A 72,089-nucleotide genomic window follows, 5' to 3' on the forward strand; every position below is an offset into this window, starting at 1 on the left:
TCATTCCTCGGTTGCATTAGTCACATCTCAGTTGCTCATAGGTAGACATAGATGGCTGGTACTATTGAACTGAACAGTGTAGAGAACATTTCTACCATCACAGAAAATTTTATTGGAGAGCGCGGTCTAGATTATCTTTAGTGTGTGGGAGAAATCTCTTACAAGTAGCTGTGAGGACATGGACGTTCTGGGTCCTGGCTTTGCTATACAATTCTAAATACATTACACCATCTCCCAGAGTCACAGAAAATGGGGCTAATACCTTTGAATCCTCCTGCCAATGCAGGAGCTGAAGGAGACATGAGTTTGATTCTTGGGTTGTGAAAGATCCCCTGGAGGATGAAATGGCAACCCACTCCAATATTCTTGCCTGGGAAATCCCACAGACAAAGGTGCTCAGTGGGCTACAGTCCATGGGGTCACAAAAGAGTCAGACACAACTTAGCAACCAGACAACAGCAACAAAAACTTTTTCACTGTGCTGTTGTGGGAACTGGATAAGAAGGGCTTCCCTGGAGGCTCAGACAGTAAAGAATCTGCCTGCAATGCAGGAGACCCAGGTTCAATCCCTGGGTCGGAAAGATCTCTTGGAGAAAGGAATGGCTACCCACTCTAAAATTTTTGCCTGGAGAATCCCATGAACAGAGGAGGCTGGTGGGCTACAGTCCATGGGATGACAAAAGGTCGAACACGACTAAGTGACTAAGCGTGCACACAGATAAAGAAATGTGTGAGAGGTACTTCGTAATTTATTAGGAGCTGCACAAACATAAGCCATCATTAGGACTCTGACTGTTGTTGTTTGAAATGTGAGAAAATGTTTGGGGACAGAATTTGTGAAGCTACTTGATTTTAGAGGAAGAGATTTTCCTTTAAATCAACCAATGGAAGCCATTAGGATGCCAAAGAGTTACCAAAATAAGGAAATATTATTTGTAGCATATTTTAGTTTTGGACAGGAAAGAGGCACAAAACTCAGCAGAACTAAGTCATCATTCATCTTTCAGAGTTTGGAGTTGCCTTGGTAATGTTTACCATCTTCAGGACACAAGACAAACTGTCCAGATGGGAGCTATATGAGATGGGGCAGGTCACAGAGTCCTTCCTGAAAGAGATGAAAGATTTATTCTTCTTTGTCACACTCTAGGTTCTGGCATCTTCCTGTAGCTTCTCCTTCACAGGAGTCCCCTTTGCCCCACATCCACTGTGGGTCCCCACATAGGTCAAAGATGAAGCTCAGGACTTCCCTGGTGGTCCGGTGGTTAAGAATTTGTCTGCCAATGCAGGGAACATGGGCTTGATCCCTGGTCCAGGAAGATCCCACACGGCGCGGGGCAACTAAGCCCATGCACCGCAACTACAGGAGCCTATGTGCCTAGAGCCTGTGCTCTGCAATGAGAGAAACCACTGCAATGGGAAGCCTACACAACAACAGTAGCCCTTGTTTCCTGCAACTAGAGAAAATCTGTGTGCAGCAAGGAAGACTCAGTACAACAAAAAAATTTTTTTTAAAGATAAAGCTTAGTTTTGCCACAGACTGATTGGCCAGCCCTTGGTTGCCCAGATGATTCCAGTATCTCTATGGTTCCCAGTGTTTTTCCCTCCATCTGTTCCTAATCATAGCCATAAATCACTCTTCCAGAAAAATGCTTGCCAATCACTTCCTGTTTTGTCAGTCTACAGTCCCATCTGTCCCTTAGGAATTCTGTCTCTCAAGGTCCTGAGGTCCAGACCACCCTCTGTGACAATTTATTACAGTCACCCATTTGAGTGCCCAGAGGAGAAGATTTCTTGCTGTTTAGGGCTGGGTACAGTCCTCTGATCTCTGCTTGTTCTGGCGGCTCAGATGGTAAAGAATATGCCTGAAATGCAGGAGACCCAGATTTGATCCCTGGGTTGGGAAGAAGAGAATGGCAGAAGAAAAGAGAATGGCAACCCAACTCCACTCCAGAATTCTTGCCTGGAGAATCACCATGAACAGAGGAGGCTGGCTGGCTACAGTCCATGGGGTCACAAAGAGCCAGATACAACTGAGGGCTAACACACAACCCTCTGATCTCTGCTCATTACTACCAGTTGCTGCTGCTGCTGCTGCTAAGTCACTTCAGTCATGTCCGACTCTGTGTGACCCCAGAGACGACAGCGCTCCCCCGTCCCTGGGATTCTCCAGGCAAGAACACTGGAGTGGGTTGCCATTTCCTTCTCCAATGCATGAAAGTGAAAAGTGAAAGTGAAGTCGCTCAGTCGTGTCCGACTCCTAGAAACCCCATGGACTGCAGCCAACCAGGCTCCTCAGTCCATGGGATTTTCCAGGCAAGAGTACTGGGGTGGGTTGCCATTGCCTTCTCCGATTACTACCAGTTACATTTCACTTAAATACTTTCTTGTGGCTTTTCATATGAGCTTTCCAGAATCTGTCTCACCCTTTCTACCTTCTTTCCTATTTCCTTTCACTATGATTTTTCTCACTACGTACATAGTCTTAACAATTCAGGTCTCTGCTCTCCAGCTAACACTTGCCTGTCAGGCAGGCAGGAAGTTTCTTGTTCTCATACACAGCTACCGGACATATATTGTATAATGGTTGAACCTTTAAGAAAGAAATTTGGGAATATTTTTCTAAATCCTTAAAAAAATCAGTATATAATATTACCAGGAGTTCCAATTCTAAGGAAGTATTCTAAGTAACTAATAGAGATGCACTGAAAATTCCCAAACAGGGATACTCATTACTATATTGATTGTGTGTTAGTTGCTCAGTCATGTCTGACTCTTTGCAACCCCATGAACTGGAGCCTGCCAGACTCCTCTGTCCATGGGATTTTCCAGGCAAAATACTGGAGTGGGTTGCCATTTCCTTCTCCAGGGGATTTTTCCAACCCAGGGACTGAACCTGGGTCTCCTGCATTGCAGGTAGATGCTTTACTGTCTAAGCCACCAGAGAAGCCCACTATATTGTTTATAGTAGTGAAAAATGAGAAATAACTGACTTGTCCACAATATGAAAAGAATAAAACAAACATCAGCTTTACAAGTACAAAGAAATATACCATCACCCCTGCTGTGCTGAAGAGATGGCTCTCACGAAGCTAAATGATGAGATGCCTCTGCAGATGAAGCTGGTTGGGAAGGAGCAAGAGTTGACAGAGAAAAACAATGGCTTTCTTCAAAACATCGATGTGGCTGAAGGCACAGTGCAGAAGCAAGTCAGGGCTGAGCTCCCGGAGTCCTTTGTCTTGGTCTTTGGTCCTTGGTCCTTCGTCTTGTCTGGAGACTTCCTCAGGCTGGTAGGACCAAAGGATGAGATTTCCAAGTTCAGGGTTTGGGTTAACATCCTTCTCTACAATTCTTCTAGTTTTGACCTAATGAATATCTAGTGTGGTAGTTCCAATGAGACAGTAAAGGGACCCACAGTCAGAAACTAGGCAGATATGTCAATCAGATCAGATCAGATCAGTCGCTTAGTCATGTCCGACTCTTTGCGACCCCATTAATCGCAGCACGCCAGGCCTCCCTGTCCATCACCAACTCCCGGAGTTCACTCAGACTCACGTCCATTGAGTCAGTGATGCCATCCAGCCATCTCATCCTTTGTCATCCCCTTCTCCTCCTGCCCCCAATCCCTCCCAGCATCAGAGTCTTTTCCAATGAGTCAACTCTTCGCATGAGGTGGCCAAAGTACTGGAGTTTCAGCTTTAGCATCATTCCTTCCAAAGAAATCCCAGGGCTGATCTCCTTCAGAATGGACTGGTTGCATCTCCTTGCAGTCCAAGGGACTCTCAAGAGTCTTCTCCAACACCACAGTTCAAAAGCATCAATTCTTCGGCACTCAGCCTTCTTCACAGTCCAACTCTCACATCCATACATGACCACAGGAAAAACCATAGCCTTGACTAGATGGACCTTTGTTGGCAAAGTAATGTCTCTGCTTTTGAATATGCTATCTAGGGTGGTCATAACTTTCCTTCCAAGGAGTAAGTGTCTTTTAATTTCATGGCTGCAGTCACCATCTGTAGTGATTTTGGAGCCCAGAAAAATAAATTCAGTCACTGTTTCTACTGTTTCCCCATCTATTTCCCATGAAGTGGTGGGACCGGATGCCATGATCTTCGTTTTCTGAATGTTGAGCTTTAAGCCAACTTTTTCACTCTCCACTTTCACTTTCCTCAAGAGGCTTTTGAGTTCCTCTTCACTTTCTGCCATAAGGGTGGTGTCATCTGCATATCTGAGGTTATTGATATTTCTCCCAGCAATCTTGATTCCAGCTTGTGTTTCTTCCAGTCCAGCGTTTCTCCTGATGTACTCTGCATCTAAGTTAAATAAACAGGGTGACAATATACAGCCTTGACGAACTCCTTTTCCTATTTGGAACCAGTCTGTTGTTCCATGTCCAGTTCTAACTGTTGCTTCCTGACCTGCATACAAATTTCTCAAGAGGCAGGTCAGGTGGTCTGGTATTCCCATCTCTTTCAGAATTTTCCACAGTTTATTGTGATCCACACAGTCAAAGGCGTTGGCATAGTCAATAAAGCAGAAATAGATGTTTTCCTGGAACTCTCTTGCTTTTTTGATGATCCAACGGATGTTGGCAATTTGATCTCTGGTTCCTCTGCCTTTTCTAAAACCAGCTTGAACATCAGGAAGTTCATGGTTTACATATTGCTGAAGCCTGGCTTGGAGAATTTTGAGCATTACTTTACTAGTGTGTGAGATGAGTGCAATTGTGTGGTAGTTTGAGCATTCTTTGGCATTGCCTTTCTTTGGGATTGGAATGAATACTGACCTTTTCCAGTCCTGTGGCCACTGCTGAGTTTTCCAAATTTGCTGGCATATTGAGTGCAGCACTTTCACAGCATCATCTTTCAGGATTTGGAATAGTTCAACTGGAATTCCATCACCTCCACTAGCTTTGTTCGTAGTGATGCTTTCTAAGGTCCATTTGACTTCACATTCCAGGATGGCTGGCTCTAGGTCAGTGATCACACCATCATGATTATCTAGGTCATGAAGATCTTTTTTGTACAGTTCTTCTGTGTATTCTTGCCATCTCTTCTTAATATCTTTTGCTTCTGTTAGGTCCATACCATTTCTGTCCTTTATCGAGCTCATCTTTGCATGAAATGTTCCTTTGGTATCTCTGATTTTCTTGAAGAGATCCCTAGTCTTTCCCATTCTGTTGTTTTCCTCTATTTCTTTGCATTGATCGATGAAGAAAGCTTTCTTATCTCTTCTTGCTATTCTTTGGAACTCTGCATTCAGATGTTTATATCTTTCCTTTTCTCCTTTGCTTTTCGCTTCTCTTCTTTTCACAGCTATTAATAAGGCCTCCACAGATAGCCATTTTGCTTTTTTGCATTTCTTTTCTATGGGATAGGAATGGTCAAAATTCTAGTCTCAGGTTGTGGAAAAATGTTGATGTATTGTACTTTCATTATCTTCACCTGCTAAAGATATCAACCATTTAAAATGGTTTCTAGAGTAGAGGAAGTACAAATATTCATATAAATACATACATGCATTTGTCAATATATGATAAAATTGTTTACAACCTTTTATACTATAAAAATGGTTTACAACCTTTTTAAATCAAAAGCAATTTTTTAAAGGAAAAGATTTCTCAGAACCTCTCATATGTCAAAAAAGCTACTACATCAAAGATGTTTTAAAATTCATTTATAACTTATTAATAACAGTAGCATATACATTTGGAGACAGTATATGTTTCTGTTCTGTTATGTTTATATGTCAGCAGTATTTTTTGATTCTATAGAAATGTCTATTGATTCCAGGACCACTTTCTCTGAAGGATAGGTAGAGAAGGCCCCCCACCTCAAGGTTCAAGACCCATATATAAGAAACTACTGCCATAGGCCTTTATCACTTGTATATTGTGATCATTCAAAAGTATATGTGAGTACGTGTGTGTGTGTGTGTGTACACATCTACACACATATATGCAGTCCAGCAAAATAACAATAGTCCAATAGATAATAGGCAAGGGATTATCAACACAATTACCACAACAAAGGAAACACAAATGAGTTTTATACACACAGGTAAAGATGTTCAAACTCTCATAAAAAGAGATTAAAACTACAGTGATAAACCAGTTTAAATTTACCAGATTGACAAAGATCAAAAACGTTTCTAATACATGATTTTAGAAAAGAATGGGAAAACAGGAACTTTCATCATTTTTTTTCTGGAATTTTAAATGGATTTAGCCTCTTTAAAACATAATTTGGTAAACTCTATCAAAATTTTGGGCTTCCCAGGTAGCATAGTAGTAAAGAATCTACCTGCCAATGCAGGAGACGCCAGAGATTCGGGTTTGATCCCTGGGTTGGGAAAATCCCCTAGAGGAGGAAATGGCAACCCACTCCAGTATTCTTGCCTGGAAAATTCCCTGGACAGAGGAGCCTGGCAGACTACAGTCCATGAGGTAGCAAAGAGTCAGACATGACTGAGCTACTGAGTGTACACACACACACATTTTTAAAGTATATGTGTCTACTGACCCAGAAATTCTATTGTAGAGCTTATTCAATAGATATTCTTGCACATATACACATAGATGTGTAGGGATATTCATTGCAGCATTGTTTCTAGTGGTAATTGATTAGAAACAATGCATATAAACATAAATAGAGAATTGATTAGCAAATTATGATATAGCCTCAGGAGGGAATACCATATAACAATGTTTAAAATGAGGCAGCTCTATAAGTACTAATATGAAATGGACTCCAAAAGAAGTCATTAAAAAAGAAATATAAAGTACAGCATATGTGTATTAGTCACTTAGTTATGTCCAACTCTTTGCCACTCTGTGGACTGTAGCCCTCCAGGCTCCTCTGTCCATAGAATTCTCCAGGCAAGAATACTGGAGTGGGTGGCCATCTCCTTCTCCAGGGGATTTTTCTGACCCAGGGATTGAACCCTGGTCTCCTGCATTGCAGGTGGGTGCTTTACTGTCTGAACTTCTACAGAAGCCCTATAAAGTACAGTCAGTGTATGTAATATCCTCTAATTTGTATTTTTAAAAGCATATATATATTTATATAAACATAGCTGCTTATTTATGCATAGAATCTCTGTGGAAGAATAAATAAACTAGTGAATGTTGGGAGGAGGACATCTCTGGGTCTAGAGATCATGACGGTAGCACAGACTTACTCCTTTCCTATGAACCATAGGACACTCTTCTTTGGGGGTGGGGCAGGTGCCATGCTGCATGGCCTATAGGGTCTTAGTTCCCCAAGCAGGGGTCAATCCCAGGCCTTCAGCAGTGAAATCGTGGATTCCTAACTGCTGAACTACCAGGGTTTTACCATATGATACTTTTTAATTATACTTTTAAAAGAAGAACATTTATTATTTGTTTATTTTACACATACATTTGCACACACACAGTATGTTTGTGCAGTGGCTTTAGAATTCAGAATCTCACTGTTAAATCATTTATTAAGTCAGTCAACAAATATTTATCCAGCCTCTCTATTTCTGTCTCGAGTAATACACTGTACTAGACATTACTCACACAGAATAAAATCAGTACAAGAGTAGCAGGTGCTTTTTGGGGCCAGAAAGATCCAGGTGTTCTTCCTCTAGAAATGTTTGGGGAAGGCCTAAACTGTAGACTGAAGATGTAATAACAACCTCTCCATCGTGTGACCTACAGTTTGCTAAGGGAATTTACCAAAATGGACCACAACTTGGACAGAACAGATGATGAAGACATTTTCTCTGAAAACCTTCAAACTGATTTCCTTCAAGATTTGGAGACTAAAACATGGGTAAGAGACAGATTTAAACATCACAGTGGGTGAAGAAAGAAACTTCACATTTCATATCCTAAAATGGTAAGGATGTATCTTAAGGTTTCCTCCTAACAGGTACAAGATGTTCAGAGCTTGAAAAAGAGGGAGGTACTCTTTCTTCTGAAGGCAGCTGTTATTACACAAAGGACTTCCTAGTGTTCCCATACAGAGAATTGTGCTACATTATTTTTGTTCTTGTAATTTACAAAATAACTGTGACATGTTTCACCTCAGAGAAAATTACTCTATGTAGGTTTGTTCTTGAATTGTAAATTGTCTCCCAATAGGATGCATTACAGAGATCCATTACTCATCTTTTAATTTCATGGCTGCAGTCACCATTCACAGTGATTTTGGAACCCAAGAAAATAAATATATGTATTAGATTCCATGTATAAGTGATATCATCTGATATTTGTCTTTCTCTGCCCTGCTTACTTCACTTAGAATGATAATCTCTAGGTTCATCCATATTGCTACAAATGGGATTATTTCATTCTTCTTTGTGGATGAGTAATATTCTATTATCTATTCCTTTATCTAAATTCATCTGTCACTGGACATCTAGGCTGCTTCCATGTCTTGGCTATTGGAAATAGTGCTACCGTAGGTGCATGTATCCTTTTGACTTATGATTTTCTCCAGATATTCTTTGAAAGTCTGCATTCAGATGGATATATCTTTCCTTTTCTCCTTTGCCTTTCATTTCTCTTCTTTTCTCAGCTATTTGTAAGACCTCCTCAGACAACCATTTTGCCTTTTAGCATTTCTTTTTCTGGGAGATGGTTTTGATCACCACTTCCTGTACAATGTCACAAACCTCTGTCCATAATTCTTCAGGCACTCTGTCTATCAGATTGAATCCCTTGAATGTATTTGTCACTTCCACAGTATAATCACAAGGGATTTGATTTAGGTCATCATAAAGGATTCGATTTCTCCAGGTATGTGCCCGGAAGTGGGATTGCAGGCTCATATGGTAACTTCATTTTTAGTTTTTTAAGGAATATCCGTGGACTTTCCGAGTAGCTCAAACAATAAAGAATCTGTCTGCGTTTCAGGAGACCTGGGTTTGATCCCTGGGTCAGGAAGATCCCCTGGAAAAGGGCATGGCAACCCACTCCAGTATTCTTACCTGGAGAATTCCATGGATAGAGGAGCCTGGGAGGCTATGGTCCATGGGGTCTCAAACAATTTACAGTGCCACCAACACTGTAAGGAGGGGTCCGTTTTCCCCACACCCTCTCCAGTGTTTGTTACTTGCAGACTTTTTGATGATGGCCATTCTGATTGGTGTGAGGTGATACCACTTTTCTGTTTATGTCCCATTTGTTTATTTTTGCTTTTATTTTATTTTTTGCCTTAGGCAGATCACAAAAAAATATTGCTGCAATTTATGTCAAAGTGTGTTCTGCCTATGTTCTCTTCTAACAATTTACCATTTTGAGTTTATTTTTGTTACGGTGTAAGGAAATGTTCTAATCTCATTGTTTTATATGTGATTGTCCAGATTTTCCAGCACCACTTATTGAAGGGACTGTCTTTTCTCCATTGTATATTCTTGTCTTCTTTGTTAAAGACTAATTAACCATAGATGTGTGGGTTTATTTCTGGGCTCTCTATTCTGTTCCATTGATCTATGTGCTAGTACCATGCTGTTTCAATTACTGTAGTCTTGTTGTATAGTTTAAAGTCTGGAAGGGTGATACCTTCAGCTTTTTTCTTTTTTCTCAGGATTGTTCTGGTAATTTAGGGTCTTTTTGTGGTTCCATATAAATTTTATTATTATTTGTTTTAGTTCTATGAAAAATGTCCTGGGTATTTTAATAGAGATTGCATTAAATCTGTAGACTGTTTTGGGTAGTATGATCATTTTAATAATATTAATTCTTCCAATCCAAGAGCACAGAATATCATTCCATTTCTTGTATCATCTTCAATTTCCTTCATTAATTTTTTTATACTTTTCAGAGTATAGGTCTTTATTCTCTTTGGTTATTTATTCCTAGGTGTTTTATTCCTTTTGAAGCAATTTTAAATGAGTTTTTTTTTTTTAACTTTCTCAAAAAATATGGAACACTTCATGAATTTGCATGTCATCCTTGTTCAGGGGCCATGTTAATCTCTGTGTCATTCAAATATTAGTATATATGCTATTGAAATGAGCACTAATTTACTCTTAATTCAGTCTGAACCTCTCTCAGTCTTTGAAATTCAGTCATGTAGCTGACATGAATGGAGAAACTTGATGCTGGAGTTTGTCATGGAAAGAGTTTATGCTTTCATTTAGTTCAAAGCAAATGCATGGCTAAGATTCCTTTTATTACTGATTTGCAAATCTCCCCCATAGATTTCCCAGGTTACTGGCTATAGAGGAAGGTGCTTTCCAATCTGTGGAGTGGGTATTTCCTATTCTGAGGCTTATTCAACCCTCAAAGGAAGTCCAGGATTCATCTTTTTGTCTACTTCTCTTTTGAATACTTTTTGGGCTTGGGGATAGCCAGCCAACTCTACAATCCTTAGAAGGAAGAGTCCTCAAAGAACATCCTAATCTGGACTTTACTTTCAAGGACTCTGCAGTAAGGGAAAAAAGAAAAAGAAACAAAAGAAATAGAAGTGGGACTTCCCTGGTGGTCCAGTGGCTAAGACTCTGAGCTCCCAGTGCAGGACGATCGGGTTTGATCCCTGGTCAGGGAACTAGATCCCACATGCTACAGCTAAGAGTCCACATGCTGCAACTGAAAGATGTCACAGGCTGCAACAACAGAAGATCGTGAGTGCTGTAACTAGACCTGGTACAGCAAAACAAATACATAAAAATAAATATACAGAAAAAAGAAAGAGAAGGGGATAGAAGGCGTGAAGGGATAGAGTTAGATGTGTGGAGTATAGATAATAATGAGACAGTCAAAACGTGGAAAGAGACAGATACCCATTTGCTTGGGGCTGGTGCACTGGGACGACCCAGAGGGATGGAATGGGGAGGGAGGAGGGAGGAGGGTTCAGGATGGGGAACACATGTATACCTGTGGTGGATTCATTTTGATATTTGGCAAATCTAATACAGTTATGTAAAGTTTAAAAATAAAATAAAATTAAAAAAAAAAGAAAAAAAAAAGAAAATAAAATACGGTAGTATATTCCAACTTTAAAAAAAAAAAAAAAAGTGGAAAGAGACAGATACCCATTACAAAAAAAAAAAAAAAACCAACAAACAAACAAAACAAAAAACTCCTCTTCTAAATTAGAAGAGGAGTCTTAAAGAGGGGAAAGAAAAGGGAAAACGAGATGTGGGAGCCATGAACTTAGTGAACACATAAATTGAAGGTAAAACTCTATAAAGACTGTTATCTGCTTCTTTGTGGGGTCCTTGTCAGTGGACTCCAGGAAAATGTTCCTACCATTAGTCAGTGAACAATTATGCTACCACTTGTTGGCCTGGAATAGAACAAGTCTAGTTAGATAATAAAATTATTCACTCCATAAGATTTATCACATAGTCTACACTCGCAGGCTATATGAAGGGTATAATGCCTTCATTATTATAGACTGTTTCTTACAAACTTCAAGTCAGGGCATAAAGGTTTAAGAAAATATTTTTTAAAATTTATGATTGTATTTCTTTATGTTCATTTATTTATATGGAAAAACCTTTAATTACAGAAAAATAAATCACATGCAGTCACATAATTAACAAATAATTATTGATAAATTTAGCTCTGTGCTGAAAAAAGGACAAACATATGACTTCTTGAGGAAGAAATCTTTTCCTTTTATTCTCTGAAAGCAAACCAGAAGGTCTCTACTTTGCATAATCTTACATTTGTCTTTTATAAGACAAAGATTTAAAGGACAATTTCAGGAAATGGACAAAGAGTTAAGAGGAGCAAAATAAGGTCAACTGTTTTTTTAATTAACAAAATAGGCTTTTTAGCTAGACTGCCAAAGCTGCCATGTCTAACCATCAAAGCCCCCTAAAACACTTGGAAATGAAGATTTTGCACTGGTTTCCCATTTTCAGTCCCTGGCACTGCTATATATAGTGCCGATTTCAGATGCTAGGTCAGTGAACAGACTTTCCTATTTCCTGCTTTTGTTTGCATCTCTCACAAACAGAATGTATTTCTATAACCACTTAGCATCCACTATGTGCTAGGAGACAGGGACAACAGAGGATGAGATGGTTGGATGGCATCATCGATTCACTGGACATGAGTTTGAGCAAGCTCCAGAAGATGGTGAAGGACAGGGAAGCCTGGCATGCTGCAGTCCATGGGCTCGCAAAGAGTTGGACAGGACTGAGTGACTGAACAACAACAAATGTGCTAGGATATTATATATATAATTCTTTCCCTTCAGTGAGCTCACACACTAGGAGGGACTCAGGCAAAAACAAGGGTGTGTACAAAAAATCCACCCTAGAAGGAGCAGATGTACTAATGAAGTATACAGGAGGGAGAGCTTAAGACTGGGGATATGACAACTGAGTTTTGAAAGATGGTCTAGATAGAAGAAAAGCATTTCAGAAAGAAGGCATAGCACATGCAAAGATAAAGGAGTCAAAGAGAAACAGTGTTGTGAGAGAGGAAGGGTGCAGGAAAAGGCATGACCGGCAAGCAGGCAGGCAGGATGCTGAGGCCAGGATAGAGCAGGATGCAGGCAGGAAGCCAGGACACCAGTAGGAGGCAGGAACTGATGAGGACTTGAGATAGGGCCCCGACTGGGATGCCATGAGCAGAGATGGACACTGACTGAAAAGATAAGCAGTATTAGTGGATACTATACTAAGCGGATATGAAATGGGTAACGAGGAGGGAAAAGAATGTCTCCCATGACAATTCAAGGACTTCTTCCAGTCTTCAGACGGAGACATTTGGATGAATGGGGGGCCATATACAAGAGTGGGAACTAGACTAGTTGAGGGAAAATATGAGTTCCATTTTTCACTTTCTGAGGAATATGAGCTCTTCCAAAAGCTGCACATAAATGGAAAGTAATGTTTTTAGCTTCCCTTGTGGCTCAGATGGTAAAGAATCAGCCTGCAAAGCAGGAGACCTGGGTTTGATCCCTGTATTGGGAAGATCCCCTGCAGAAGGGAAAGGCTACCCACTCCAGTATTCTGGCCTGGAGAATTCAATGGACCATATAGTCTTCAGAGTCACAAAGAGTCAAACACGACTGAGCAACTTTCACTTTCAATGCCCTTGGTTTGGTCGCTAAGTCGTGTCCAACTCCTGTGACCCCATGAATTGTAGCCAACCAGGTTCCTCTCTCCATGGGATTTTCCAAACAAGAATACTGGAGTGGATTGCCGTTTCCTTCTCCAGGGCATCTTCACAACCCAGGGATCAAACCTGGGTTTCCTGCATTGCAGGCAGATTCTTTACCGACTGAGCTATGAGGGAAACCCTTAGGCTGTGTATTTTATGCAACATTTAGTCTGCTATTTTAAAAACACACACATTTCTTTATGCGTTTAGTCCTGTAGGTTTTATTTAGTCCTATAGGTTTTATTAACTTATTTTTAAAGTCCTTACTGAATGTGTTACAATATTGCCCCTGTTTTATGCTTTGGGCTTTTTTTTGGCCATGAGGCCTGTGGGATCCTAACTCCCTCACCAGGGACTGAACTCATACTCTCTGCATTAGAAGGGAAAGTCCTAACCACAGGACCATCAGGGAAGTCCTAGTCCTGTAGATTTTTTTTAAAAAACTCTTTTTATTTCTATTTCTTGCCTTTTGACTCTTCTGTGATATATTAACCACTACAGTACAATGACTGATGAAGATATGAAATGTCATCAGAGATTATTGGACATAGAACTCTAGAGATGGTCTGGCTCAATTTTCTTACTAGCCTAGGAAGCTGAGCTTTATGGTGGTTAAGTGACTTGTTCAACACTCACAGCAGTAGAACAAGCCTTAGACCTCTGGTTCTCTGCTTCCCAATGTGGTTGTCTTTCTCTACATCACAGTGTTTCTGCTGCTTTTAAATATCCTGGCCAAAGATTTAGTGGAAAGAAATTGAAATTGTGGAAGCCTTTTATTTACAAAGCGGTAGCTAAGAGATAGTGGAGTCACATCATACTTCGAAAATCTAGCCTTGGTTTCTTCATCTGTAAATGTAATAAACCTTCATCTCTGGTGAGACGCCACTGGGTTGTGAAAGCACTAGAGGTAGGAACTAGGTATTCCTTAATCTGAACCCAAGTCCTAGGTACAATGAAAAGAGTCATGGTTTGGGAATCAGAAAACCTAGTTCAAATTCTAGTCCATATACTTACCAGCCATATGGGTTGATTTCTTGTGGTAGCTATAACAAATTAGACTTTGTGGTTTAAAGCCACAAAAAAAAAAATGTATTCTGTCATAGTTCTGGAGGCCAACAATCCAAAATCAAGGGGTCAGCGAGACCACACTTCCTCTGAAGGCTTTTGGGGAGAATTTTTCCATTCCTTTTCCAGATTTTGGTGACTCTGGGCATTCCTTAGTTTGTGGCTGCAAAAACTACAATGTGCCTCCATCTCCACATGAGTTTCTCTGTCTATGTCTTCTCCTCTTCTGTTTCTAATTAGGACACTCATCATAGGATTTAGGATCCACCCAGGTCATCCAAGGTAATCTCATCTCAAGATCATTATTAACTTCATTACATCTGCAAAGACCCTTTTTTCCAAACAAGGTCACATTCTCAGGGGGCCTAGTATTAGGACATGGACATATCTTTTGGGGGGTCATCACTGAACTCACTGCATCATGTGACCTTGGCCAAATCACTAAATATGAATGAATGGCCTAGGGAATTTCAGTACCTACATTTATCCATGTCAGGGCTGTCATTTAAAGGATGATGTGCTCGAAAGCAATTTGTAGAGATAGGTGAATGCTGTTCCTATTGACTTGGCCAGTGATCTGTAGAGGTATATCAATAAGAGGCTGATCTGTTCTCCCTACTCTCCACATTCCTGCCCCAGCCTTCCTCTGTCACAGAGCAGAGGGGATGTCAGCCTACCTCACAAATGCATCAGACGACTCCAGCCTCGGAAAGGGTAATGAGGGCAGGGGTACCATAGAGGGGTCACCATCTCTTGTGATAAACCTTCTGTTCTGCTTTTGTCCTTCATGATCTTTATCAGGATAAGTTGGAGCTGAAGGCTGGGCATGGCCAGGACCTGCAGAGTGAACAGGATGAGCAAGAAAGAGATCACATTCAACATGAAGATCCCCAAGGATCCACATCTTTGCAGTTTTCAGAGGAGAACATCCTTGAACAGTAAGCCTTGGTGAATGCAAGAGGGAACACTGAGTAGTGTTTTGTGGAGGGGAGAATGAAACTTAGCAGAGTGCTTATAGAAAGCTTAGAAGATTTTAAATCAGTACATGTCTTGAACCACAAAGCAATCACATGCACAAGTAACTACCTACCCATTCCAGCAAGAAAGATGAAGCGGGACATAGGGAGACCGTGGAGTTCTCTTTCCATGCTTTTCTTTGGATCCTGGACTTATTACACATCTCATCACTCTTAGGTAATTTTCTAGAGATGAAAAATATTTTAATTATAATTAAAAATGTATGGTTGAATCCTTATGGACCCTTTCCCTATGTATTAATATAATTTCTTCTCCTTCACCAAGATGCAACCACCTTCCTGAAGTCAACACTTAACATTCATTCCATGCAGGAAAATTAAAAATATATCTACATTGTTTACTGAATATAAAACATACTTTATTTTCTCCAGCCTTAAAAAAGTCTGTTAAAATGGGTATTAAATAAGTGTTCAAACTCATTTCTTAAAGCCTAAGTTCCTATCTGGCCTATTTTGGTGACAGAAAATGAATAAGCAGACCTATTTGCCACCCATAGAAAGGGGGTTTTAGGATTTGTGAAATGTTTCCCATTTTCTACCTTAAAACTGATCATAATCATATCTCTGTAGGAGTCAGGAGAACATGTTCTTTCAGCTTAACCACTGGAATACACGGATGGGTCTACAAGTGAAAGAACTTGGAGCTGATCACATAGACTGGATGGAGAAAATTAAAAATATTATACAAAAAATAAGCCTAACAGAAAACACAGTGAAGAGGTAATTGTGGGGTGTTGGGGTGGGTCAGAAAATAATGAAAAGTTTCATAGCTTCAGAAATTTATGAAACTACAGGTTTAAGGTGGGTAAAATCTTTAGGATAAGAAGTTTATGTGCTAAGTCACTTCAGTCGTGTCCGACTCTTTGCAACCCTATGGACTGTAGCCCACCAGGCTCCTCTGTCCATGGGATTCTCCAGGCAAGAATCCTGGAGTGGGTTGCCATTTCCTTCTCCAGGGCATCTTCCCAACCCAGGGACTGAACCTGCACCTCTTATGTCTCCTGAATTGACAGGTGTATTCTTTACCACTAGTGCCACCTGGGAAGACCTGGGAAGCATAAAGCCTTAGATTTAAAAGTCATGCCACAGAATCTTGAAGCCTACATCAAAGTTATCTGCATCTTTGCTCTCTCTTCTCTCAAGGGAAGACTGCCCTCAGAGATTCTCTCCTTGAAGCCACATTAAGAGTTATCAAAAGGACATACTGAGGTTTCCAGTGATCCCTGAGTTTTATCCAGTTTTGTCCAAAGGAATCCAACCAGTATGACATGAAAAAACTGTCAAAGTGTGCTTGAAAATGCATATCTGAATTCAGGTTAAAAGTTTCAAGATGAAACAGAAATGACAAAGTTGTTATTTATGCAGTCACTGGCATAGAGACTGGGCTTTGGAGTCAGAGGAACCCGGGTTTGAATCTTGATATTGACCTTTCTTGGACAGGTTAATAAACTGTTTTTTTAAGCCTTGACTTTCCTCATCTATAAAGAAATAATGATAGCCACCTCATTGGTTTATTGTGGGTATTAAACAAAATGCCATATGTAAAGCATTTAGTACAGTGCCTGATATATAATAGCAATTGATAAATGGAAGCTATTTAAAAAAATAAATCACTCTGGCCTTCTGAATCTTCCTACCACATTCCAAACTCTTTCCTACTGCAAGGCTACTTTTCTACATGTTTATTTGCCTTTCAGTTAAACATCTTCTTTATATTCAGTTAAACATCACCATACCTTTAGCTAAATATCTCTGTATCAGTTTTCTGACTATCCTATTCAAGGTACCCCCCTTTTTCTTCCAGAGCATGAATAATATTTGGATTTTAAAAGATTCTGTGTTTTTATTAATTTATTTTATTTTATTTTTAAACTTTACATAATTGTATTAGTTTTGCCAAACTCAGTACATTAAAGTTTCTTTCCATGGGAATTCCCTGCTGGTCCAGTGGTTAGGACTCCACGCTTTCACTGCAGAGGACATGGGTTCAATCCCTAGTTGGAAAACGAAGATCTCACAAACTGTGTGGTATGGCCCAAAACTTTTTTTTTCCATTTTTAAAACTAAGTTATAATTTACGTACTGTAAAATTATATCTTTTATTGTACAGTTCTGCAAGTTGTGAAAAATGCATACTATTGCTTAGCCAGCACAGTGAAGATAAAGAACACTTTGATCACTCCCCACATCCCTCATACTCTTTTATAGTTAACATCTCTCCCCAGGCTGCTAGTGACCACTCATCTACGCTCTGTCTGTACAGCTCTGCCTATTCTAGAATGTCACAGAAGTGGAATTACATAGCATGCAGCCTTTTGAGTCAACCATCTTTCCTTAGTATAAAGAATGTAATTTGAGATTCATCCATGTTGTACACATCAATAATTTGTTTCTTTTTGTTGCTGAACAGTATTCCCTTATATAAATATGCTACAATTGATTCTTTCACTAACTGAGACATATTTAGATTTTTTTAACAATCATTCATAAAGACACTGTAAACATTCACTTGGGTCTACCGTGGTGGCTCCGTAGTGAAGAATCTGCCTGCCAGTGCAGGAGATGTGGTTTCAATCTCTGGGTAGGGAGATCCCCTTTAGATGGAACTGGCAACCCACTCCAGAAGCTTGCCTGGGTAATCCCAAGGACAGAGGAGCCTGTCCTCTAGTGGGCTATGGTTTATGGGCTCTCAAAAGAGTTGGACGTGACTTAGCAACTAAAACAGCAACAATACCACAGTACCATGATAACTGTAGCTTTATATTAAGTCTTTAAATTAGGTAAGGAGTGTTATTCGGTTTTGTTCTAATTTTTTTCTAAGTCAAATATAATTTTTATTAGACTTTATTCCTTTTCTTTTTTTTTCAGCAGATACATGCTTGACTTTATCTTGTAATCTATAGACAATACATTAGAATATGTAATGAATCCATATACCTTTTCCAAAGGAATACCCAAAACAGAAGTAGCAATAAAGTTACAAATGATAATCATCAGATGAAATAATTTAGATGAAGCTTTTCTCTCTCGAAGAGATGGGGAAACTAAAATTTTATTTTATGTTGGAGTAGAGTTGATTAACAACATTGTCTTAGTTTCAGTTCAGTTCACTTCAGTCACTCAATCGTGTCCAACTCCTTATGACCGCATGGACTGCAGCACGCCAGGCTTCCCTGTCCATCACCAACTCCCACAGCTTGCTCAAATTCATGTCCATCGAGTCACTGATGCCATCCAACAATCTTATCCTCTGTTGTCCCCTTCTCCTCCTGCCTTCAGTCTTCCTCAGCATTGGGGTCTTTACCAGGAGTCAGTTCTTCCCATCAGGTGGCCAAAGTATTGGACATTCAGCTTCAGCATCAGTCCTACCAATAACTATCTAGGACTGATTTCCTTTAGGATTGACTGGTTGGATCTCCTTGCAGTCCAAGGGACTCTCAAGAGTCTTTTCCAACACTACAGTTCAAAAGCATCAATTCTTCGGGGCTCAGCTTTCTTTAGAGTCCAACTCTCACATCCATACATGACTACAGGAAAAACCATAGCTTTGACTAGACAGACCTTTGTCAGCAAAGTAATGTCTCTGCTTTTTAATATGCTGTCTAGTTTGGTCATACATTTTCTTCCAAGGAGCAAGCTTCTTTTAATGTCATGCCTACAGTCACCACCTGCAGTGATTTTGTCACTATTTCCATTGTTTCCTCATGTATTTGCCAGGAAATGATGGGACCAGATGCCATGATCTTCATTTTTTGAATGTTGAGTTTTAAGCCATTTTTTTCACTCTCCTCTTTCACTTTCATCAAGAAGCTCTTTAGTTCCTCTTCACTTTCTGCCATAAGGGTGGTATCAACTGCATATCTGAGGGTACTGATATTTCTCCTGGCAATCTTGATTCCAGTTTGTGCTTCATCCAGCCTGGCATTTTGCATGATGTACTCTGCATTTAAGTTAAATAAGCAAGGTGGCAATATACAGCCTTGACGTACTCCTTTCCCAATTTGGAACCAGTTCATTGCTCTGGGTCCAGTTCTAACTCTTGCTTCTTGACCTGTATACAGATTTCTCAAGAGGCAGGTAAGGTGGTCTGGTATTCCCATCTCTTGAAGAAATTTCCACAGTTCGTTATGATCCACACAGTCAAAGGCTTTGGCACAATCAGTAAAGCAGAAGTACATGATTTTCTGGAACTCTCTTGCTTTTTTGATGATCCAACGGATGTTGGCAATTTGATCTCTGGCTGCTCTGCCTTTTCTAAATCCAGCTTGAACATCTGAAAGGTTACAATTCACATACTGTTGAAGCCTGGCTTGGCAACTTTTAAGTACAACTTTGCTAGCATGTGAGAGGAGTGCAATTGTGCAGTAGTTTGAACATTCTTTGACATTGCCCTTCTTTGGGATTGGAATGAAAACTGACCTTTTCCAGTCCTGTGGCCACTGCTGACTCTTCCAAATTTGCTGGCATATTGAGTGCAGCACTTTTACAGCATCATCTTTTAGGATTTGAACTAGCTCAACTAGAATTCTATCACCTCCACTAGCTTTGTTTGTAGTGATGCTTCCTAAGGCCCACTTGACTTCACATTTCAGGATGTCTGGCTCTAGGTGAATGATCACACCATTGTGGTTATCTGGGTCATGAAGATCTTTTTTGTGTTGTTCTTCTGTGTATTCTTGCTGCTTGTTAATATCTTCTGCTTCTGTTAGGTCTATACCATTTATTGTACCCATCTTTGTATGAAATGTCCCCTTGGTATCTCTAGTTGTCTTGAAGAGATCTTTAGTCTTTCGCATTCAATTGTTTTCCTCTATCTTTTGCATTGATCACTGAGGAAGGCTTTCATATCTCTCCTTGCCTTTATTTGGAACTATGCATTCAGATGAGCATTATCTTTCCTTTTCTCCTTTGCCTTTTGTTTCTCTTCTTTTCTCTGCTATTTGGAAGGCCTCGACAGACAACCATTTTTCCTTTTTGCATTTCCTTTTCTTGGGTAGGGTCTTGATCACTGCCTCCTGTACAATGTCACGAACCTCTATCCATAGTTCTTCAGGCACTCTATCAGACCTAATCCCTTGAATCTGTCACTTCCACTGTATAATCATCAGGAATTTGATTTAGGTCATACCTTAATGGTGTACTGGTTTTCCCTACTTTCTTCAATATAAGTCTAAATTTGGCAATAAGGAGTTCAAGATCTGATCCATAGATCTTGTTTGCTGACTGTATAGAGCTTTTCCATCTTTGGCTGCAAAGAATATAATCAATCTTATTTCAGTATTGACCATCTGGTGATGTCCATGTGTAGAGTCTTCTCTTGTGTTGTTGCTATGACCAGTGCATTTTCTTGGCAAAACTCTGTTAGCCTTTGCCCTGCTTCATTTTGGACTCCAAGGCCAAACTTGCCTGTTACTCCAAATATTTCTTGACTTCCTACATTTCCATTCCTATGATGAACAGGATATCTTTTTTGAGTGGTAGTTGTAGGTCTTGTAGGTCTTCATAGAACTGTTCAACTTCAGCTTCTTCAGCATTAGTGGTTGGGGCATAGACTTGGATTATTGTGATATTGAATGGTTGGCCTTGGAAACAAACAGATCATTCTGTCATTTTTGAGATTGCTCCCAAGTACTACATTTTGGACTCTTTTGTCAACTATGGGGGCTACTCCATTTCTTCTAAGGAAATGGAGTATTAGTTGGCTATTAACTATTTGTTCTTAGTTAATAACTAACTATTGGCTAATTATTATTAGTTAGGAGTATTAGTGTGTGTCATGAGAAACGCTGGACTGGAAGAAACACAAGCTGGAATCAAGATTGCCGGGAGAAATATCAATAACCTCAGATATGCAGATGACATCACCCCTATGGCAGAAAGTGAAGAAGAACTAAAAAGCCTCTTGATGAAAATGAAAGTGGAGAGTGAAAAAGTTGGCTTAAAGCTCAACATTCAGAAAACGAAGATCATGGCATCCGGTCCCAACACTTCATGGGAAATAGATGGGGAAACAGTGGAAACAGTGTCAGACTTTATTTTTCTGGGCTCCAAAATCACTACAGATGGTGACTGCAGCCATGAAATTAAAAGATGCTTACTCCTTGGAAGGAAAGTTATGACTAACCTAGATAGCACATTCAAAAGCAGAGACATTACTTTGCCAACAAAGGTTCGTCTAGTCAAGGCTACGGTTTTCCTGTGGTCATGTATGGATGTGAGAGTTGGACTGTGAAGAAGGCTGAGCACTGAAGAATAGATGCTTTTGAACTGTGGTGTTGGAGAAGACTCTTGAGAGTCCCTTGGACTGCAAGGAGATGCAACCAGTCCATTCTGAAGGAGATCAGCCCTGGGATTCCTTTGGAAGGAATGATGCTAAAGCTGAAACTCCAGTACTTTGGCCACCTCATGCGAAGAGTTGACTCATCGGAAAAGACTCTGATGCTGGGAGGGTTTGGGGGCAGGAGGAGAAGGGGATGACAGAGGATAAGATGGCTGGATGGCATCACTGACTCGATGGACGTGAGTCTCAGTGAACTCCGGGAGTTGGTGATGGACAGGGAGGCCTGGCGTGCTGCGATTCATGAGGTTGCAAAGAGTCGGACAACGACTGAGCGACTGATTTGATCTGATCTTATTAGTGTGTGTTAGTTTCAGGTGTGCAGCAAAGTGATTTAGTTATACATATACATGTAACTAGGGGGCTACCTCAGTGGCTCAGTGGTAAAGAATCCACCTGCAATGCAGGAGGCGTGGATTTGATCCCCGGGTTGGGAAGATCCCCTGGAGGCAGAAATGGCAACCCATTCCAGTGCTCTTGCCAGGAGAATCCCATGGACAGAGGAAACTAGCCAGCTACAGCCCATAGGGTCACAAAGAGTCGGACAGGACTAAAACAACTTGGCATGCAGGCACACATACATGTATCTATTCTTTTTCAAATTCTTTCCCCATTTAGGTTATTACAGAATACTGAGCAGAGTTCCCTGTTATAGTAGGTCATTAATTTTTCTTTTAATTTTTCAAAATTGTTTTAGCTCTTCTATTTTTCTTGTCTGCTTTTCCATGTAGATTTTACAATCAACCTGTCAATCTTTCTGTGATTTTGATTGGAACTACCATTAATTCATAGATACATTTGGGAATAATTAATATTTTAGCAATAGCAACTCTTCTGATTCATGGATACAGTATTTCTCTCTATTTAGGTCTTTGATTTCTTCCATCAGGGTTGTGTAGTGTTCAGTGTACAGATAGTTCACATATTTTTAGGTTTATATCTATTTCATGCTTTTGGTTCTGTTATAAATGGTACTTTAAAATTTTCAGCTTCTTATTGTTCAGTTTAGTTCAGTTCAGGTGCTCAGTTGTGTCCGACTCTTTGTGACCCCATGAATTGCAGCACACCAGCCCTCCCTGTCTATCACCAACTCCCGGAGGTTACCCAAATATCATGTCCATCGAGTTGGTGATGACATCAGCCATCTTATCCTCTGTTGTCCCCTTCTCCTCCTGCACCCATTCTCTCCCAGCATCAGGGTCTTTTCCAGTGAGTCGACTCTTTGCATGAGGTGGCCAAAGTATTGGAGTTTCAGCTTCAGCATCAGTCCTTCCAATGAACACCCAGGACTGATCTCCTTTAGGATGGACTGGTTGCATCTCCTTGCAGTTCAAGGGACTCTCAAGAGTCTTATCCAACACCACAGTTCAAAAGCATCAATTCTTCAGTGCTCAGCTTTCTTCACAGTCCAACTCCCACCTCCATACATGACCATTGGAAAAACCATAGCCTTGACTAGATGGACCTTTGTTGGCAAAGTAATGTCTCTGCTTTTTAATATGCTATCTAGGTTGGTCATAACTTTCTTTTCAAGGAGTAAGTGTCTTTTAATTTCATGGCTGCAATCACCATCTGCAGTGATTTTGGAGCCCCCCAAAATTATTGTTAATAGCTAGTATATAGAAATACAGCTAACATTTTGTATATGACTTTCCACTGTGACCTTGCTAAGCTCATTTATTAATTTTAATAGTCTTTACATATTATTTGAAATTTTTCACATAGATAATTATGTCATCAGCCAAACAGAGACAGCTTTCTATCTTCCTTTCCAATCTGTGTTCCTTTCACTTTCTTTTGTTGCCTTATTATATTGGCTAGAACTTCTAGTGTGATGTTGAATAGGAGGAGTGACAGCAGATAGCAGACATACTTACTTAGTTCTCAGTCTTACAGGAAGAGCAAGAGCATTAAGTGTGATATTATCTGGGCTTTTGTTTGTTTTTAAATTGCTCTTTCTCAGATTGAGAAGATTTCTTCTATTCCTAGTTTACTGAGTTGTTTTTAAAATCAGAAATGATACTGAATTTTTAAAATAGCTTTTGCTGCAGCTGTGAATGATCATGTTTTTTGTTCGTTTATAAATATCTTGATATGGTGAATTATAATGATTGATTTTTGAATGCTGAACCAGCCTTGAATTTCCAGAATAAATACCACCTGGTCATATTATCCTTTTTATTTGTTGTTAGATTCAGCTTACTAAAATGGATCTTTAACGTTTATGCTAATGAGAGGCTTTTTAGTTCCTCTTCACTTTCTGCCATAAGAGTGGTGTCATCTGCATATCTGAGGTTATTGATATTTCTCCCCGCAATCTTGATTCCAGCTTGTGCTTCTTCCAGCCCAACATTTCCCATGATGTACTCTGCATAGAAGTTAAATAAGCAGGGTGACAATATACAGCCTTGATGTACTCCTTTTCCTATTTGGAACCAGTCTGTTGTTCCATGTCCAGTTCTAACTGTTGCATCCTGACCTGCATATAGGTTTCTCAAGAGGCAGATCAGGTGGTCTGGTATTCCCATCTCTTTCAGAATTTTCCACAGTTTATTGTGATCCACACAGACAAAGGCTTTGGCATAGTCAATGTAAAAAAAAAACATATTTAGTATCAAGGAAAAAATTGGGATGTTTTTGTACAGTTCTCTATTTTCTGGATGAGTTTGTGTAAAACTGGCATAACTTCTTTCTTAACTGTTTGGTTGAATTCACCAGTGAAGCCATATTGCCTGGAGATTTCACTATGGCAAGATTTTAACTACAAATTTAATTTTTTTAAATGATATATTATAGGATCAAAGGGCTGCACAGCCTACCTAGCTCTTGAGTATATTTCAGTAGTAGAATGTATCTTTTAAGGAACTTTCCCTTTTCATCTAAATTAATTTATTGGCTTAAAATTATTAATAATATTTTCTTATTATATTTTTTATTTTGAAATAATTGCAAATTCACAGGAATTTTCAAAGAAATATATAGCATAACCCCATGCACCCTTCCCTCAACCTTCCAAATGGTAGTATCCTGTCCAACTCAAAACCAATGAGTTGGTACTTTATCAATGATACTAATGGTATCCTTAAAACCAAGAAATGGATATTGGTATTAATATTAATGACAGAGCTCATTCAGACCTTACCAGTTATAAGTGCATTTTACATTTCTGCTTCTATATCCAGTTAGGACTACACTTCTTTACAATTATCTAGATAACTTAGAATGTTTTTTACTTTCTTGAATTGCATTTATGACTTCCCATGCCAACACAATTACCACCCAAGAGTCCCCCTTATATAGGAATAGGATTTCATTTTTGAAAAGTCAGAAACAATCTTTCAAGATCAAAAAAGATTATCCATTGGAGATTTTTCTTAAGCCACAGGACTAAGTCCCTCTCTTGGTCTGTTTGCAGCTTATTAAGTGAGGTTATATCCCTGGAGGGCCAAATTGAAAAGCTGGAATCACACCAGGACCTTGATTCTGATCAGGGGATAAACATGGAGGTAAGCAGAAGGCTTGGGAAAAAAACGGGGAGGTTGTGGGGACTCTGTAACCTCTTCCCACCCCATCTGTTGTTTAACATGTCATAATAAGAATTATTTCAAATCCTGAAAGATGATGCTGTGAAAGTGCTTCACTCAATATGCCAGCAAATTTGGAAAACTCAGCAGTGGCCACAGGACTGGAAAAGGTCAGTTTTCATTCCAATCCCAAAGAAAGGCAATGCCAAAGAATGCTCAAACTACTGCACAACTGCACTCATCTCACATGCTAATAAAGTAATGCTCAAAATTTTCCAAGTCAGGCTTCAGCAATATGTGAACCGTGAACTTCCAGATGTTCAAGCTGGTTTTAGAAAAGGCAGAGGAACCAGAGATCAAATTGCCAACATCCGCTGGATCATCAAAAGAGCAAGAGAGTCCCAGAAAAACATCTATTTTTGCTTTATTGACTATGCCAAAGCCTTTGACTGTGTGGATCACAATAAACTGTGGGAAATTCTGAAAGAGATGGGAATACCAGACCACCTGACCTGCCTCTTGAGAAACCTATATGCATGTCAGGAAGCAACAGTTAGAACTGGACATGGAACAATAGACTGGTTCCAAATAGGAAAAGGAGTACATCAAGGCTGTATATTGTCACCCTGCTTATTTAACTTCTATGCAGAGTACATCATGGGAAATGTTGGGCTGGAAGAAGCACAAGCTGGAATCAAGATTGCGGGGAGAAATATCAATAACCTCAGATATGCAGATGACACCACCCTTATGGCAGAAAGTGAAGAGGAACTCAAAAGCCTCTTGAGGAAAGTAAAAGAGGAGAGTGAAAAAGTTGGCTTAAAGCTCAACATTCAGAAAACTTAGATCATGGCATCCGGTCCCATCACTTCATGGCAAATAGATGGGGAAACAGTGGAAACAGTGGCTGACTTTATTTTTGGGAGCTCCAAAATCACTGCAGATGGTGATTGCAGCCATGAAATTAAAAGACGCTTACTCCTTGAAAGGAAAGTCATGACCAACCTAGATAGCATATTGAAAAGCAGAGACATTACTTTGCCAACAAAGGTCCATCTAGTCAAGGCTATGGTTTTTCCAGTGGTCATGTATGGATGTGAGTTGGACTGTGAAGAAAGCTGAGCACTGAAGAATTGATGCTTTTGAACTGTGGTGTTGGAGAAGACTCTTGAGAGTCCCTTGGACTGCAAGGAGATGCAACCAGTCCATCCTAAAGGAGATCAGTCCTGGGTGTTCATTGGAAGGACTGATGCTGAAGCTGAAACTCCAATACTTTGGCAACCTCATGCGAAGAGTCGACTCTGGAAAAGACCCTGATGCTGGGAGAGATTGGGGGCAGGAGGAGAAGGGGACGACAGAGGATGAGATGGCTGATGTCATCACCAACTCGATGGACATGAGTTTGGGTAACCTCTGGGAGTTGGTGATGGACAGGGAGGCCTGGCGTGCTGCGATTCATAGGGTCGCAAAGAGTCAGACATGACTGAGCAACTGAAATGAACTGAACTGAACAAGAATTAAAGGGATTTCCCTGTCAGTCCAGTGATTAAGACTCCAAGCCTCTACTGTAGAGGACACAGGTTTGATCCCTGGTATGCTGGATCTGGTGGTCAGTTCTGAGAGCATTTTGCCTGGGTACCACCACTTCTATTCTGTAACAACACGTAAAAAAGCTAGACTTTTCTGTTCTACCTAGAAACTCAGTCAAATTTGGCAGGTTTTCATCAATGCCACTTAAAATAATGAAGAGTTCTTTAAGAGAAAAGTTCTCATCTTAATATCTGTATCCTGACACCTACCAGTACAGAAAAAAACGTGCAGGAAATATATATTTGTGAAGAACTGCATTCCTAGAACATAAGAGAGAGATTTGTGTTTGTCTTTGATGTCTTCATGAAGAGTTCTTATGTTGGTTTTCACAGTATCCAAAGCTTTCTTATTGTTTTTGTCTCCTTGTATTTCTTAGAGATTCTTTTCTTAGAAAGATTTACTTTTCCCTTTTTAAGAGTTGTAGAATATTAGAAAAGTAGTGACCAACTTTGGATAATAATTAACTTTCAGAGCCCTGGCTGGTAGTTTTTCTTCTCTAATAAACTTCAGTCATTTGAAGAACAGTCTATAAAAATGGAAAAAATCTGTGTCTAACTACATTTTTTTTTTTACTGAAATTGCCAGCTTCTGCTTTAGTTCAAGCCAAATTTAAATTAAGTAGGATTTCGAAAGAAAGAGAAAAATGCCTCTTTTATAGTAGAAAGTAATATTTGTTTAGACCTCTCACATATTAAAAGCCATGCACAGATTTTTCAACAAGGAAAAAACTGCTTTAACTATGGCTTAGTGCAACATTTTGATGTAGCAACTTCATTTTGTGCTAGTTGGAAAGTCAGCTTTTTTTTTTTTTTTCAGTATCTAGGGCTTTGGAAATTGAAAACTATGAAGAAAGGGAAGAGGACAAAGGCCAAGAAACATTTTTCCCCTTAAAAAAATTTCCTCCAAAAGTCAGAAAATACAGAAATGTGGGTTCACCGGAGGAAAGGACAGGGAGGGATGGATATCAAAAGAATGAAGAGAGAAAAAAAGCACAGAGACAAATGATAGTGAGATTAAAAAAACAAATCAACATGGGCTTGGGATAATGTGAAAAGGAAAAAGAATCCAAAAAGGAATAGATATGTGAATCATTTTGCTGTATACCTGAAACTAACACAACATTGTAAATCAACTATACTCTAGTATAAATTTTTTTAAATAACTTAGAAATATAAATAAATGAATAAAATTAAACAGACATATTTTGCAAATGTAAAAAAAATATGAAAAAGGAAGGCATCATGAATATGTTAAGGGGATTCTCTATCCTGGAAATATATAGCTTTGTATACACTCTAAAAAAATGGGCACAGACTTGAAAACTAGAAACAGCCCAAATATGCACCAACTGGTGAGTGGATAAACTGTGGTATGTACTAAATGATGGAATGTTATTCAGAGATTAAAAAGAGATTTCTTAATCATTCAACAACATATCTAAATCTCAAGTGCATGGTGCTAAGTGAAATAAGCCAGACTTGGAAGATTACGTACTTCATGATCCCTTTTCTGAAAAAGGCAAAACCATAGGAATGAAAAATAGACTAGTGGTCACTGGCTGCAGTGGGGAAAGGCCGGAGAAAGGAACACAGAGAAGTTTCCGGTGTGATGGAAATATTCCATATCTTGCTGTAGTGGTGATTGCATACCAGTGACATACAGTGCATACATGACGCTTTTAAAAGATCAGTTTTACGCTATGTAAATTATACCTCAATAAACGTGACTTTAAAAATTGACACAACTCTGTCCTAAGACTAAAGACTGACAGAAAAGGCTGTGTAAAAACAAATACAGTAATACAATAAGTAAGGGACTTTAAATACAGTTGTTACAGAAGCAAAGTCCTAAGAATGGCTTTAGGTTTACTCTGGTGGAGGAAAAAGTGAAAGTGAAGTGCAAGTCGCTCAGTTGTGTCCAACTGTTTGGGACCCATGGGATTCTCCAGGCCAGAATACTGGAATGGGTAGCCTTTCCATTCTCCAGGGGATCTGGCCAACCCAGGGATCGAACCCAGGTCTCCCACATTGCAGGCAGATTCTTTACCAGCTAAGCCACAAGGGAAGCCCAAGCATACTGGAGTGGGTAGCCTATCCCTTCTCCAGGGGATCTTCATGACCCAGGAATTGGACTGGGGTCTCCTGCATTGCAGGCGGATTCTCTACCAAGTGAGCTATTGTTAGAAAAAACTATAGGAAAAGCAATGTGTGGGAAAGTTCAAGGAGAAGTAAATTAATAAGTAATATCATCTGTATGCAGGTCAGGAAGCAACAGTTAGAACTGGACATGGAACAACAGACTGGTTCAAAATAGGAAAAGGAGTTCGTCAAGGCTGTATATTGTCACCCTGTTTATTTAACTTCTATGCAGAGTACATCATGAGAAATGCTGGACTGGAAGAAACACAAGCTGGAATCAAGATTGCCAGGAGAAATATCAATAACCTCAGATATGCAGATGACACCACCCTTAAGGCAGAAGTAAAGAGGAACTAAAAAGCCTCTTGATGAAAGTGAAAGAGGAGAGTGAAAAAGTTGGCTTAAAGCTCAACATTCAGAAAACGAAGATCATGGCATCCAGCCCCACCACTTCATGGGAAATAGATGGGGAAACAGTGTCAGACTTTATTTTTCTGGGCTCCAAAATCACTGCAGATGGTGACTGCAGCCATGAAATTAAAAGACACTTACTCCTTGGAAGGGAAGTTATGACCAACCTAGATAGTATATTCAAAAGCAGAGAGATTACTTTGCCAACAACGTTCGTCTAGTCAAGGCTATGGTTTTTCCTGTGGTCATGTATGGATGTGAGAGTTGGACTGTGAAGAAGGCTGAGCGCCGAAGAATTGATGCTTTTGAAGTGTGGTGTTGGAGAAGACTCTTGAGAGTCCCTTGGACTGCAAGGAGATCCAACCAGTCCCTTCTGAAGGAGATCAGCCCTGGGATTTCTTTGGAAGGAATGATGCTAAAGCTGAAACTCCAGTACTTTGGCCACCTCATGCGAAGAGTTGACTCATTGGAAAAGACTCTGATGCTGGGAGGGATTGAGGGCAGGAGGAGAAGGGGACGACAGAGGATGAGATGGCTGGATGGCATCACTGACTCGATGGACGTGAGTCTCAGTGAACTCCGGGAGTTGGTGATGGACTGGGAGGCCTGGCATGCTGCGATTCATGGGGTGGCAAAGAGTCGGACACGACTGAGCAACTGATCTGATCTGATCTGATCACATGTATTGAACTTGCCTGTTGCTCAAGTGGTAAAGAATCTGCCTGTGATGCAGGAGACCAAGGTTCAATCCTGGATTGGGAAGATCCTCTGGAGAAGGGAATGGCAATTCACTCCAGTATTCTTGCCTGGAGAATTCCACGGACAGAGAAACCTGGTGGGCTACAGTTCACAGGATCGCAAAGAGTCGGACACAATTGAGTGACTAACACACACACATCACACATATTGGCTCATTTACTTCTCATGAGTAAATAAAATGACTCAAAGCATGAAAGGGGGAGGAGGGGGAAATTGGTGAAAGTATTTAAACACACACCCATCAGAAACAAATTTATGAGAGCTTTAAGCTGAAGAAAGGACTTTGAAGTAGCCTGATATTGAGTCCACAAAGCTTTCTGAAATATCTGTATGAAAATAACTTTCATCCTGAAACTGACTCCTATCTCAGTTACCTTTGGTGCAATAATCTTTGATAATTACCATGTAAAGATATTTACTAGGGCACTGCGTAAACTGTGATTATTATCTCACAGCTCCTTTTTAAATAATTAAATCACACAACTCAGGGGTTGGTGATGAATGAACTTGGAAAAAAAAAAAAAAGAGGGTGTAGATTATCCATTTTCTATAGGCAGTTTGAGGGTAAACACTGTTATTGCTTGTATCCAACAAGCACAATGCCTAACTCCATGGCCACTTACATAGGATGTGGCTAATGACATATTTTTGATTTGACTTAATGTTGATTTTGCAGATCAGCATCCAGAACAGGATGCAAGAAAACCCAGCTTCTATTAAATCTCAGACTATTTGATCATGAATGAGCATTCTTCTAAAAAAATTGTCATTTGTTCTTTTTCAGTTTCACACATCATTCATTACAACTTTTGTTCTATACTCTTTTGTTTTAAAGGAGAAGATCATGGAGATTAAAAAGCAAATAGGAGAAATGGATAACAATTTTGTCAAGGTAATGATAAAATGTCTTTAAGGAAGAAAAATAGTTCTGCAAATAAATCTCAAATTTTAGTGAATGGAATCCAAAATTCAACAAAAGAGACTCAGAATTTTAGACCTAGAAGGGAACTTATTATTATTTATGCCCATATTTCTACATGAAAAGAATCTTGTGCTTGCTGTTTAATTAAAAAAATATTACAGTACTGATGAACTTATTTTCAGGGCAGGAATAGAGACACAGCCATAGAGAACAACAGACTTTTGGACACAGCAGGGGAAGAAGGAGTGAAGAATTGAGAGAGTAACACTGAAACATACACATTACCATGTGTATAACAGATGCTAGTGGGAAGTTGCTGTGTAATAAGGGAGCTCAACTCCTTGGTGCTCTGTGACAGATTGGGGGTGGAATGATGGGGTGGGAGGGAAGTTCAAGAGGGAGGGGACATATGTATACTTATGTCTGATTCACATTGTTGTACTACAGAAACCAATACAACATTGTAAAGTAATTATCCTCTAATTAAATGTAAATCTAAAAGAGAATATAAAAAATATTTTTTCTTCTAACAAAAGTAATGCATGCTTATTTTAATAATTAAAAAATTATAAAAATATTGCATATAAAAAGAAAAATAAAACTGCTCTCAAAAATAAACACAGTGAACATTTTAGTGTATTTATATTCTTCTAAATGTTTTAATACATATAGTATTATTATTTTAATGAGTTACCATTATATATATTATTTTCAAACTTGCTTTTTCATTTAGCATTTTTCTTTAACAACCTTCTATGCCACTAGATGTCCTTTTACTTTTTCACTGTTTATATGAGGCAGAGTTTGATTTGGGGATTTATTAAACTTATTTTGTTAGATATTTGTGGTTTTATAATCAATTATAAACTACACCTCAAAAATCCATATCTTTCCTTGCTTTTGCAAGTAATTTTTAAGGATTAGTTTCCAGAAATGGCACCTCCTTGAATCACAGGACACTCTTTTTTAAGTTAAGGCTCTGCTTTTCAACATATCCTGCAAGTCTATTATGGGATGATTAATTAAAAACCTTTCTAAGCATTATTTACTTAGGACATATGTGCAATTGACATTTGCATCTTAGAAGAGGATGATTTGCTTTCAGCCCGTGTCTTGATCTTTCTGAGATACATGGAAAGAAAAGAGGAATAAGACACTTTTTGTGGATAGCACTTTTACTAAACTCAAAGGCCCAAGTATCCAAACATAATGAAGACTTACATTTATATATTGTAAATTTTAAAATATTTAGAAAAAATATAGTTTTATTATTTTCTCAGAAACATATTATGTTTTTCCAACTAGTGTCCTGGTAAAAGTTTAAGAAGCAAGGAGAGGGTAGTGGATAGAGAAGAAAATTATTTGTAATATGCTGCTATTGTGCAAATTTATATCTTTGAAGTATTGAAAATAATTTATTGATCTTGTGGTGATACCTTCTGCAATTTATTGTGATTGCATGATGAACTTTTTCTAAGAGGAAGGGTTTTACTGAATAAAAGTAAGTTTCAGTGAAGCCTCCCTACAACTTAGTGATATCAGAATGAGTATGGTTTTATTGTATAAACCAGAAAATGCAGTTTCTATTTTACCCAAAATTGTGGGTGTCTTTTCAGGAAGATGCTTGTGATGAAGCTCATAAATTAAAGGAAAAACTTGCTGCAAGAATAGAGGTAAGATTTCACAGTTACACAAGTTCAAATAATGATCAAATGAAATTATTTAAATCTACACACAGAGGTCATTCTTTCCCTGGAAGTTGAGTGTATACCACACACTGGTCTCTTTCTACCCCTTTCTCCCCTCCTGAACTGCTTTGGGGTGCCAGAATGTCTCACAGGTGTGGTGTACTTCCAAGCTCTCATACCCTGGGGCTGCTCCTACAGCTCCTCCATCTGCAGCTTATCCTCCATGTCTACATATTACCCACTCTTCAAAGCTCAATTCAAATGTCCTCTCATCTCCCAGACCTCCCCTAATCTCCCCTAGCCAGAAAAATGACTCCATCTGAACTTCTCGCGCAAGAGTTTATACACTGAGGTAAATGTGAATGCGTGAGTCAAACAGTGAATTAATGAATGAATGAACCTGTCACCAGTTCAGAGGTGCTTAATCATCCCACCTATCCTAGAGGAGAAGTCCCAAAACCAAGCCTCAGCTACTGTGTCCTCACATTTTTTACTTTCTCTTTAGCATGTCTATAGTATCTAATGAATATATGCATTTAGTTGTTTATTGCTTACCACCCAACCCTTATAGACACACATAAAATTCTTTGTCCCTTTTGTTAAAAAACACATGCATAATGGAATGCCCATGTCTTGTCTATTTTGTTACCTGCCACATCCTAGAATAGTGCCTGGTGGAGTCAGTCAAATAAATATGTTTTGCATAGATGAAAAAATTGAATAGTTGAATTCAATAAAAGAAGAACTATATTTCTATCTGAATACTCTGTGAATGTGTAAGTTTCTTTCCTTAGGTGAGTACACACAACTCACGTGTGATTTGCAACACTCTTTACGTGTTCTGGAGGAAAGATACTTGGCATCATCTCCAATAAGAAGGGCAGACAATGAGAATCTTTTTTTAAAATGATTGCTCTTTTTGTTCCCAGAACTTTTGCAAGGACATGGCTCTGCTGGATACAAAGTTGGGGATGTATCAAATGCAAGGGAATCCAGACTCTCAGAGTCCTGAAGAAATGGGCATGGATGAAAAGGAGCCCCTGCTTCTTCAGGCTTCATCACCATCCTTGGAGGAGAGCTCCCCTCCCCACATTACAATGTGGTGAGTTAGAGACAGGGACCTCTGGAGGCTGACAGAGTCCCCAAAATGAATGGACTATAGTAAGATTGAATTTCGTCAAGGAATTTATTTTATTTTTTTAATAAATGATTTATTATTCTTCTTTAAAACTTTAAGTTGTAATTTCTTTTTCATATTTTTAAAATTTTCAATCAGTATTTTCTTTCATTTACTGGCCACGTTGCATGGCTGGTGGGATCTTAGTTCCCCTACCGGGGATGGAACCCAGGCTATAGTCGTAAAAGCACCAAATCCTAACCACTGGACCACCAGGGAATTCCCAAGACATATACCTATTGCAATAGATATAGATATAGACATAGATACAGATATTTCTTTCTTAGCGTTTTAGATAACTACATATATATGTATTCTTGCTTAGTCACCAAGTCATGTCTGACTCCTGACAACTCAGTGGAGTGTAGCCTGCCAGTCTCCTCTGCCCATGGAATTTTCCAGGCAAGAATACTGGAGTGGGTTGCCATTTCCTTCTCCAGGGGATCTTCCCAATCCCGGGAATGAAACTGCATCTCAAGCATTGGCAGGTGGATTCTTTACCAATGAGAAACATGGGAGGCCCCAGAAAACTATATATACATAAATTTTAAAGGATGGTGTCTGCAAGCTATGATGCAGCCACCTCTACTGAAAGAACATACCTGCTAAGCAGATTTGAAAACCTTTGTTTGCTAGACAGGGTGGCTCTCCCTTGTATGATATTGAAGACACACATACTGGCAAATTCTGACTCTGGATCTCTTTTTCTGGAGATGCCATACCATCATATATGCCTTGAGTAGTACTTTCCTCTAAGAAAGCTATTTTTTTAATCTTTTTATTTTGTTTTATTCTTTTGTTAGAGAAAATGTGAAAATTAAGTAAACTCTGGCTATGTTTTCACACACAAACACATACATGCACAAATACTGTTAACTCAATTTTATAAAAATATAATGAAAATGGCATAAAACCATTTTATCTCTTTTGCTTAAGAAAGCTCTTTTGATTCTTTATCCCCAAGCACTAACCCAAGTAGAATCTTCAGCTCTCTCTTTTGTGTATGCACATTGTACTTAGCTCATAATCCTGACATAGTGTCCACAGCATACTATTGCAGTTAAATTATTTCCAATCTGTCTTATCATAATAATCCATAGGCTACTTGAAGGCAGGAGTCTTGATCATTTGCAGATATTAAATATAAAATATGTTCATCATGCTCAACAAATATTTAACTTATTTATTAATTAAAGTAACAGGTGAAGAGTGATGTTGATGGTGAAGTAAGGACCATCAAAGAAAACTTCCTCCTCCATAAAACTCAATGAGAGAGCTGGAAAAAATTGTCAGAATCAACTTTTTCACAATTCTGCAAAGTAAATATTTAGTATTCAGAAAAGATAAAGAACTCTTGAAACTCAACAGCAAAAGACAAACAGCCTAATTTTCAATATAAGCAAAAAACTTGAATAGACATTTCTTCAAAGAAAATATACAAGTGGCCAAAAATCACTTGAAAATATTTTCAGTGAAAAAGCACAATGAAAGCATTATTGATCTTTGGGGAAATGCAAATCAAAATCATGAGATATTGGGAATTCCCTGGCGATCCAGTGATTAGGACTTGGTGTTTTCATTGCCAGGGCCCAGTTCTGATCCCTGGTCAGGAAACTAAGATCCCATAAGCCAAAATAAATAAAAAAAGAAATAATGAGGTATCACTTTACATCTCTAGATCAGTTCAGTTCAGTTCAGTTGCTCAGTCATGTCCAACTCTTTGTGACCCCATGGACTACAGCACACCAGGCCTCCCTGTCCACCACCAACTCCTGGAGTTTACTTTATACCACTAAGATAACTATAATTAAAAAGACAGATGATGACAAGCACTGGAGAGATGTGGAGAAATTAGAATCCTCAGACAGTGTTAGTGGGATTGTAAAATGGTGCAAACACTTTGGAAAACAGTTTGACAGTTTCTGAAAATGTCAAGCTATCATATGATCCACTTGTAAGTATGCACCCAAAGAACTGAACATATATGTCCACATAAAAACCTGTATATGAGTATTCACAGTAGCTAAAAAGTGGAAACAATACAAATACTCATCAACGGATTAAATAGGTGAACAAAATGTGGTATATCCACATGATAGAATATTATTCAGCCATGAAAAACAATAAAGTACCTATACATGCCATAACATGAATGACCCTTGAAAACATTATGCTAAGTGAAAGAAGTCAGACCCAAAAGGCTACATATTATATCATTTTGTTCATATAAAGTATTAAAAATGGGAAAATCCAGGTATGCAGAAACTAGATTAGTGGCTGCCAGGCCTAGGGATAGTGGAAAATAGGGAATGACTGTTTTGGGGAGGAATTTTGATGAAAATTTTCTGGAATTAGTGGTGATGGTTGTACAATCTTGTGAATAAACTAAAAGCCACTGAATTGTACAATTTAAAGAGTAAGTTTTATGGCATGTGAATTATATCTCAACAACAGACAAATAAGTGAGTAAGTGAATGCCATTTGGTGATCACTTAATTGTGTTATGGGCTTCCCGGATAGCTCAGTTGGTAAAGAATCTGCCTGCAAGGCAGGAAACCCCAGTTCGATTCCTGGTTGGGAAGATCTCCTGGAGAAGAGATAGGCTGCCCACTCCAGTATTCTTGGGTTTCCCTTGTGGATTAGCTGGTAAAGAATCCGCCTGCAATGAGAAGACCTAGATTCGATCCCTGGGTTGGGAAGATCCCCTGGAGAATGGAAAGGCTACCCACTCCAGTATTCTGGCCTAGAGAAGTCCATGGATAGTCCATGGGGTTGCAAGGTGTTGGACATAACTGAGTGACTTTCACTGTCACTTAATTGTGTTATACAGGCAGATAATCCAGGTTAGTTGGTCATCTTTCATCACATAATTGGCTTCAGAGATGGCTCAAGTGGTAAAGAATCTGCCTGCCAATGCATGAGGCCCAGGAGACATGGATTCAATCCCTGGGTCAGAAAGATCCTCTGGAAGAGGAAATGGCAACCCATTCCACTATTCTTGCCTGGAGAATCCAATAGACAGATTTGCCTGGTGGGTTACAGTCCGTGGGGTCACAAAGCATCAGACACAACTGAGCACACACACACATCACAGAATTACATCCTAGTTAAGACTGTCTAAGACTTTTAGGAGTCTCCTGTCAGAGAACTGGAAACATTCTGATTCCATTTAAACATAGTTATACATTATCTCTTTTCAGGAAGTTTATCTTACAATGTCAATTATTCTGTACCAATTTTGCTGTTTTTAGCTTCAGAGGGTGGCCTCTTCCTGGTATTATCCCCAATCCCTCAGTTCTCTTATAGTTTTCTTCTATGTATTGACCACATATAATGTGAACATTTGGAAAAGATTAAAGATTTTATGCAAGGAAAGTTCTTTTTTTTTTTTAAATTGATGCTAGGGCTTCCTTGGTGGCTCAGACAGTGAAGATATCTGCCTGCAATGCAGGAGAAACTGGTTCAATCCCTGGGTCAGGAAGATCCCCTGGAGGAGAAACCTCACTCCAGTATTCTTGCCTAGAGAATTCCGTGGACAGAGGAGCCTGGTGGTGATGTGAAAAGTCATATATGACTTAGAAACTAGGCAGCAATAACTGATTATATTGAAGTTATAGGATTATAGTTTTTAATTTCTCTGTTTTCCAAGTTATCTGTAATTTAGAAAAAAAAACTATTTTCTCTTTAAATATTAATGTTAAAATGTGGTGTTTTTGTGGGAAATGTCCCAGCTTAGTATTTCCAAATATGATTAATTTTGGAATTTAGGAAGATAGTGCTTATTTACTAGGTATGTTTTGGTAGTGAGTCATTTTTCTTTGCATAAGAAGGAACAAATCTAGATTTAGTGCTCCTGGAGGACAGGACATTTCTGCTTCACCTTGCTAGCCATCAAAGCCTCTTTCAAATAGAGTATTTTAAGATCATTGGCTCTTTAATAACTATGTGAAGTAGAAGCAATTATTTGTGTACCTGCCAAGAGATAGCCAGTGGCAGTAATGCCAAGAAACTTGGCTCAGTTTCATGGAATCCAAAGAGTTGGGTCACAAAATATATGCATAACTAGCTTTAACTGTGCCCTAGACTTTCTCTTCTGAAATGTATTATAGAAGGTAATTATCTCCAGGTAACTGGATTATCTGTGACATTTCTTTTGTTCTTTCTGTCTTTCTGGATTTTCCAGATCTTCTACCCTAATCGTGTATTGCATTTATAAGTAGATAATAATGCAAGAACTTCAAAGCAAATAAATACAATGCAAAAAGGGCATGTCTGGTAGTGGGATAAAACTGCTGATAAAGAGAGCTGAATTCACTTGTCGCATGGTATTTTGTACCCTGAGGAAAATCTAGCTAGCTGGCTGTGCCCTTATTTCTCCCCAGATAGACTTCCCGTACCTCATAAGTGAAGTAAGGGTGGCAATAACCACGAAAATGTGAGACTAGCATTTCAAAAAAAGAGCTCCACAGTAATCAGGGTTTCACTGTCTCATGGCTATAGAATATTAGAACTCCAGTGCCAACTCTAAGATGGACTTATGTCTATCTACTCCAAGTTCCTTCTTTTGCAGACGTCAACAGCAGTTAGGAGAAGTTCAATTACTTACTTGAAGTTGTAAAGCTATACAGATGGAGGAACCAAGAGTCACATCAGTGTGTTTTTCTTCAGAATGTTCTTTTGTTTGTTTATTTACTTATTTATCTATTGATTAATTGGTTGATGTGTAGCTGATTTATAATATCATATTGGTTTCAGGTAAAGGGGCTTACAAGGTGACTCAGTGGTAAAGAATCCACCTGTGATTGCAGGAGATGCAGGTTCAATCCCTGGGTCGGGAAGATTCCCTGGAGGAGGAAATGGCAACCCACTCCAGTATTCTTGCCTAGGAAATCCCATAAACAGAGGTGCCTGATAGACTGCAGTCTGTGGGGTTGCAAAAGAGTCAGACACAATTGAACGCTCTTGGACAGACTTATACAACATAGTGATTTAATATTTTTATAGATTATACTGCATTTACATTTATTATGAAATAATACTTAAAAGATGCTTACTCCTTGGAAGAAAAGTTATGACCAACCTAGATAGCATATTGAAAAGCAGAGACATTACTTTGCCAACAAATGTCCATTCAGTCAAGGCTATGGTTTTTCCAGTGGTCATGTATGGATGCGAGAGTTGGACTGTGAAGAAAGCTGACCGCCGAAGAATTGATGCTTTTGAACTGTGGTGTTGGAGAAGACTCTTGAGAGTCCCTTGGACTGCAAGGAGATCCAACCAGTCCATTCTGAAGGAGATCAGCCCTGGGTGTTCTTTGGAAGGAATGATGCTAAAGCTGAAACTCCAATACTCTGGCCACCTCATGCGAAAAGTTGACTCATTGGAAAAGACTCTGATGCTGGGAGGGATTGGGGGCAGGAGAAAAAGGGGATGACAGAGGATGAGATGGCTAGATGGCATCACTGACTCGATGGACATGAGTTTGAGTGAACTCCAGGAGATGGTGATGGACAGGGAGGCCTGGCGTGCTGCGATTCATGGGGTCGCAAAGAGTCGGACATGACTGAGAGACTTAACTGAACTGAATAGCTATACTTCCCTGTACTATACAATATATCCTTGTTGCTTATTCATTTTGTACATAATAGCTTGTGTCTCTTAATTTCTAGCCCTATCTTGCCCCTCCTCTCTGCCCTCTCCCCACTGGTAGCCACCAGTTTGTTCTCTACATCCTTCAGATGTTCTTAACCACAAATGTGTTTCTTTCCTTCTAGGAAACGTGCACTGAGGATTTTCATCATGTTTTATGTCCTCACCTTGACTGGACTTTCATGTTACATACTGTTTTTTGATGCTACATTTATCTTCGAAAAGGTGCTCCCTACAATTCTTGGGCGCCGCAGGATGTGGGAACTGCGGGAGATTCTTGCACCTTTCTTGAATTTGGAAGTGGAAGACTTACTACCCTCTTAAAGATACAGAAGTTACTGTTACCCTACTGAATTTCTTCTCAATAAAATTCTGGCTGTTCTTGTATTATGATGGTTAACTTACTTTTTTTTTTTAATTTTATTTTATTTTTAAAATTTACATAATTGTATTAGTTTTGCCAAATATCAAAATGAATCCACCACAGGTATACATGTGTTCCCCATCCTGAACCCTCCTCCCTCCTCCCTCCCCATTCCATCCCTCTGGGTCGTCCCAGTGCACCAGCCCCAAGCATCCAGTATCGTGCATCGAACCTGGACTGACTTTTTAAAAAACACTATAGAGTGGAATATTACCCAGCTATGAAAAAAGAATGCATCTGAGTCAGTTCTACTGAGGCGGATGAACCTAGAGCCTATTATACAAAGTGAAGTAAATCAGAAAGAGAAAGATATCGTATACTGACATATACATGGAGTCTAGAAAGATGGTACTGATGATCTGTTTTCGAGGCAGTTTCAAAGGAGATGCAGATGTAAGCAACAGACTTACAGTCACAGTGGAGGAGGGAGAAAGTAGGATGACTTGAGAGAGTAGTATTGAAACATATACATTACCATATGTAAAGTAGATAGTGGGAATTTGCTCTTTAATGCAGGGAACCCAAAGCTGGTGCTGTATGATAACCTAGAGGAGTGGAACAGGGAGGAGATAGGACGGAGGTTTAAGAGAGAGGGGACATATGTATACCCATGGCTGATTCATGCTGATATATGGCAGAAACCATCACAATGTTGTAGAGTAATTGTCTTCCAATTAAAAATAAAATTAAGAAACAAAACACTAGGGCGTGTTTTGTGAAGGACATTATAGTTATGCAGAGAGTGGCTGATAAGATAGAAAAAAATGAAAGCAGTTATCTTTACCCTCATGACTCACAATGAATCTTCACACACATTTTTAAAAACATTTCTTTCAAACTACTAGCCTCTCTTCTCCCCCAACTGTGTGGACATTGAGACTACTAAGTATTACTTTCATGGGTGGTTGTTCCCCCCATTTTGACCTCTGATATCTCAGAAAGGAAAGAACAGAATTCTCTCCAGTTTTACTTCAGTTGAATTGGGGCCTTACAATTGTTGTCTAGGGAGGCCTTATAAATAGCTGAGAAAAGAACAGAAGCTAAAAGCAAAGGAGAAAAGGAAAGATATACCATTTGAATGCAGAGTGCCAAAGGAGAGATAAGAAAGCCTTCCTCAGTGATCAATGCAAAGAAATAGAGGAAAACAATAGAATGGGAAAAGCTAAAGATATCTTCAAGAAAATTAGAGATACCACGGGAAAATTTCATGCAAAGATGGGCTCAATAAAGGACAAATGGTATGCACCTAATAGAAGCAGAAGGTACTAAGAAGAGGTGGCAAGAATACACAGAACTATACAAAAAAGATCTTCATGACCCAGATAATCACAATGGTGTGGTCACTCACCTAGAACCAGACATCCTGAAATGCAAAGTCAAGTGGGCCTTAGGAAGCATCACTACAAACAAAGCTAGGGGAGGTGATAGAATTCCAGTTGAGTTAGTTCAAATCCTAAAAGATGATGCTTTAAAAATGCTGCACTCAATATGCCAGCAAATTTGGAAAACTCAGCAGTGGCCACAGGACTGGAAAAGATCAGTTTCATTCCAATCCCAAATAAAGGCAATGCCAAAGAATGTTCAAATTACCGCACAATTGTATTCATCTCAAATGCTAGCAAAGTTATGCTCAAGTTTCCAAGCTAGGCTTCAATAGTACATGAACCTAGAACTTCCAGATGTTTCAAGCTGGATTTAGAAAAGGCAGAGGAACCAGAGATTAAATTGCCAACATCCGTTGGATCATCGAGAAAGCAAGGGAGTTCCAGAAAAACATCTACCTACTTCTGCTTTACTGACTACGTCAAAGCCTTTGACTGTGTGGATCGTAACGAACTGTGGAAATTTCTTAAAGAAATGAGAATACCAGACCACCTTACCTGCCTCCTGAAAAATCTGTATTCAGATCAAGAAGCAGCAATTATAATAGACATGGAACAACGGACTGCTTCTAAATTGGGAAAGGAGTACAACAACGGACTGGTTCCAAATTGGGAAAGGAGTACATTGTCACCCTGCTTATCTAACTTTTTTGCAGAGTGAAAGTGAAAAGTGAAAGTGAAAGTCACTCATTTGTGTCCAACTCTTTGCTACCGCATGGACTATAGTCCGTGGAATTCTCTAGGCCAGAATACTGAAGTGGGTAGCCTTTTCCTTCTCCAGGGGATCTTCCCAAACCAGGAATCGAACCCAGGTCTCCTGCATTGCAGGCAGATTCTTTACCAACTGAGCCACAATTATGTGAAATGTCGGGCTGGATGAAGCACAAATTGAAATCAAGATAGCCAGGAGAAATATCAATAACCTAAGATATGAAGATGACACCACCCTTATGGCAGAAAGTGAAGAACTAAAGAGCCTCTTGATGAAAGTGAAAAAGGAGATTGAAAAAGCCGGCTTAAAACTGAACATTCAAAAAACGAAGATCAGGCATCTGGTCCCATCATTTCATGGCAAGTAGATGGGGAGAAGTAGAAGCAGTAAAATAAAAGCAGATTTTATTTTCTTGGGCTCCAAAATCACTGCAGATGGTGAGTGCAGCCAGGAAATTAAAAGACGCTTGCTCCTTAGAAGGAAAGCTATGACAAGCCTAGACAGCATAGTCAAAAACAGAGATAACACTTTACCAACAAAGGTCTGTCTAGTCAAAGCTATGATTTTTCCATTAGTCATGTACGGGATGTGAAGTTGGACCATACAGAAGGCTGAGCACTGAAGAATTGATGTTTTTGAATTGTGGTGCTAGACAGGACTCACTCTTGAGAGTCCCTTGGACTGCAATGATATCAAACCAGTCAATCTTAAAGGAAATCAATTCTGAATATGCATTGGAAGGATTGATGCTGAAGCTGAAGCTCCAATACTTTGGTCACCCGATGTGAAGAGACGACTCACTGGAAAAGACCCTGATGCTGGGAAAGATTGAGGATGAAAGGGGAAATGGGCAGCAGAGGATGGATGGTTGGATGGTATCACCGACTCAATGGATCAAACTCTGGGAGAGAGTGGAGGACAGAAAAGCCTGGCATGCCGCAGTCCATGGGATCACAAAGAATTGGACACAACTTAGTGACTGAACAGCAACAACAATTTGATAGAACAGTTTTGAAAGCCAGACTGGGACATTTTTATCCCAAGTTTTGTAGGTAATGTTGAAAAAGTGAACATTATTTGCAATATGAAAAATAGCTATAATGAATTGTGCAAGATTAATAGAACCATGAAGAATAAATTGGAGTGTGTGGGCAGATGGAGTGTGAGAGATTTGTTAAAAGGTCATTCAGTGGTTCAGCTGAGCTAAAGAGGTGAGAATGGGGGTGAAAAGGAGATGGTGGGTGAGGTAGATATATAAGGGTGGGTTTTATGATATTTGTTTGGGTAACAGATGCGGGGTTGGAAGAGTGGTGACAGGGAGGTATGGAATGCAGCCCAGTTCTCTTCACATTTGAATTGGTCTTGAAGGATGGTTACTATTTTCATGACAAAGATGATGAAAAGATATTTCAGAGAAAAAAAACATTATGAGTAAAACTTAGGAGCCATAAATGGAAGGCAGAGTCAGGAACAGACTTTGTATGCTTGTATGTTCTTTTTTTATTTAAAGAATTTAAAGAATTTTTTTAAATGTAATTTTTGAAAGTTACTTTCCATTAATTGCATTCCCTGTGCTATATAATACATCCTTGAGACTATCTTATACCCTATAGTTTGTGCCTCACATTTTCCTACCATATTACTCCCGTCTTGCCATTGGTAACCACTAGTTTATTCTCTATATTTGTGAGTCTGCTTCTTTTTTGTTGTATTTTTAAGATTCTACATATACATGATATCATACAGTATATTGTCTTTCTCTGTCTGACTTACTTCACTTAGCATAATGCCCTCGCAGTCCATCCATGTTGTTGCAAATGGCAAATTTTCATTCTTTTTTATGGCTGAGTAATTCCACTCTGTATGTGTGTGCGTGTGTGTGTGTGTGTGTATCACATCTTCTTTATCTTTTCATCTGTTGATGGACAGTTTAGGTTGCTTCCATATCATATCCAGTGTAAATAATGCTGCTATGTACATTGTGATGCATATATCAGTAGCTTGAAATGTGAAGTTTGCTTGTGAGTAGTTCTCAAGCTGTGATGTTTAATAGGATTCTACAAAGAGACTTTTAATTGCACATTTGTCTGGGGCTTCCCAGGTAGCTCAGCTAGTAAAGAATCTGCCTGCAATGCAGGAGGCCCCCATATGATTCCTGGGTAGAGAAGATCCCCTGGAGAAGGGAAAGGCTACCCACTCCAGTGTTCTTGGGCTTCCCTGTTTGCTGAGACAGTGAAGAATCTGCCTGCAATGTGGGAAACGGGTTCGATCCCTGAGTTGGGAAGATCCCCTGGAGGAGGGCATGGCAACCAACTCCAGTATTCTTGCCTGGAGAATCCCATGGAAAGAGCAGCCTAGCAGGCTGCAGTTGTGTTGCAAAGAGTAGGACATGAATGAGCAACTAAGCACACACAGAGCAGCACTTCCAGAAATTCTGAATCTTTAGGTCTAGTGTGACTCTCTAATATTTTCCATGTTAATCATTTCCCCTAGTAATTCTTGGGGCTCAGAGTTTAAGAACTACCATGCTATGCCACGGGCAATAGTTACCTGGAATTTTAATTTGACTGAGATCTCATACGAGGTTAAACAAGAGGTGAATAAATTTACGGGGCAGGCTAGGAGTCAGGGGGATGAATGAGGGAATTTCCAGGACATACAGAAAGGGAAAGAGCTAAAAGCTCTGGGAACAATGAGTAATGTATTCAAAAGGTCTTGTGATAGTGAGAATATGCTGACAGAATAAAAAAACAGTCACAGACTTGTTTATAGATAAAAAGACTGTTCAGACCAATTTGTAGACAGAACTTGGAGTGTGTGTTTTATAAGCTCCAGGTTAACTCTCACTGCCGGGAACAGTATCAGCTGATTTATTTGTAATACCAAAATAGAAGCATCGAGTTTAGCTCAAATAAAGCTACTTATTGAAATAAGTATATAACACAAATAAAGAAGAAGGTAGAGAAACTAGATTCTTTTAAAGAATAAATTAATATTTTACTAACTTCCAAGATATGTTTTATTAGGATTTTCACTAAGATGGAATCATTTTCTCTGTAGGATGAAGATCCTGAAAGTAAAAATGGTGCTATTTCACATCAATTTATTTCCCATTTGTCAGCATCTCAAGCTGAAAAGTTGGATATCACAGTGTTCTCTACTGAGAGAGGGAAACATTTTGTAGAGCAATGTAATATTAAGGTGATATAAATGTCTCTGTGTGGTAATTCCTTTTGCTGCTTTGGTTGGTGTTTTATTTCAGATCTTTAAAATGCCATATTCAATTCAGTCAACTGCTATGCTCAAGGTCACTTATAAAAAATGTTGGAATCACCTTACAAATATGGCCTTGGTTTTGGATTAGGAGAAAAGAAAATGAGTGGTCTCAGACTCTCCATTTGTCATGTTTTTTTGGAGTGAACACAGCTATGTTGCAGCGAAAGGAGCTTTAAACTTGGATTCCAAGTGGAGTTCAAGTCACAATCTGCTGCCAACTGTATGCCAATCTCCACCTGTCCCCCACCCCCACATCCTCACTCAAATAGAACCCAAGGACATTCCCCAGCTGCTCAGAGTGTTGGCTGCTAAGAGCTCACAGCAAGCATCTTCCCTGAGATTTGCCTTTCGTCAGAGAGACCTGTTTCACACCTAAGTTTCCTCTACCTTTCTTATATCCAATGACTGATCCAGGCCAGGGTACATTTCTGAAGGGCCATTCCAGACTCAGAGTTCCCATGGGATCGCTTAAGGTCTCTAATGCAAATGTATTGCAGTCCAACTTCTCCCTCTTTTCAGTCCTGTTCCCACCACTCTCTTTAAATGTGATGATCTTGAGAATATTCTCTTATAAACATAAACTGGGTCTTCCGTTGTGGCTCAGCTGGTAAAGAATCTGCCTGCAATGTGGGAAACCTGGGTTTTATCTCTGGGTTGGGAAGATACCCTGGAGAAGGAAAAGGCTACCCATTCCAGTATTCTGGCCTGGAGAATTCCAAAAACTGTATAGTCCATGGGACTTCAAAGAGTCGGACACGACTAAATGACTTTCACTTTCATTTTCAAATCTAAACTGAGGCCTTCATTTCAAGCTCCACTTCAGGAAACTTGACTCAAGACACCTGTGGAAAAGAATACTAACCAAATGAGAGCAAACAAAGGCTTGTTTATTTGCAGCTTGCTAATTGGACTGCAAGGAGATCCAACCAGTCCATTCTGAACGAGATCAGCCCTGGGTGTTCTTTGGAAGGAATGATGCTAAAGCTGAAACTCCAGTACTTTGGCCACCTCATGCAAAGAGTTGACTCACTGGAAAAGACTCTGATGCTGGGAGGGATTGGGGGCAGGAGGAGAAGGGGACGACAGAGGATGAGATGGCTGGCTGGCATCGCCGACTCAATGGATGTGAGTCTGAGTGAACTCCGGGAGATGGTGATGGACAGGGAGGCCTGGCGTGCTGCGATTCATGGGGACACAAAGAGTCGGACACGACTGAGCGACTGAACTGAACTGAAGGCAAGGAAGTCAATCACCATTACATGTGTTTTAGTAGAGACTCTTCATGAAAGTGAAAGAGGAGAGTGAAAAAGTTGGCTTAAAGCTCAACATTCAGAAAATGAAGATCATGGCATCTGGTCCCATCACTTCATGGCAAATAGATGGGGAAACAGTGGAAACAGTGTCAGACTTTTTTTTTTTGGGCTCCAAAATCACTGCAGATGGTGACTGCAGCCATGAAATTAAAAGACGCTTGCTCCTTGGAAGGAATGTTATGACCAACCTAGATAGCATATTGAAAAGCAGAGACATTACTTTGCCAACAAAGGTCCATCTAGTCAAAGCTATGGTTTTTCCAGTGGTCGTGTATGGATATGAGAGTTGGACTGTGAAGAAAGCTGAGCGCTGAAGAATTGATGCTTTTGAACTGTGGTGTTGGAGAAGACTCTTGAGAGTCCCTTGAACTGCAAGGAGATCCAACCAGTCCATTCTGAAGGAGATCAGCCCTGGGTGTTCTTTGAAGGAATGATGCTAAAGCTGAAACTCCAGTACTTCGGCCACCTCATGCAAAGAGTTGACCCATTGGAAAAGACTCTGTTGCTGGGAGGGATTGGGGGCGGGAGGAGAAGGGGACGACAGAGGATGAGATGGCTGGATGGCATCACCGACTTGATGGACGTGAGTCTGGGTGAACTCTGGGAGTTGGTGATGGACAGGGAGGCCTGGCGTGCTGCAATTCATGGGGTTGCAAAGAATCAGACACGACTGAGTGACTGAACTGAACTGAAAACAAGGGTTTCAATCACCATTACATGTGTTTCAGCAGAGACTCAAGAAGGCAGAGGAGTGGGAAAGCTTTATAGGGGAAAAAGAGGAAGGCTTTGATTATGCCCTAATTGAAGATTATTGGCCTGGGGAAGATGTTGGTGGACTAACCAGAAGCAGGGCATCCTATGTAGTGGTTGGCGGGTACATGTTTGACTTTTTCTGGTTGGTCCGAAGTTTAAAAGGGGAACAAAAATTAGGGAAGATGTTAACCATATCTTTGTTTACACATTAATTAATCGAGGAAAATATTATCTGCCTCATGAGATAGTTGGATTAAAAGATCTGATGTTTAATAGGTTGTAGGGTGTTATTGTTATTATTGTTATTATCATGGACAATATTTTTAAACATGTTATATTATCTAATTAAGAATTTGGGGTCTGAAGTAAATGAGAAGAAATGATTTTGACATACTATTTCCTGCAGTAAGAATGAATGAACCACAAATTTTGACTTTTGTTTTATATTTTGCTCACAGTCTGGCAGAAAATCTTGTTGATTGTATCTTAAAGAAATATGCAGAGTTCAGCCACTTCTTGCCACCTCCCTGATACCAACTACCTTGCAAGCTGCCATTACTGCAAATATCCACCAATTCTCTCTTTGATTCTCTATGATTCCACCCTTGCCCACATATAATTTAGCAGTCAGAGTGATATGGTAGGTCAAATCACATCACCCCTCTGCTCCAAAGACCTTCAGTGGCTTCCCATTTCAGTTCAGGTCAGTTGTTCAGATGTGTCCAACTCTTTGCATCCCCATTGACTGCAGCAAACCAGGCTTCCCTGCGCATCACCAACTCCCAGAGCTTGCTCAAACTCATGTCCATCAAGTCGGTGATGCAATCCAACCATCTCATCCTCTGTAGTCCCCTTCTCCTCCTGTGTTCAGTCTTTCCCTGCATCAGGTCTTTTTCAAACCACTTCATTATTCTTGCCTTGAGAACCGCATGAACAGTATGCAAAGGCTTCCCACTTCTTTCAGAATAAAAGCCCAAATCTTTACAGTGGCCTTCAATGACCTATAACCCAAAAGAAAAGAATTGAAAATTTACATACACACAAAAACCTGTATGTGAATGTTCATAGCAGCATTTAAGAACAACTGAAAAACAGAAACAATTCAAACATCCATCAACTGATGAACAGGTAAGCAAAATGTGATATTTAGGTTGGTGCAAAAGTAATTGCAGTTTTACGTAGTTGAAATTTGACATTTGATAATAGAATACATTCTTAAATAAACGTGGTTATATTATACATCATTTTTAAATGCATATTTCTCACTTTATGTTTTTTTGCTAATGACATTACTTGCTCTTTATTTTATATTTATTTTAGACTAGGGAAATGATGTTAGACAAAAAAGCAAATTCAAGCAATTTTCTTATTTAAGTTCAAAATGGGTGGAAAAGCAGCAGAGACGACTCGAAACATCAACAACACATTTGGCCCAGAAACTGCTAACAAATGTACAAGGCAGTGGTGGTTCAAGGAGTTTTGCAAAGGAGATGAGAGCCTTGAAGGTGAGGAGCACAGTGACCGGCCATTGGACGGTGACAACGACTAACTGAGAGCCGTCATCACAGCTGATTATGTGAAAAGTTGCCCCAGGACTCACCGTCGACCATCCTATGGTTGTTCAGTATTTGAAGCAAATTGTAAAGGTGAGAAAGCTCAATAAGTGGGTGCCTCATGGGCTGACCCAAAATTGAAAAAGTTGTCGTTCTGAAGTGTCTTCTCTTATTCTACACAACAATGAGCCATTTCTCAATCGGATTGTGAGGTGTGACAAAAAGTGGATTGTATACGACAACCAGTGATGACCAGGTCAGAGGTTGGACCGAGAAGTTCCAAAGCACTTTCCAAAGCCAAACTTGCACCAAAAAAGGTAACTTGGTGGTCTTCTACCAGTCTGATCCACTACAGTTTTCTGAATCCCGGTGAAACCATGACATCTGGGAAGTATGCTCAGCAAATTGATGAGATGCACCAAAAACTGCAGCCCCTGCAGCCGGCATTGGTCAACAGAAGGGGCCAAAATATTCTCCACGACAACACCTGACCACGTGCGGTACAGCCAACGCTTCAAAAGTTGAATGAAGGTTTGCCTCATCTGCCATATTCACCTGATCTCACCCACCGACTATAACTTGTTCAACCACCTTGACAACATTTTGCAGGGAAAATGCTTCCACAGCCAGCAGAATGCAGAAAATGCTGTTCAAGAGTTCACTGAATCCTGAAATATGGATTTTTAAGTTAAAAGAATAAACAAACTTATTTCTCATTGGCAAAAATGTGTTGATTGTAATAGTTCTTATTCTAATTAATAAACATGTGTTTGAACCTAGTTATAATGATTTAAAATTTACAGTCTGAAACCGCAATTACTTTTTAACCAACTTTTAATGTATCTGTACAATGGAGTACTATTCAACTACAAAAATATTGAAGTAGGGATACACATTATAACATGGATGACTCTTTAAAAATTATGAGAAGCAAAAGAAGTCAGACACAAAAGGTCACCTATTGCACAATTCTGTTGATGTGAAATGTCCAGAACAGGCAGATTCATAGACAAGGTAGATGAAAGGCTGAGGTTGAGGAGTGACTGCTAATGAGCACAGGATTTCTTCTAAAGAAATGCTTTGGAATTCGATAATGATGATAGTTGCACAATCTTATGAATCTATTAAATAATCACTGAATTTTACACTTTAACATGGTGGATTTTATGTTATATGAATTATATCTCATTTTTTAAAAATGTCATTTTCTTAATGAGACCTCTTAGGACTGTCATGTTTAAAATTGCAGTCCTCTCATCCCCTCCTTGTCCCTCCCAATTGTTCTCCTCTGTTCTATTTTTTGCCATGACTTCTAACATAATATATAAATTAAAAAAAAAAAAACAAAAAAAAAATATATATATAAATTACTCGTGTATCAGGTTTATTGTTTATCTGTCTCTTCCCACAGAAATGTAACTTCCACAAAAGCAAGAATCTAAACTGGGACTATATAGACACCACATTATCTATATGTATAATAACAGAAATTATTTGCCCATAAGACCATGGCAATACTAGCAGAGTAATCACTAAGAAATATTTCCTCAGAATGATTCAGTTCAGTTCAGTTCAGTTGCTCAGTGCTGTTCAATTGTTTGCGACCCCATGGACTGCAGCACGCCAGGCTTCCCCATCGGTCAACTCCCGGAGCTTGCTCAAACTCATGTCCATTGAGTTGGTGATGCCATCCAACTATCTCATCCTCTGTCATCCCCTTCTCCTCCTGCCTTCAATCTTTCCCAGCATCAGGGTTTTTTCTAATGAGTTGGCTGTTTGCATCAGGTGGCCAGAGTGTTGGAGCTTCATTTTCAGTACCAGTCCTTCCAATGCATATTCAGGTCTGATTTCCTTTAGAATTGACTGGTTTGATCTCCTTGCAGTCCAATGATCTTTAGCACCACAGTTCAAAAGCATTAATTCTTCGGTTCTCAGCTTTCTTTATGGTCCAACTCTCACATCCATACATGACTACTGGAAAAACCATAGCTTTGACTAGATGGACCTTTGTTGGCAAAGTAATATCTCTGTTTTTTAATATGCTATCTAGGTTGATCATAGCTTTTCTTCCAAGGAGCAAGCATCTTTGAATTTCATGGCTTTAGTCATGATCTGCAGTGATTTTGGAGCCCAAGAAAATAAAGTCTGTCATTCTTTCATTGTTTCCCCATCTATTTGCCATGAAGTGATGGGACCGGACGCCATGATCTTCATTTTCTGAATGTTGAGCTTTAAGCCAGCTTTTTCACTCTCCTCTTTCACTTTCACCAAGAGGCTCTTTGGTTCTTCTTCACTTTTTGCCATAAGGGTGGTGTCATCTGCGTCTCTGAGGTTATTGATATTTCTCCTGGCAATCTTGATTCCAGCTTGTGCTTCATCCAGCCCAGCATTTTGCATGATGTACTCAGCATATAAGTTAAATAGGCAGGGTAACAATATACAGCCTTAACATACTCCTTTCCCAATTTGCAATCAGTCTCTTCCATGTTTGGTTCTAACTGTTGCTTCAGAATATTTTAAAGCTGAAGGGTAATAAGCTGTGGATATCTGTGTGAGAAATCTGTGCTGGAGAAGACTCTTGAGAGTTCCTTGGACAGCAAGGAGATCAAACTAGTCAATCATAAAGGAAATCAACCCTGGAAATTCACTGGAAGGACTAATGCTGAAGCTCCAATACTTTGGCCACCTGATGCAAAGAGCTGACTCATTGGAAATGACCCTGATACTGAGGAAGACTGAAGCCAAGAAAGGGGTGACAGAGGAAGAGGTGGTTGGATGGCATCACCAACTCAACAGACATGAGTTTAAGCAAGCTCCAGGAGTTGATGAAGGACAGGGAAACTTGACGTGCTGCAGTCCATGGGGTCGCAAAGAGTCAGACAGGATTAAGTAACTGAACAACAGCAACAATAAGGGAGAGATGGTCAAAGTTTAAAATAAGGTGTAGGGCATCATGAGGGAGGGAAGAGATCTGTGAGAGGTTTGCACCTGAATAAAAGATTAAAGGGAAAAGAGGAAAACATGTTCTGTGTATGGCAGGTGAGTTTCCCAGTTATGCTAGCTAAAGTCATTCTTACAGACCCTGAAACCATCCTAGGCTAGAGAGGAGAGAACAGATTGAGCCAACAAATGTAGTAAGATGTCCAGTTCTTACTGGGTCCCAAGGAAGCAAAATTAAATTAATTGGCCAGCGAAATTTCACCTAACATTGTACTATATACCTTGGTTTAGGGCTGAATGAGACAGTATCTTCAAATCAAGGGTTCCCAGGTTTATGGCCAAGCAGAACTGGAGAAAGTTAGAAATTGCCCACAAGACGCTTAGTTTGAAATGGGGGATGGTGTGTGTGAGGGTGGACCTGTTAGTTACCTAGGAGGTTAGTTTCAATTTTCATATAACTTCATGAAGTGTAAATCAATTAAGTTTTTGGTTTTATGTGTTTTATTTTTTAATTTCAGTTTTTGGATCTCTTTTTCTATCAATCATGGTTTTTAAGAGGCTGGTTAATATTCAGTGTCACAGAACAGTTACTAACCATGTGTTACATGGTTTTTGTCTCAATTTGACTGCTTAGGATGATGGTTTTTCTTTATTTCTTTTAATTTGTAACTGATATTTTATTTTTAGCCATGTCACACAGCTTGTGGGATCTTAGTTCCCTGAACAAGGACTGAACCCAGCCCTTGGCAGTGAGACTATGGAGTCCTAACTACTGGGCCGCCAAGGAATTCCTGACTGATTTTATTGATACAGACTAATTTCTGAGTGATGTTGCTTAACAAATAGGGCAAAGCACAAAATACTCTAGCAGAACCTCTCTAGTCACCATTTCCCACTTCCTCCTCTTATTGCTCAGGTATCTACCCTCGTTTGATGTGACTCTGGATTAGATCCTGATTGACCAAGGCAATCATAGTGGCCCCAATCCCCTTGCCAGTGATTGCTTTAGATGTAAATATGTGATTCAATTCTTACCAATGAGATTTGAGGGTTTATTTACTGAGGGAGATAGCGCAGGTGGCTGCGACGGGCGCGCCTTAGTGCGGCCGAGAGGAGCCACCCCACGTCTGAGGTCAGGGGCAGAAGCCGGAAGGACCCCATGCCCAAAGGGTGGCGGCCAAGAGGAGTTACCCCTGTTTATTTAACTTATATGCAGAGTACATTATGAGAAACGCTGGACTGGAAGAAACACAAACTGGAATCAAGATTGCCAGGAGAAATATCAATAACCTCAGATATGGAGATGACACCACCCTTATGGCAGAAAGTGAAGAGGAACTAAAAAGCCTCTTGATGAAAGTGAAAGAGGAGAGTGAAAAAGTTGGCTTAAAGCTCAACATTCAGAAAACGAAGATCATGGCATCCGGTCCCACCACCTTATGGGAAATAGATGGGGAAACGATGGAAACAGTGTCAGACTTTATTTTTCTGGGCTCCAAAATCACTGCAGATGGTGACTGCAGCCATGAAATTAAAAGACGCTTACTCCTTGGAAGGAAAGTTATGACCAACCTAGATAGCATATTCAAAAGCAGAGACGTTACTTTGCCAACAAAGGTCCGTCTAGTCAAGGCTATGGTTTTTCCTGTGGTCATGTACAGATGTGAGAGTTGGACTGTGAAGAAGGCTGAGCGCTGAAGAATTGATGCTTTTGAACTGTGGTGTTGGAGAAGACTCTTGAGAGTCCCTTGGACTGAAAGGAGATCCAACCGGTCCATTCTGAAGGAGATCAGCCCTGGGATTTCTTTGGAAGGAATGATGCTAAAGCTGAAACTCCAGTACTTTGGCCACCTCATGCGAAGAGTTGACTCCTTGGAAAAGACTCTGATGCTGGGAGGGATTGGGGGCAGGAGGAGAAGGGGACGACAGAGGATGAGCTGGCTGGATGGCATCACTGACTCGATGGACGCGAGTCTGTGTGAACTCCGGGAGTTGGTGATGGACAGGGAGGCCTGGCATGCTGCAATTCATGGGGTTGCAAAGAGTCGGACATGACTGAGCGACTGATCAGATCTGATCTGATTACTGAATGTTTCTGAGCAAAAGTTTTCTTTACCTTAGAAAAAGGTGCTAAGTCACTTCAGTCATGTCAGATTCTTTGTGACCCTATGAAATGTAGCCCACCAAGCTCCTCTGTCCATGGGATTCTCCAGGCAAGAATACTGAAGTGGGCTGCTGTGCCCTTCTCCAGGGGATCTTCCCTGGAGGGACGAACCCACTGTCTTACATCTCCTGCATTGGTAGGTGGGTTCTTTACAACTAGCACAACCTGGGAAGCCTGAAGGAAGAAAAGTGTGGTTTCTTTTGTCGATATTATTTTAGGTGTCACTGTGTGTAAGTGAAATTTGGGTCTAGGTAAAGGATGAGACTAAGGGTACTTGAGTTAAGGGAGTTCTTTTAGTGATTGAACTACTGCTTTACCAAATGCCTGTGTTGTCTCTGTGGTTGTTTTGTTTTCCAGAATAAGAATAAGCAGTAGTGTCTATGGTGACATTTGAGTTTACTAAATGAAGAGCATTTGACTAATAAGCAGTCCCATACAAGGCCAAATGCCCTACTGATGTCACTTGATGAGATCCAGGCATTTTCAAAACAATGCCAAATGTGATATTCTGACCACACTACACAGTTAAAGTTCCTTTGTGTGGATACAGAAAGAATTTGTTTCTTATTTTCATGATTTCTTCCTTGAGATATAGTCTGTGAGGCACTAAGGGGAAAGTGAAAAGTCTTTTCTGAAAGACCTCTGTCTTGGGGGTACTTTTAATGATACAAATTGCTTCCAAAGTGAGTGATGTTTTCTGTGCATTTGGAAAAGTGCATTGTTACTTCTCAGGCTGAGGTAATCTTTCCAGGAGAGATTATGGCTGATTGGAGAGAGAATACTCATGGGACTCCTGAGACCTTCACAGCCTGTGACACTCAAGCTTTCAGGGGCTTATGTGAAAGGTGTTGAGGAAGAGAGCAATGAGTGCTTTCTGACTCCAGTATTAGGAGCACATGAACTCAACCCAACCTCCTTTGGTGGTCTTGCAGAAATGGCTACATTCAGTTTTAGGGTAGATTGCTACTGCTAAGTCACTTCAGTTGTGTCCGACTCTGTGCAACCCCATAGATGGCAGCCCACCAGGCTCCCCCGTCCCTGGGATTCTCCAGGCAAGAACACTGGAGTGGGTTGCCAGTTCCTTCTCCAATGCATGAAAGTGAAAAGTGAAAGTGAAGTTGCTCAGTCATGTCCGACTCTCCGCAACTCCATGGACTGCAACCTACCAGGCTCTTCTGCCCATGGGGTTTTCCAGGCAAGAGTACTGGAGTGGGGTGCCATTGCCTTCTCCCTAGGGTAGATTAATTTCAGCAAAATTCTATCCTCTGTAGTGGTGGTGGTGGTGATGGTTTAGTTGCTAAATGTGTCCAACTCTTTCAATCACATGGACTGTAGCCCACCAGGTTCCTCTGTCCATGGGGTTTCCCAGGCAAGAATATTGGAGTGGGTTGCCATTTCCTTCTCCAGGGGATCTTCCCAACCCAGGGATCAAACTTGCGTCTCTTGCAATGGCAGGCAGATTCTTTACCACTGAGCCACCAGGGAAGCACATCCTCTTTAATACAAGAGCACAAATGTGGATAATTATAATATGAATAACAACAGTAACAATTATTGTTATTAATTAATAATATAGCATGAAATGCTTAGACAGCATCACTGACTCCTTGGACATAAATTTAGGCAAACTCCAGGAGATAGTAAAGGACAGGGAAGCCTGGCATGCTGCAGCCATGGGGTCACAGAGTCGGACACGACTTAGCAACTGAACAACAACAACAATAATATAACAACACATTAAAAAGATGACAGTAAGAACAAGAGCCATGTTGTTTGGGAAATGGTTCCTATGATCCATGTACTGTGTTAAACACTTCACATACATTTTATTATTTAATCCTTACAAGTATTTTGTGGCCAGGTATTGTTATCATTCTCATTTTTATACAGGAGGTAACTGAGGCACAGAGAGGATAAGTAGTATGATCACAGTCCCATGATAAAGGGTAGAGTCAGGATTTGAATCTAGATCTGTCTGGCTACAATAATCCTTTTCATGTGACACACAGCCCCTCAAAACTAGATTGTAAGCTCTGTGAGAGCTTAATGAATCAATGAATTAACATTTGTTGTGTCAAGCACAGTTTCCACCAGTACTAAAGCTTCCATATACCACCTGCCGTGTTTCAGCCTCTCCAGCATCATCTCCACCATTGATCACTACTCCCAGGAGTCATGTCAATGCAAAGATCATTGACATAGTCTTGGAATGGCCAGTGGTCCACTCTTCACCCAGCCTGTCTGTTGGCCAAAGATACTGAGCCACTCCAGGGACTACAAACTTTTCTGCTTCCTTCGCTGTCTACTGCGCCCCCTGAATCTTCTTCAGGAAGCCAAAGCAAGTCCAGTGACTTTGTCTAGTACTTAGGGCCTCTCTGCACCAGAGAGTAAGATTGGACCTTCCTTTCTCACTTTCTGGGCATGAAGCTACTCAGTTTCTGTCTTAATCTGGAAACTTGTGTTCTCTAGGTGAACTGGCCACATGCTCAAAATTCAGATTTGGTCTCACGACTTCTTTTCCTTTGGAAGAGCTTTTGCTACATGTGATTGATGGATGAGCAAAGCAAATGGTTGACTGTCTTATTTAATAGTAGAGGTTTAACAGGTGGGAGGCAATAGTATACCTAGATAATATTGGCTTAAAGAATAAAGTATTTTTTTATAATTTTATTTATTGGCTATCATCGAGGTCTTTGTTGTTGTGCAGGCTTTTCTCTAGTTGTGGTGGGAAGCCTTCTCATTTTGGTGGCTTCTCTTATTGTGTAGCACAGGCTCTAGGGCATTTGGGCTTCAGTAGCTGCAGCTCCTGGGCTCCAGAGCACAGGCTCAGTAGTTGTGGTGCACTGGTTTAGTTGCTCTGCAGCATGTGGAATCTGCCTCGACCAGGGATTGAACCCGTTTCTCCTGCACTGGCAGACGGATTCTTCACCACTGAGCCACCAGAGAAGTCCAGTCAGGGCATTTATTACCTCGTGTGATGAATTATCTGCAGCTAGGGTGATTAATTAAGCAGCTCAATAATGTCAGTGTTTCCAATCACCTTATCTTACATTTTCTTGACTTTCCCCTTTTGGTCTCAAGGTGGCTACTTCAAACATGTCCCCATGATACAATGTGGAACAGAAGAAAACAACAGAGGGAAAAAACATCTTTCCCAGAAATTCCCAGCAGACTTCGTCTTGGGAACCCTTGGCCAGACTAGATCACAGGCTCCAACAAACCAGTTACTGGTCCTGATCTGCCACCGTCCACACTCCCCTGTACTTGTGACAACAGCAAATACTCATCCCGTGCAGCTCTCACCAGGGAGTTTCCTCCAAAGAAACACCAGATACACAAAAGGTTGATGTTTATCTCTGGCTAGAGGGATTGCAAGTGATTTTCCTTCTTCAGAAACTTTTATGCAGTGAACATGCACTACTTTTAAAAAAGATTTCATCTTAAAATAATTTTAAACTTATTGAAAATTTGCTAAATAAGTAATCCTACATATCATTTACCCAATTCACCAATATTTAACATTTTGCCACTATTTGCTTTATTAATTTCTTTCTCAATAAATTTTCCGAACCATTTGAAAGCCTGTCCATATCGTTCTTTTTACTCTATAATAATTGAATCAGATCAGATCAGATCAGTTGCTCAGTCGTGTCCGACTCTTTGCGACCCCATGAATTGCAGCATGCCAGGCCTCCCTGTCCATCACCAACTCCCAGCATTCACTCAGAATCATGTCCATCGAGTCAGTGATGCCATCTAGCCATCTCATCCTCTGTCGTCCCCTTCTCCTCTTGCCCCCAATCCCTCCCAGCATCAGAGTCTTTTCCAATGAGTCAACTCTTCGCATGAGGTGGCCAAAGTACTGGAGTTTCAGCTTTAGCATCATTCCTTCCAAAGAACACCCAGGGCTGATCTCCTTCAGAATGGACTGGTTGGATCTCCTTGCAGTCCAAGGGACACTCAAGAGTCTTCTCCAACACCACAGTTCAAAAGTATCAATTCTTCGGTGCTCAGCCTTCTTCACAGTCCAACTCTCACATCCATACATGACCACAGGAAAAACCATAGCCTTGACTAGACGGACCTTTGTTGGAAAAGTAATGTCTCTGCTTTTGAATATGCTATCTAGGGTGGTCATAACTTTCCTTCCAAGGAGTAAGCGTCTTTTAATTTCATGGCTGCAGTCACCATCTGCAGTGATTTTGGAGCCCAGAAAAATAAAGTCTGACACTGTTTCCACTGTTTCCCCATCTATTTCCCATGAAGTGAATACATATATCCTAAAAACAAAAATGCTCTGTTCCAGAGCAACAGTATGGTTATAAAATTTAGGAAATCTAACATCGATGCGTTACTTTAATCTACTATCCATATTCTAATCCTGTCAGCTGTCCTTTATAGAAATTCTTCTCTAGCAGGATCTAGTTCAGGCTCATATATAACTTGTCTTATTTGTTCATCTGGACGGCTTTCTCAGGTTTCTTTGTTTTCCATGCCGTGGACATTTTTTAAGAGTAGGCAAATTATTTTGCATTATGTCCTCAGTTTAGGTTTGTTTAATGCTTCCTCGTGATTAGATTCAGATTTATGCATTGGAGGCCAGGATATTACCTAACTGATACTGTGTGCATCTTATCTTTAAGCAAAACAAGTCCACTGGTCCTCATTGGTGATGCTAATTTTAATCAGTTGGTTAAGATGTTGTCTGGTTTACCCATAGATATAAGGATTTCTTAATATTTTCATAATTTAATAAAAATAATATATCATGCTCTTGGTTGTACAAAGAACATTCAGTATACCCTATCAACGATTGCAGAGTTTGAGAAATAGAATGGGGCTTTAAAGCATCAAGTTGCAGAAAAGAGATTAAGGTGTGAGGGGGTAAAATAACTTGCCCAATGTTAGTCTCTAAGACCAGAGAATATGCTTGTCTGAGGTCTGCCACCCTTCCCATCCCACTATACCTGGAAGCAAAGCACAACAAAAGCTTTCCTGGCCCACCTGTCACCAAAGAACCTTTCCTTGGAAAGAAAAAATCTGGTGGCTCCCCTCCTTGCCACTCTGTACTATAATACTCTCAGGTCTTCCGCCCAGACTCCAGATCTGTTCACATTAAAACACTATCCATGTCCAAACTAGAAATGGATTTCCTGTTCTATCATTTAAATGAGTTACCTTACTCGCTGGTTATCTCAGCAAACTTCCCACTGCTTACTGCTTACAGCTTGGAGCTGGTAAAAGAATGAGATAAAGAGGCCACACTCTGGTATGCTGGTTGCGCTCCAAAGAGGTGCCTTTGTGTGAGTAGAAGAGTAATGATTTTTTTTTTTTTCCTGGCTAGAATCAGAGTTAACTGTGCTATTTTGAAACCTACCAACGGCAGAGACCGTCCAAGAACCTATAATTGTAGAGAGGGACTGTCTTTTCTGGCAGTGGTGTCTGGGTGTTCAGGTTGTAAAAGGCAGGAGGGGCCAGCAGTAGATTCAGTGCCAGGAGAGCTGAGGTTTGGACCCAGCGCTGTCATTATACTAATATAGCTCCTGTGTAGCCATGTTGTTCAACCAGAGCAAGTACTGACCTTTCAATACGTCTGATTTTCCTCCTGGTGGTAAGAAGAATCAATCTTACAGATTTATACGCGTGTAAATATTCATATGGGGCCTTCTGGTGGCTCAGGCAGTAAAGAATCTGCCTTCAATGTAGGAGAACCTGGTTCAACCCCTGAACTGGAAGATCCCCTGGAGAAAGTCATGGCAATCCACTCTAGTATTATTGCCTGGAAAATCCCATGGACAGAAGAACCTGATGGGTTACAGTCCATGAGGTCTCAAAGAGTCGGGCATGACTGAGTGATTGAGCACAGGCGTGCACGTATACACCACACACACACACACACACACACACACACACTTATACAGGTATTTGTGAAGACAAGTAGAGCAGAGTGAATGAAGCGAATTGTATGCCCTTCTGCAGTTCAGATGCAGCAGTCCTAGTCATACCTCAGAATATGAGGAAATTTGCAGATAGAGTATTTAGAGAGATAATTAAGTTAAAATGAGGTCATTGTGTGTGTGTGTGTGTGTGTGTGTCACTCAGTTGTATCTGACTCTTTGTGACCCCATGGACCGTAGTCCACCAGGCTCCTCTGTCCATGGGATACTCCAGGCAAAAATACTGGAGTGGATTGTCATTCCCTTCTCCAGGGGATCTTCCCCACTCATGAATAGAACCTGGGTCTTCTGCATTGTAGAAAGATTCTTTACTATCTGAGCCACCAAGGAAGCCCAAAATGAGATCATTAGGGTGGGCCTTAATCCCAAGACCAAGTGATGATACAGAAGGCAGCCATCTACAAAACAAAAAGAAATGCTTCAGAAGAAACCAGCGCTGTCGATACCTTGATCTTAGACGTCTAGCCTCCAGAATTGTGAGAATTCTAGGACTAAAGCTCTCAGTGAACATGAACGGTGATCAATAAAGGTGTTCAAAGTTTAACATTAAATGTCTTGCCTGAAAAAAAAAAAAATGTCTTGCCTGAGATGAGCTCCAGGATCAAAAGAATGGTTTGTTTTCTTTATTTATGGCCAAGGAACCATCAGTCGGGGGAGCGGAGAGTGTGTATGTGTGTTTTGGGGTGGGGACAGTGGGAGGGGAAAGGGACAGGGATTCAGAGCTGAGAGACTCTGCTAGGGTGAACAGTGCAGACTGTCCGATAATTTGCTTATTTACGGTCTTAGGATCTCTGCTGCAGGGCATGAAATTTCTTTCTCCTCCCCTCTCTCTCTTCCTGCTCCCGAGGAAGTATGCTCCACTGAGAGTGGCATTTGGATCCCCAGAGCTTCTGTATTGCTGCCTGACTTTCTGACAAAAGTGTTATTATTTCCACACATATGACTCTTTTACTCTATAAATAAATAAAGCTTTAGAAGGCAACTGAACACAACCCTGATGCCTAAAATAGGGCAAGACAAATAAAGCTGATCCTTATAAATTTAATCCTCATTAGGAGGTAAAGAAAGTCACAGGATTCTGAGTGGCATTTTGGAAAGGGGCAGATAATTTCTTTGACATATTTATTACCTTTTGAAAGCCAGCCGGTTTGAATGGATTAGAATAAAATGCTCAACACTAATATTTTTTCAAGCAATAATATCATATAGAAATAATTTCTGGTGCAAGACATAAAATTCTTAATCTTATGAAGTATTTCAGTGGATTTCAATTTTTGGTAAAATAACCTTTCTTAAAGCAGGGTCAAATCTAGGTTCCAATACTTTTTCTTCTTAACATGATGCTGGAATCACTGATTCATAATATGCATTGATTGCCCTTTTGGTAGCAAACCTTAGACCCTTTCAGAGGAATCCTACTAGAAAACTGAGTCTGTCCTTGGACCAGTGGTCACTCTCACAAAGATACTCAATGAAAGCAAATTGGGGTTGATTGAGAGAGGCTTTATTTTTAAGGAAACCAGAAGATGGTAGTAAGATATGTCCTGACTTTGTTCTCATTGTAATTAGGATACATCTAAAACTCCTTTAAGGCCCTAAGTGAGCTGGCCCCTGCTATGAGAGGTGGTAGAAAGATAAAGCAATATTTAAGCTCCTTTTCCTTTGGCCTTTTTTCATTGCCCCTGTAATCACAGGCTCTTCATTCTAGTTGCTTAGAGAAGGAATGAGGTAGAACAGGGTCATGTAATTAATATAATCATATTTAATTAATATGTAATGATAATTACACGTTGAAAACAAATACGTTCTGAAATTCCCACAGCATGTGGCAAAATATACCTCCAAGACAGACAGAGGTTGGCCCACCATGGTATCAAAAAGGAACAGGATTTAGAGACAAGCAGTGATCAGTCTTGATCACTAGACCACTTCTTCAGAACTTTTATCTCATTTCAGAATAAAAACACTTCACTTGTCCCATTTATTTCAGGGAAGGTAAATGCTCTCATTTATTATCTCATTTGAAGTCATGGTATTAGTTAGCCTCTTTCAAGTGGGAAGGCATTAGAGCATGTTCAGTTTACCTCGGGTGACAGAGATTTAGCGTGAGTTCCTGGGGAATGAAGGAAAAGCCAGGGAATCATTGGACCACCAAGGCTGCCCATGGTTAAGGATTCAACAGGATCTCTATGTGTCTATCATCCTTGTAACTCTGCTTTTCTCTCAGCATATACTCTAATGCCAAACTGGGTTGAGTCATACTACTTCCTACTATGTGACCTCTGGTGTGCATGCATGCTAGGTCACTTCAGTCATGTCCAAGTCTTTGCAACCCTGTGGACCGTAGCCCAACGGGCTCCCTTGTCCATGGGATTATCTGGGCAAGAATAACAGAGGGGGGTGCCATGCCCTTCTCCAGGGATTTTCACAACCCAGGAGGTTGAACTCGAGTGTCCTGCATCTCTTGCATTGGCAGGCAGGTTCTTCACCACCAATGCCACCGGGGAAGCCTGTGACCTTGGGGAAGCTATTTAAACTCTCTGGCTTAGTTTCCACACCTGTGAAATGGAAACAGACTTCACAGCATTGAAGTTAATATATTTAAAGCATTAAAAATAGTACCAGGCACACAGAAATTGGAATTTCCTATTATCATTATCATTTTTTAAAATTTTATTTTATTTTTAAACTTTACAATATTGTATTGGTTTTGCCAAATATCGAAATGAATCCGCCACAGGTATACACGTGTTCCCCATCCTGAACCCTCCTCCTCCTCCCATTATCATTTTTATTATTGTTATATTTTTTATTACTTCTGCAACTACTGTCCACTGCCCTCACGGTGTCTACCACTTCATCTGATTGCTACCTTTTCTGTGTGAGACTCTTTTACCAACTTTTTTGTGTGACTCTCAGCATCCATCCCTTTCTGCTTTATGTTTTACTTGAGTGATTTTCTTCTGACCTCATTTTCTTTACATCATGTTTCTAGTTATTCATGCTTCTGTTTATTGCCTTCATTCTGCAGGCCCCTTTGCTCTTTCTCTGCTCTACTCTATCATCTGGTTTTGTTTTCTTTTTAAAGATTTATTTACTTATTTTATTTTTGGCTGCATTGGATCTTTGTTGTTGCACGTGGGCTTTCTCTAGTTGCCAGGGTGAGTGGGAACTACTCTTTGTTGGGTGGAGTGGGCTTCTCATTGCAGTGGCTTCTCTTGCTGCGGAGCATGGGCTCTAGGGTGCGCTGGCTCAGTAGTTGTGGCACACAGCTTAGTTGCCCTGGAGCATGTGAGATCTTCCCAGAAGTGAAGTGAAGTGAAGTGAAAGTCGCTCAGTCATCTCTGACTCTTTGTGACCCCATGGACTGTAGCCTGCTAGGCTCCTCTATCCATGGAATTCTCCAGGCAATAATATTGGAGTGGACTGATATTCCTTTGATCAAACCCGTGTCCCCTGCACTGGCAGGCAGATTCCTAACCACTGGACGACCAGGAAGGCCCCTATCATCTGGTTTTCTATGTGTCTCACATGCAATGTCTTGAGAGAGGATTTGATAGGGCCCCCTAGGAAATATTCAGTACAGAGCTCTGCAGAAGAGTCCTATGCTTGTTTGTCCCAGGCTGCTGCCAAGTTTATACTGGATTGTTTTGATTTGAGTGGGCGTCTATGGTCCAACCTGTACTGTTCAAGGTGGCGAGGGTCTCAGGATATTCACTGAGAATCCCGTGTGTAGGGAAACATTTTAGACTCCTCCAGAAGAAGGGTAGTCTCATTCAGAGTGTCATGGCACCACCCTGAATGCATTTTTTCTTTAGAATTATTGCTATCCCATTTATAGATGAAAAACTGAAACTCAAAAATGTCAAGTGGTCCTAGGTCTTATAACTCAGTGTACATGAAGTGCTTTATTTAATTTTGCCAAATAAGAGGTGCTATTTTTTACACTTCCTTTTATCCAAGAATGGGTGATGATCTTTTTCAGAGATGGCATCTTGTAATGTAAAAGGTAGTTTTTCTATGGCTATTCTGTTATATCTAATTCGGAATTTAAACAATGTAGGGTCACATGGAGATTATATAAGGTAAAATAAGAGGGAAGAGATTTAAAGTATTTTAAAGACAGACACACAGAAGTGATAGCTGTCATAATTCCTCTTTGGTTCATTCATACCTTAACTAGTTTAACAAACCACAGTACTAATCATCTGGCAATTCAGATGTTACACAATCAGCATTCATCAGTGGAAAGGCTCTTCTGGAGATAGAATCTGGAAGAGCAAGGGAAAGTAGCAGAGAAACATATTTTTTTATAGGATTTGAGCGATAAGATGCTCCAGCCTGAAGATTAGTTTATCAGCAACTTGTTTCAACTTGCAAGAAAGTTCCTTTAATGAAAACATTTGTCTAAACCAGTTGTCCCATCCTCATCTTATATCTGTTTTAGCTAAAACTCATTCCTCTTAATCCTTGTAGACAGAGGCTTCTGGATTGAAGTCTGACATACCATTTTAAAATATAAATTCTAGTTATGTAGAAGAATTCTAGTTAAAGATTAGGAGAGACTGAATAAAGCAACAGTAACTTAATGATGATCCAGGTGAAAAGGTGAGTGAGGAGGAATTAATGGGTCAGTTGGAGGCCTGGGCTTCCCTTGTGGCTCAGCTAGTAAAAAATCCTCCTGCACTGCAGGAGACCTGGGATCGATCCTTGGGTTGGGAAGATCCCCTGGAGGAGGGAAAGGCTACCCACTCCAGTATTCCGGCCTAGAGAATTCCACGGACTGCATAGTCCCTGGGGTCGCAAAGAGTCGGACACAACTGAGCAACTTTCACTTTCGCTTGCAGGCACGGTCCAGAGAATGGGGCACACCACTATGTCACACTAGATACATTTTGATTAGTAGTGAGCTATGATGTATTATTTGAAAAATGAGCCTTAGTTATGTTGTAGCAGGTGAAAAATCTAGGTGGGCGTTACTGGTTATGAGTAACGCCCTACTGTTGATCGAGCATGTTCCCAGGACCTCTAAAGAGGTCTGTGCACAGTGCCTGTTGGTAGGAAGAAATGGCAGTGACCTGTCACCCCAGGAAAGTCCTGACAGCCTGCAAAAAGGCTTGACTTGCTTGGGAAGAATGCTATGCAGACCATCTGCCTGGAATGGAAAATAAGAATTACTATTATATACTGAACGGTCCAACTCTCCATCCTGTTGACCTCTCTTTGAGTAGAGGAATCAGACACACTTTTATGAAACTGAATTAACTGTATTTATAAATGGGATGGATTGTTTAAAGGAGTTTTAATTTGTTCAACTGAACCATTAATTGAACATTAATCAAATACCATGAGAACAAATAGTTTCTATTTTTAGTTTAAAATTTTCCTTTTATAAATAGAATAATACAATGGAAACGTTGAATGTAACTAGGTATTTGGATTTCTCTGGTGGGTAGCCAAAGAAAAGCCACCAGAACCTGGGTTGCAAGGAAAGAGTGATTAAAATAAGACTGCTGGGACTTCCTGGCCAGCCAGTGGTTAAGACTTGGCCTTCCAATGCAGAGGCTGTGGCTTCAATCTCTTGTCAGGGAGCTAAGCTCCCACATGACTCATGGCCAAAAAGCAAAACATAAAATAGAAACAATATTGTAACAAACTCAATAAAGACTTAAACAATGGTCCACACAAAAATGTTTAAAATAAAATAAGACTCTGCTTGGAATGAGATGTTGGGCCTATTTCTAACCTGTCCTCCATGGGCAGGCAGGGAATGGGAAGGAGAACTGGGTTCACAAACGATGCCAGTGTTGACAGCTGAGCAGTAACTCAGTATTCAGCTGAAGAATATTAAAATGGTATCTAGGTTATCACCAACACCGTGCATAGAATCAGACAGAATAAGCGGCAATTTCCTCTAAGAAGGAATTCTAAAGCTAAGCTTGTTTCATCTGAATTTGGGTTCATGATTTATACCATGTGTTCAACCCCCTCTGTGTTTGGCAATGTGACTAGGATGAGAGCAATTTGAGGTACCCAGGTCCTCTAGGATCGTGCTAGTGGGGGTTTTTCTTGAACTTCTAAAGACACAGCCTACAGTAGGTTAGAAGTCTTAATCAAAAGGCAGCCTCTTTCACTCATTTGGTGAATTTTTGTTGAATGTCCATAGGATGATGAGTGGTTCTAAATTCTGTAAAGAACATAAAGATGAAGCAAATTGGCATCTTGCCCTTAAGAACTGTAAGGAACTTACAGTCAATGAGAGCCATAAGCCATATATAAAAATAATAGTACAATTGTTTTCTGTCCTAAGATAAAGGAAGATGTTTACTAATGACTCATTATGTGTCAGGCGACGTGTTCTGTTATCTTGCATATGACATCAGATCATCACAACCACCCTGGGAGGTGGACTTTAGCAGAAATGGGCAAGGATCTTTCTTAACTGAGGAAAGATTCTTAGAGAATATGGGTGCAAAGTCATTCATTTGCATTGTGTGTGAGTATAAAGCAGAGAAGACGATACACTCAGAAAGGCAGGTTGGCGGACACAATGTAAGGATCTCTGGATGCCAGAGAGGGGTTTGGGCGATGTTCACTTGTTCTGAAAGTACCAAGAGTGGTCATGACTGTGCTTTGGAGAGCCGAAGATGGAAGCCTATAAAGACCAGTCAGCGAAGGACACAACTTTTATGAGTGGGGTCAGCCTCTACTGGTGTCTGTTTCTAAATAAACTTTGGGCCTGTACAGGCTTGGGGGTGGGAGGAACAGAAAAAGCCAGGCTGCTCTCTGCTACTCCAGAGCACAGAGCTGAAAGAGAGCAGATTGTGGACAATCAGTGCTTTGGAGAGATAAAGAAAAGATGGCTTGCAGTCAAGGAGACCTTGGTTTTCATCTCAGTTCTGGATGTCCTAGAGCAATTTACTTATGTAACCATGCTGAACCTTTGATTCCTTATGTTAAAATGGGGCTAATGACACTCACCTTACAGGATGGTTGTGAGGATTAAAAGAGACACAAGACAGAGGGTTTTGGGAAAATAGTCAGAAAAGCAGGATATGGGTTTCCAGGAGAAGAATTTCAGTGGAGGTATGTTCGCTCAGCTCGTGTGCCCTTGTTGCCAGATAAATTCAGAAGGCCACTTGTCAGGACCACAGTAGAAAGGGATCTGGCATCCAATAGGTGGTTATATCAGATGACCTTTAGGGTCCATTTTAAGTTCTAGTGTTGTTATTCTCTGCAGGTTTCCCCCCCCTGCTTTCACAGTGTCCCCTTCCCGACCCCAGAGTCATTATTATCTGACAAAACTCATAGGTACTATAGGTCAGGCTGATCATAGGAATAATTTGACAGAAAATACATATCTAGACCCTCAGAGTTAATTGGTGTTGAAGCCACAGGAGCTGTAAATGGACTTTTTCATTAAATAAGTTAAGATCCAGGATAATGGGTAGACACTGGGTATCCTATTTTGCTCCCCTCAATGTCCTGATTCTTTGGGGCTTCCCCAGTACTCTTGCCTGGCAAATCCCATGGACAGAGAAGCCTGGTAGGCTGCAGTCCATGGGGTCACTAGAAGTCGGATACAACTGAGCGACTTCACTTTCACTTTTCACTTTCAGGCATTGGAGAAGGAAATGGCAACCCACTCCAGTGTTCTTGCCTGGAGAATCCCAGGGACGGGGGAGCCTGGTGGGCTTCCGTCTATAGGGTCGCACAGAGTTGGACACAACTGAAGCGACTTAGCAGCAGCAGCAGCAAGATACCCAGAGGCCATTGGTTTCAATCTATTTATTGAAGAATTAGATCTCTTTGCAAAATGAAGCGCTAGAGTGAAGCCTAAATGAATGGATGGGCTTCCCAGGTGATGCTAGTGGGAAAAAACCTTCCTGTAAGTGACATAGGTTCCACCCCTGGGTCAGGAAGATTCCCTGGAGGAGGGCATGGCAATCCACTCCAGTATTCTTGCCTGGAGAATCCCATCCCATGGACAGAGGAGCCTGGTGGGTTACAATCCATATAGGGTCTCAAAGAGTCAGACAAGACTGAAGTGACTTTGCATGCTTGCAAATGTATTGATACAATAGCTAAGAGCTCTAACTCTAATTAAGGGGGAGGGGAGGGAGAGGTGGGGAGAAGGAAGCTGAATCTCACCCACTGGGTTCCTTTCTCACCCACTCTGGAACCCCTGGTCAGACACTACTGCTCCAGCCCGGGCCTGTTTGCTGTTTTCCTCTTGAGTCTTCTGTTTTCTGGACACAGATGACAGCTGTTATCACTCCAGCTGCAGAGGGGATGGGAGGCAACTTCCTGTTATTCTATCCTGCCATCCCTGTGGGGGTGGGACAGTCCCTCCCCCCATCTCCTGCTGCTGGAATGTGAGCCAGGCAGGCTTCCTATGACTGGGACTGGAAGAATGACTGGTAGCCATCCAGCCGCTGTTGGAGAGCATCTGGGAGAGCAAGGCTCCGGACAAGTGTGTCCCTGACTGAGGGACAAGGAGGAATGGGTGGCTAAGAGGCAGGTTAAGTGGTTGGTGCAGAAAATGCCTGAGGCCGTGAAGGGTTGCTGCATGAATAGTGGGAGAGTAAGAAGAGGGGATTGTTGCCAGGGCATTAAGATTGAGAGAGGGAAATGGGGAGAGATAGTTAAGGTAGCTCAGCTGGTAAAGAATCCACCTGGAATGCAGGAGAGTCCTGTTTGATTCCTGACTCAGGAAGATCCCCTGGAGAAGAGATAGGCTACCCACTCCAGTATTCTTGGGCTTCCCTGGTGGCTCAGACGGTAAAGAATTGCCCTGCAATGCAGGAGACCTGGGTTCAGCTCCTGGGTTGGGAAGATCCCCTGGAGGAGGGCATGGCAACCCACTCAAGTATTCTTTCCTGGAGAATCCCCGTGGACAGAGGAGCCTGGCAGGCTACTGTCCATAGGGTTGCAAAGTCGGACATGACTAAGTACAGCACAGTTAAGTAGTTATGGTTTCTAGCTATGAGATTGTTTGGGGTTGGGTGCATTTAAGGAAGGGAGCAGGGTTAGAGGTGATCTGCTAATCCATTTTCCATCCTATACTTTTATTGAATGTTTTTCTTGAATTGGGGGTAAGGAATACAGAGGTATTAGGCATGGGCAGCCTCCTCAGAGTCTGGGAAGATAGGAAATGAATATAACTAGACATAGATAACCATATGTTAACACATCTATACAATTTCAGTAAGGATTGTAATAACCTTTGATGTGAGTATATTAGTCCCATTTTATAAAAGAGGTGATTAGGTTTCTGATGGATATTTTAATGACTAGGTCTTCCCAGGTGGCGCTAGTGTTAAAGAACTTGCCTGCCCATGCAGGAGATGTGAAAGATGCAGTTTCCATTTCTGGGTCAGGAAGATCTCCTAGAGTAGGAAATCACAACCCAGTCCAATATTCTTGCCTGGAGAATCCCAAGGACAGAGGAGCCTGGAGAGCTCCAGTCCATGGGGTTGCAAAGAGTTGAACATGACTGAAGCAACCTACCACAGCACAGCACAAAATTACACAGCAAGCAAGTGCAGAACTAGACAATGGACCCCTTTTTCTGTCTACTGCAGGGCACAGCAAGGACAAGGACTTAAGGCTTTGAGAGAAGGGTAGGACTTAGCACACAGAAGGGGATTAAAAGGTAAAAATTTCCACTTACAAAATAAGTAAGCCATAGGGATGTAATGTACAACATGGTGACTATAGTTAATGATACAGTATTACATTCTTTGAAAGTTACTAGGAGAACGTATCTTAAAAACTCTCAAAAACAAAACAAAACACCCCACAAAGCTCTCCCAAACAGAAGAGTAGGTAGGATTGGATTCCAGGTAGGCCAGTAGGTGAGATGCAATCAAGAATCTGGGAGTAGACCAGTTTGCAGTGAAATGTTTCCCAGGAGTGAAGGGGGAGACAAGGTGGGAAAGGTGCATAGAGCCCAGATCAGAGAGTTTTAAATGGCCAGCAAAGAATTGCATGGCAAGAGGGACCTGATTTAGAAGGGGAAGATGCTGACAGCAAAACCAAACAGTGTTTTAGCAAACTCATTTGGAAGTAGTGCATAGAAGGGCTTAGAGCTGGGGGAAAATGGATTCAGTAAAGTTAGGAGCTTGGAACAGTGTAGGTTTGACAAACAGCATAATGTTGATAATATAGAAATTGGTCTGTGAGAGCAGTTGCTGGGGTCGGTGGATTTTTTTTTTTTTTTGCATTGTAATATGTGTGTAGATTGTGGGCAATCACTGCTCTAGAGAGAAAAAATAGCTTCAGAATCCAATAAACCTTGGTTTCAACTGCAGTTCTGGAGCAATTTACTTATGTAACCTTGCTGAGCCTTTGTTTCCTTTATGTTGAAACGGGGCTAATGACACTCACTTTACAGGATGGTTGTGGGAATTAATTCAGACACACTGGTGGACTCTGTGCATCCCTTCTACAATTTGTGGCAGAATGGCAAAATAAGCACGTCCTCATTCATCAGAAAACAAACAATAAAAATGAAGAGAAAGTCAGTAGTCAATTCATTGTAATTCCAGAAGATGACGGATAATCTATCTTTATCTCATATAAAGAGGGCCAAGTTTCACAATTCAGTCCTGCCTTGGGGCAGTTATTAGTCAAATCGAAAGACCCATTTCCTGAGAATCTCTGTGTTCTGTTAGCCAGGGTATAGCCTGATAGCTGCCAGGGTAAATGTTAGTTACTTCTTAATTGATAGCTCAGCCACTGCAATTGATTCCATTCAACAATAATTATTCTCCTGTGGCTTGCTGAACTCAATTGTGAGATTTCCACCCCTTTTCAGTTGTGTATAAAAACAGCAGCCCTGCGGTCTTTAAAAAAAGGTAAAACAGTAATTTTTCTTACTTCAGAGGTTCAATTTTATTTGCCTGGAAGCTCGCGTGCTGTGATTTTCGTCACTAAAAGCAAAAGCAAACCGCATGGTCGATAACGCCCCAGGGTTAACAATCTAGAGCTGGGTCGCAGTTTCTAGGATTGTCCTCCCTATCTTCTCTAAGAGCTTTTGAAGTTCTAAATTTCCCGTTCTAAGGGAACGCCCAGCAACCCCAAGATAAAAGGGGAGCTGAGCGAGCTGGCGGTTTCCTTTATTTGTCTGACTTCAAGCTAGCCATTTTCTGCTGCACGCGCCGCCGGACTCGGACTTGCCCGTGACACACAGGCGACTGTTTTTCCTTCAAAGCGGGGCTTGGATAGGTTAGTTTCGTTTCTGACCTGGGGGATTGGGAAATGCGCCAAGAAAAGTTTAAAACACCACCTGCAAGGATCTTCTTCGTACCATGATTCTCCTTCCCTTACAGATAGCAGGAAAGGCAGCATTTTTTTCCATCAACACCCACTTCCAGCCCAGAGCCGGGCTCAGAGAGGAATGTGTAAAATTAGTGGGCTCCTCTGAGTGACAGTCCGAGAGTCCAATCAGCGTGAACCGCGGCGCGCAGACACCCCTCCCACGCGCTCTCTTTGGCTCTTTCCCTCGGGGAGGGAGGTGGGAGGGCACGAGGGAGGGGAGGTACCTGGGACTGGGAGTGATGTCAGCTCCCAGCTCGGTGCCTGCCCGGATTCCTGACATGGTGTAGGGCCGAGAGGGTGGGGAAGGCGGGAGTGGGGCGAGAGAGGACTCGGGGCAGCCAGCCTGCGGCGGGGCCGGAATGCCGGCGCTTTGAACTCCGGGCGAAGGTGAAGCACAACTTTTGCAACTCGTGCTGGCGGCTCTCCTCCCCCCAGGTAAGGGCGTTAGGCTCCTCTCGGGGACCGGAGTGTAGTGGCACCGTTGTGCGGTTGCAGCTGCTCCTCCTTTTCACCGCTCGATTTCCTTTTCCAGCTCACTCCAGTTTCCCAGTGGGAGCGGGCACTTTTTGGTGGGTGGGGTAGGGCTTAACTCCTGGGGCTCCCAACTAGCTTTTAGGTGAAAAATACCTCCAGGACTGGACGTGTGAGATCTTGTCTGTGTCCTTAAACACCGCCCCCTCCCCAGTCTGCTAATAATACTTGAGAACCCCCAATCAGAGAAGTGTGGTGTGTGTATGTGTGTGTGTGTGTGTGTGTGTGTGTGTGTGTGTAGAGGGGGGGTGTTATTTTAAAATGTCACAAAAAGTTTATGAAATATCGACTCAAAAATTATGATGAGAGAGAACAAAAGTTTTTGTTTTATTGGCTTCCCTGTGGTCTATTACATTTAAATGAAAGTCTGTCATT

At 40.6% G+C, this 72,089-nt stretch overlaps 2 protein-coding genes and 1 non-coding gene across 13 annotated transcripts in view; 2 read left to right on the forward strand and 1 right to left on the reverse strand.

Annotated features, from left to right (window-relative positions):
* The first annotated feature begins 3,074 nt into the window (after positions 1-3,074).
* On the forward strand, positions 3,075-39,711 carry SMCO2 (single-pass membrane protein with coiled-coil domains 2). The gene is made up of 8 exons (XM_055566169.1): positions 3,075-3,202; positions 7,682-7,796; positions 14,963-15,093; positions 15,763-15,912; positions 24,945-25,039; positions 32,494-32,546; positions 33,491-33,663; positions 39,513-39,711. Exons 1-8 carry the CDS (start codon positions 3,075-3,077, stop codon positions 39,709-39,711), a joined length of 1,044 nt encoding a protein of 347 aa, XP_055422144.1.
* On the reverse strand, positions 9,886-9,989 carry LOC129642518 (U6 spliceosomal RNA). The gene has a single exon (XR_008709787.1). It is a non-coding gene; the product is annotated as a U6 spliceosomal RNA (small nuclear RNA).
* A 31,650-nt stretch (positions 39,712-71,361) lies between the features above and the next one.
* Positions 71,362-72,089, forward strand: part of PPFIBP1 (PPFIA binding protein 1) — a 205,769-nt gene continuing 205,041 nt past the window's right edge. For 5 of the 11 annotated variants that reach the window (XM_055572634.1, XM_055572615.1, XM_055572620.1 and 2 more), the window contains exon 1: positions 71,362-71,618. The gene's annotated coding sequence lies outside the window, so the exon portion shown is untranslated. The remainder of the gene's footprint in view (positions 71,619-72,089) is intronic. The other 6 variants (XM_055572644.1, XM_055572654.1, XM_055572667.1 and 3 more) reach the window with 2 other exon arrangements.

Source organism: Bubalus kerabau, chromosome 1 (assembly GCF_029407905.1).
Source record: "Bubalus kerabau isolate K-KA32 ecotype Philippines breed swamp buffalo chromosome 1, PCC_UOA_SB_1v2, whole genome shotgun sequence".
Lineage (NCBI taxonomy): Eukaryota > Metazoa > Chordata > Mammalia > Artiodactyla > Bovidae > Bubalus > Bubalus kerabau.

What these genes read in the sequence shown, in the direction of transcription:
- SMCO2 (XM_055566169.1), top strand. Translation starts at nt 3,075, where the DNA reads ATGGCTCTCACGAAGCTAAATGATGAGATGCCTCTGCAGATGAAGCTG. An exon ending in ATTTGGAGACTAAAACATGG is followed by an intron (nt 7,797 to 14,962) that starts GTAAGAGACAGA and finishes TATCAGGATAAG; the next exon opens with TTGGAGCTGAAGGCTGGGCA. An exon ending in ACAGAAAACACAGTGAAGAG is followed by an intron (nt 15,913 to 24,944) that starts GTAATTGTGGGG and finishes GTCTGTTTGCAG; the next exon opens with CTTATTAAGTGAGGTTATAT.